Source organism: Panthera uncia, chromosome B1 (assembly GCF_023721935.1).
Source record: "Panthera uncia isolate 11264 chromosome B1, Puncia_PCG_1.0, whole genome shotgun sequence".
Taxonomy (NCBI): Eukaryota; Metazoa; Chordata; class Mammalia; order Carnivora; family Felidae; genus Panthera; species Panthera uncia.
In genome coordinates, this window is record NC_064811.1 from 25,390,395 (window position 1) to 25,462,483 (window position 72,089).

The window sequence follows — 72,089 nt, forward strand, 5'->3', positions numbered from 1 at the left end:
TGCTCATCATTTACTGTTTTGGGTATGCATTTTTCACACAAATATTAGTGATGAAAACTCCCACACTTCCTTAAGGCTTATGATTTTCCCATTTTACTTCTTCAAAGCAGGAGAAAATTTGGAACCTACACAATAGAGTAATGCCTGTTGTATTAGTTTTATATTTCTGCTGTACCAAATTACCACAAATTTAGTGAACTAAGTCATTATCTTACAATTCTGGAGGTCAGAAGTCCAAAGTGAGCATCGCCAGGCTAAATGATTCTGGCAGGGTTATATTCCTTTCTGGAGGCTCTAGGGGAGAGTCCATTTTCTTGGCTTTTTAGCCTCTATGAGGACCTCACTGACTACCTGTACCCTCATGTGCTTATAAAGGACACTTGTGATTACATTGAGCCTACCAAGACAATCCAGGAAGCTCTTTCCTTCTCAAGGTTGATGAACCAAATAAATTCCAACTACTACCTCAATTCTTTCTTTGTAACAAAAGATACTTACACATTTTAGGCAAGCATTCTGGGAAAGCCATTATTCTACCTCGCTACCACATCTGCCAATACGATTCAGTTAATGATGTTTTATCTATTATTATATGTCAATGTTAATAATGCCCTAAATGCTGATGCCAATGCATGTAAATTCAGACATAATCATGACAATAGCCATGGCTATCTGAAAAAAAAAATGATGTTCTATTTCTCCTTTTAATTGAGATGTAATTGACACATATTTGTTTCATGTCTACAACTCATGATTCAATATTTGCAATGTTCTATTTCTTATATAGTATATTGCAAGACACTGGAGGAGTATCTAGAAAGTTGGCCCATCTTAAGGAAAAATAAAACTGAAGACAAACTCAATCTTTAAGAGAAATTAAAAAAAAAATGTGATCCACATAAATGCATTGTAATCATTCAGGCCATTAGCTCGTTTTCATTACATCTGTCTCTACTGTAGATAGGTGGAAAGTACACAGTCTATCATTCATTTTTTTCAAAATGGAATATTTTTACATTCAGATTGAATGTGTATATAAAAATGACACCCCTAATTTGAAAATATAAAATCTATGATTTATTTCATTTCTAATGTGATGTAAAGTTAACAGAAAATGATACTTGGAACAGAGCTTAACATATAATACATATAATATAAAATTATAATATAATACATATAAGTTTACACTATATGTATAATATATATTATATTTATAGTAGTATATATTTGTATGTTTATATATATGAAAACATATACATGTATATATATACAAGCCATATATATAACCATATATAATTTATATTTTACTGTTTTCAGTTGATATTTGAAGCTTCTGTATGTGCATATATGTGTACATTTGACTGTATATAGTGCATAATTGTAATATACTATATTCCATTCAACTATCTTTCCAATGAATCTTTTTCTTCTTATGTGTATTTGAGTGTTATTATTAGTACTGGAAAATAGTCAAAATACATCAACTGAAATAGAAAATAAATGATTTATTTCAAATTATTAAAACACCAAATCAAATATGCAAAATCTCCAAAGCACTCATAGAATCCTTTGAAACCCAGTGAACATGGAATGAGGATTAAACTTGAACTGGTCTGTAGAGGATAAGCATTTACTATGTGAATAGTGGGGAGTGCTTCAATTCAAGCAAAACATTAAATGATAGTGTCAAATTCTTAGCCTGGAGCTTATTTATCATCAAATTTCTTTCCTTGGTAGTGGCATTAAGGATGCATTGAGGAAGGATAAAGTACATTTAGCACTATAGGAAGAAGAAGTTAATGATCCTAAAAGATGATTGTAGCTACTTGTCCTTGAGTATTTAAAATAATTTTTCTCACCTGGAAAATGACAAAAATACTTCCAAAATGTTATTGGATTTTATATGAGATGTAAATCCTTTAATTTCCCAAGAGCATTAAGTGGACAAACTGACAAACCAGATTTGACCTTCATTGTCCTGTTTGATGACTGACATCACCCACTTTTACAGAGTTTATAACATCAACATTCAGGGAAGCATGTATTTCATCTAAAGACTTTTGCCTGCGTGGACAGTACCAAGAACAAGCTTTGGTTAAAGCCCCAACGTCCAAACTATTTTTTTTTCCTCCTTTGAGCCACGACCAGCTGAGAAGCAGATTTGCATGCTTTCTCAATCAGTGATTTCTTCACAGCAAAAGTATAGTGTTCATATTGAAACAACTAAGTTTAAATTATTGTTTTTACTGTCTTATTGAGGTACAACTGATACATTAAAAACTGCACAAATTGTATGTAATTTGATAAGTTCTGACATACAAGGAAGTGTAATTTTTAACAGTATTAGTTTAAACTTATTAATAAATGATATATAACTAAGAGGGAAGTTTAGTAAATATGAACATGAAAGTGTCTTTCTTTTATTCTTTTCAACTGGGATGCATATTCTTTCTAACATTGTCATTCTAAATATAAAGAAAGAGACTGTCTTGATTGCTTACCCTGGACATTTCATGTCTCTGAGATACCATACAATTTTCCTTTAGTGGAAAAACTAATTTTTACCACTGAAACAGTGAAATTGTGTTACATATTCCCTTGGAGTAGTTTTAGCCATATGAGACCTAGACTATATCAAGTTTCATTGATCCCAGACCATCTACCTTTCTAAATGCCTTGCATTCTAAAGGATAAAAGGATATTTCTGAAAGCTTTAAATCCTGAAAAAAGCTATACTCCTCTTTATTTTTTACTTATTTGTTTTATTATTTTTGTTTTGTTGTCATATTTGGCTCTTTTTTTCCCTCCTTTCCTCCCTTTCTTTTACCCCCTCTCCTTCTTTTCTATCCTCCCAGTTACCAAAGACTGAAATTTAATTTTTTTGTTTGATTATATTCTATGAATTATTATATATAATACAAAATTGACTCCAAAGTTTTCCAATCAGAATTTTGACTTCTATGTAATAGTTCATAGTATATATTCACACATTCTTTCTTTGGGAGTTCTTTGTCATTTAAAGCAGGATTTCTTTGCACTAAGCTTTATTATCGCAAGTAAAACATCACTCCATAATAATAAAAAAAATTGTCTATGAGTTTATCTTAGTTTGCTGAAGGTCCCATCAGAATGCTGACTGATGAGTCCTGAACTTGGTTGTTGAGAAGTAAACTTCATGAATATGAATTTGATAAATTTTAGAAATATTATGAAATCTTCGTGTTGTGTTTACAGATTCTTTTATGGAAAATCTTACTACTTTATTATCTACTGAATTAACATGCTAATTAATTAATCAAATTATGTTTTTCTAGAAACTGTAGTTATGAGAATATAAAGATATGTTTATCTAAATTAAATTATTATAACATATTTTTTATTTAATTTTTTTATGTTTTTATTTACTTTTGAAGGAGAGAGAGACAGAGCATGAGCGGGGGAGGAGCAGAGAGAGAGGGAGACAGAATTTGAAGCAGGCTCCAGGCTCTACGCTGTCAGCACAGAGCCCCATGCAGAGCTCGAACTCACTAACTGTGAGACCATGACCTGAGCTGACACTTAACCAACGGAGCCACCCAGGCACCCGAACATATATCGTTTTAAATGATTCTTTTAAATTTAGAGAATGCTACAAGTTATTTGGCCACAATTTACATCACAAAGGTAAAAGCTAAAAGTACTGGATATATATTGTGTTATCTCTCTGTTACTCTGGCCCTGCCCTTTTTCTTTCCATATCCCCCAACCAGCCCCAAGGGACTGGCTGTTCTGAAACTTGGATTCCATTTCACTATATTTTATAATTTCAAAATAAACACTACTTTGGTAAAGGAGTTCAGAGCAAGTCTCCCCAGAATGTGTCACTTTGGCACGTGGACTATTTTGAGCTGAAGGCAATTGGGCTCAAGAGAGATTTTTCTCCTTCCTTAACCACCTAGAAAAAAAAAAATCTAAATTTTTTTCCCTCAGAATATGTGTTATTATCAGATATAAACATTTATCTGAAGTAACCATCTGTATGCCAGTGTAAACATCTAATTACCAAACATCTGCTCTCCTTATTGCTCTGTGAATGGTCCCTCTCCCCTTTGAAACTACAGGTCTGTTACCCATTTCTTAGCTCAGGATGGCCTATATATATCATTTTACTTTTCTTTCTTTGAACATGTTATGTACGTGAGATTCCTATACATACCAAATTAAATTTGTTTTTCTTGTGTTAATCTGTTTTATGTCAATTTGATTATCAGGCCAACCGAAGAACTAAGAAGGGTGGAGAAAAATAATTTTCTTTCCAACACTCGCCCAAAACTATAGTATTTTCTTTGACAGAATTATCTTTCTTTTTTTTAAACATTCTGCTGGGAAAAGTCATAATCTATTTACTCCTGATCCTCACAACCTCAACACATGTAATATTGAAGGAATTGTGGTTTCCCAGTGTATTTCTGGAATATATTGTCTAGGGTTACAGTGCCACTTTCTGTGAGATGTACTCTCTAACTTTCCCAACTCCACAAGATTTTGGCTTCAGTGTCCATGCTCTTAACTAGGCTATCTTTCTTGACAACATACACAGGAATTATGTCTCATTAAGCTCACTTCCATAGGAACTGCTCTGTCTAAATCAGTGGGTTATCCAAAATATTTTCTGGATACATGAATAGACAACATGGACTGGTCCATATTATGGCTCAATCACCACCTCTTCCACTTTAAGGGGATGTTCTCCTTGAAGATCAAAAGAGACTAGATGTGGTAAGCAAGATTTTGCACAATAGATCTTTTTATTTTTATTTGTGTAATATGATGACCATAATTATCTGATATATCCTTCACAGTTTTAAACCTTGGGAATCAGCTATTCTTTGGAGCTTCCTGTTCTGACCAAATATGACTCATGCTTGTATTTAAACACTCATAGACATAATAAATTGGCTACTTGGTATACTTGGTGGAAAATTATCCAGAATTCCGCTGCCCACATGTGTCATTAGGAAGCAACTATCAATACCTTATTCCATACCCTTATTGGAACTTGCTGCATAACTAATCCTTCTGCATTATGGCAGATGTGAGTCATATGCTTCTTTTTATTATATTTAAGTAGTTTGAGTGAAGCGAGGAAAATTCTTGGGGCAAAATAATTATGTTGAATTGCATGGTTTTAGTAAACAGAACTAATTACAGTTTTATTAAATTTAATGCTGAAATAGAATTATCATTTAATTATTTTAATAACAACAAATACCAGTTGAAATGTAAATATGTGATTATTTTATATGGAAGAAAATAGATTAGGTGGCACTTTACAGAAATCAAATATTACTAAAAGATATGAGGATTACAGTATGGTTGATCCTTTTGAGAGTCACTAATTGGTATATTTGGATTGCAAAGTATTTGAGGAGTCATGGGAATTAACCTTGAGGAGAGACTGACTTTAATTGTGAGTTACGCTAAATTTATCCACATATGTTAAGATGAGGCTGTATTGCACACACTTTGGATTTATTAGTTCACGGAGTCTAGAAATGTTACTAAAAATGATATTAAAAATTATCGCAATGAAGTATGATGGGTTCTCTACTAGTACCCCTACAATTAAAAACTGTTACATTGAACAAAATGTATAAGACAAGTGTTTCCCAAATTGGAGAAAAGGGGAATTTACATTAGGAGTTCCCTATTTGCTCCACATCTCTATCTGTGGATAATTCCCTGTCTCTGACACAGGGAAGTATTCCACAGATGTCCTGCTAAGAAAAAGAGACATACCCCCCCAGAGATTGGGTTGCCGATAGAATCTTTGGAGCATGGGACTGGAGAGGAGAAAGCAGGTTAATGTGGATTATGATTGGGGTTTTTCTGCAAGAATTTGGATATGGACTGAGCTGAATGGATTCGGAATAAGACAATATGAGATTTACCAGGATGCAGTCCTCATAGAATCAAGAGTAGGACAGATGTACTAAAGATCAAGAAATTATTGGAGATGTTGGAATTCTGGCCCTGTCAGAATGAGGGGACCCCCACTGGTACCAAGAATTCCAGCTAGCATTCCAGAAAGAACAAAACTTTGGAGGAATGTTTACCCTCTAGAATAAGTCCTGCTCAAGACCCACTCTAAGGAAGTCTAAAAGAAAATCTAGACATTCATAGGGAAAATAGTTTGTATGCTGAGTATTGCCAAATTATAGGATCATTAAATACCTTGGTCTTTCCACAAATCTGCCTTAACAAAATAAAAAAAGAAGCCTACCTATGTTCAAGATGACTAGTCAGTAATTAAACTGCCTCCTGAAACAAACTTCAATGCTCTCTTGAGGAAAAGAAGAGGAACTAAGCCTCTGAAATCTATTAGCCTACTAAAATAATAAAAAAAATTAAAAAGTTATATAAACCTGGATTGAATAAAAAGCAAACAGAAAGCTAAATCTTCCAAAATATCTGTTTCTACTCCACTGATACTCAACTTCATCTACTACAGATTAACGTTATGCTCAATTTGGGGTAGCATGATGATAAAATTTTGTTTTGTTAAATATCATTATCATACAGACTATTTACAATTGTTTAGAAAATTTCCATGCTAAGATAAATCTACTAGACTTTAAAATTTTAGGAGATATTTATTTTTCCTAAGATTCTTGTGACTATAATTTTTGTAGTTGACTCCATTTCTGGTAATGTTTGAGGTAGTACGTCAGCAACTTAATTTTGCATATTATCTTTGCATGAAATCATAAGTGTAATAAGACTTCTAAAAATAATAAGAAGAACTCATTTTATGTAGTTATGAAATGAAAAAAATACCAAATTGAACAACTTAATACAAATAGCAAAATGCAGTTCTTTCTAGACAACTTCTAATAATTAATCACTAATAAATTAATGACGGGTTTACATTATTGTGATGACTTTTTACTGGGTGGCACAGCATGAGGACATGCATTAAAATCTCTGCTTTCCAGACTCTAAAATCTTCTGCTATTTCTATTATCTTTAATTAACACAAATGAATAGTTAGTTAGAACCATTGATATTTCTTTCATTACACTACTATACGCTCAGAGGTTTCCTGAGATTTATGCTCTCTCAAGAATGAAAACTTTATATCAAAAAAGTTCCTGATTAACAGGAAACCAATGTTTGAGTTCTTCAAAAAAGTTTTTGTCAAATAGATGCTCAATCTAGGTGAACACCTTGACTATCAGAGAGCTCCATTCATGTTTGAACAAACCTGATTGTTACAAGTTAATTAGAATAATATTTTGTTGTTGTTATTAAAGTTGGTGCTCATCATCCTATCTTTTGCAAAATGCCTAACCACTGTGGGGGTTAGGGCCAGATGCAGCTAAATCATAGACTCTTGCATAATTATCTCATCACTCCTCTGTTTCTATTATCTCCAACTCTACTCATACACTGGGTAAGACTGGCTTTTTGGATGATCAGTTGGTTCTTTATTTTTCCTTCTCTTTACCTCATCATTTAGCAAAATTTAAAAATCATCCCTTTCACTCTTCTTACTACTGTAGAGATTTTGACTTTGTTCCTTAGAGAAGTAGATCCTTTAGTTTGACAATAAGATTAAGAGGAAGTTTCCATTTTATGGTGAGAAATGCAGTGACAAATGAAATAATATTTTTGAAAGACTTTGTGATACACTAAATGTTGTTTATCAGTTTTTCAAGTTTTATTTCTTCTTTTTCTTCTCATTCTCAAAACATTTTTTGAACAACTGTGTCTCTTAAAATCAGAGGTAACATGGAAACACTAATGAACAAGATAGATATGTTCTATGCCATTACAGAACTTCCATTTGATAGAAAAAGTAGACATTGACTATATAATCATACAATCCATTAATTACAATTATGATAACTAATAAAATAAGTATGGTAGAGGGAGATCTATCTAGTCTTAAGATCACACATGAGACAATCAGTCGCATACATGTTTATAAAATATTGGGAAAGTTTCACAACTTATATAATTGAATTTATTTCCAAAAGTCTTCAGAGAAAAGAATTTGGTATTCAGTTGCATTAAATGAAATTAATGAAAATCATGGCTGTATTTCATTTTTATCATTGGCCCTTCTGAAACATAAGGTCCTTAATAACATAAAAGCAAATACAATGAGAGATAGACTTAACTATGTATCTGCAATTAATATATCCATTAAAAAAAGTTTCAATTTTTTATTGAAATAATAGTAGCAAATGGATCATAAGTTATATAAGTTTTCTTTTTAGAGAAATAATAACAGTACTAGAAAGAAGTATTATTAGCATATGTGCCGTTCATGTTAAGCTTGTCCTTATTCTCTTTCTTTCTTTTTACCTCTTCCTCTTTTTCTCCCTATCTCTTTATCTCTCCGTAACTTTATTTACTTAAACAATAACACAATATATAAGTAGTATAACTCCCCCCAGTATCCAAACAGGCAAACGAAAACGTTGAGACTTCAAGTAACTTGCTCAGAACAACAAGTTCAGTAACTGGCAAAGACTGAAATTCAAGGGCAATTCCCTCTGATAAAAAGCCTGTACTCTCATTTGGTAGACTGTGCTTTTAGAAACATATATTAAATTCTTACTTTGAACTAAAGCCTATTCCAGGCAGGAGAGAAATAAAGATGAATGGGATATGAGTCTTTACTGGAGGGTTGTACAGTAGATAGATATAGAAGTAGAGGGATGCCATAAGTTCTTAAGAAAAATGGCATTGCCAAAGCACAAGGGTTAGAGGGTTCAAGAACTCTTCACAGAAGAGACACTCTTGAGCTCAAACTTGAAGAGAAGTCAGTTTGCCTTCTAGAAATTAGCTGCATGTGAAAGGACATTGCAGTCAGAGGGAAGTATAAAGTAAAATTAAGGTCTCAAGAGGACTTTATGGAACTGGATTAGAAAGGGGCACCTGGGTGGCTCAAAGTTGAGCGTCTGACTTTGTGTCAGGCCATGATTTTGTGTTTGTTCGTTAGAGCCTTGCATCGGGTTCTGTGCTGACAACTCAGAGGCTGGAACTTGCTTTGGCTTCTGTGTCTCCCTCTCTCTCTGCCCCTCTCCTGCTCATGCTCTGTCTCTCATAAAATGGAATAAGACGTTAAAAAGATTTTTAAAAAGGACTGGATTAGAGAATGCACTAGAAAATTTTTCAAAAAAACCCTACATTTATATGGAGACCCAGAGAGTCGATGTCTTTTCAAGAAATTACCAAGTTTTATTAATTTAACCTAATATAATTCAGTTCATTTTTTATTCTCAATATGAGGGATAATTTAATATGTTCTTAATTTTTATTTTAAATGTTGAAGAAGTCTACTGCCTTAATTTCTTTCCTAATATGTAATTTATCCAAATCTCAGTTAGGAAACTTTCTTCAGTTGGATACAAATATACATCTGTTTGGAGAGAAGGATAATAGATGACTCAAAGTAATCGATTACACAAATTGAGGCTTCAGGTTTGCTTTTTCTGTCTGTTTGTTTATTAAATGGCTTTGAGAGAATTTGTTTGACATGAAATCAAAAGAGGGTTGTGGAAATTGTATTATCTGTTTCATGACAATGCATAATGAGCTTCTGAATGAAGGATTAGTTACCTTTCTTGTTGAATAGTTAAAGGGAATGTAAGTTTCATTGTCAGCAGAACACATCAGTGTAGATGTTCTGTGCATATTTTGACATTTCAAAAAGTGCTTTCCTTTTCCATAGATAACCTCTAAATGCTATATCAAAAGCTACAGTTACTCTTCATCTTTCTAGTTTGATATTTATTGCTATTCAGGAACATTTTCGTGTATACCGAAACCCCATTAGAGCAATTGCAATTATCGTTTGCTCCTCCCTCCCTATGCCCCTATCCATACTTAAATCATCAACCTTTGTTAAGGAGCCAGTTATTTTCAATGGGAATGTTATCCTTCTGATACTAAAGAATAAAACAATGGGGATGAATAAACATTAATTAGTAAATGGAAGATTACAATTAAATGCCGTTATAGACTGAAGTGAGTCATTCCCCGTTCCCCATTGCCTATGTTGCTGCTTTAATCCCCCTGTGTGACTATAGTTGGAGATATGGTCTTTAAAGAAATAATTAACGAGGCCATAAGGATAGATCCCTGATCTACTACCCAGGGCTACTGTCTTTACAAGAAGAAGAAGGGACAGGAGAGAAGTTTTTCTTTCTCCCTGGGCACAGAAGAAAGGCCATGTGAGGACACAGTGAGAAGGCAGAAATCTGCAATCCAACAAGAGAGGTCTCACCAGAAATCAACACCCTTAGCATCTCCATTGATCATGGACTTCCAGCATCCAGACCTGTGAAAATATGAATTTAATAAACATTTATTAAATCATCTAGTCTGTGGTATTCTATAACTGCATCCCTAAGAGAATAATGCAAATGGTAACTAGGCATTTTTTAGGCTATAGAAATAAGAAAGACTTATCCCTACACACTTGAAAGTCTTCCATGAAAGTATCTCTGGGCTTGTAACAGATGGGTTTATAACACATGGAATCTGCAAAGTGGGTGTAATTCTATGGAGCTCGTTTTTGTGTAGCTTCAACAACATCTAGAGAGGTGCTACTCCAGACTACTAAATCAGTGGTGTTTACTCTCTGAATCTGCCGTGAATTTGCCTCTTGTCAATGGATCTGCAGCAAATAAGTCCTTAATACAACTTACTCACTTATACAACTGCTTCCTACTCAAGTTGCTAAAAATTTGGGAAAAAATAAGTCACTGACTTGCTTTTATAACATTAAGAAAAACTGTTTTAGATAAGGCATCAAGTACTATCTACACTTATTAGCTCGACAGACTATTTATTGTAAGTGATTTGGAAAATATAGTTAAATAACTTACTCCCAGTTCCAGCTTTTGTCTTTGGGAAAAGGATTGGCTAAAAACCTGTTTATTTATCAACAAATTGAAGAAACTAACAACTACTGCCTGGATTTTCTGGTGCTTTAATGAGAAAACTGCATAGAACACCTACTATACTATCTGATACATAATTAGAGCTCGATCAATGCAGAGTACATAGAGGTACATTATTGTACTTCATTCCATTATGATTCTACTTCCTCTAGTTCTATGTGTCCCTCTTTTATAAAAAGAATTTTACTTAAATGTCATGTTTTCTAATGTGACATCAAATAAAGCACCCGTGTGGAAAATAAATGATGGGTACATTTAGATAAAAAAGAAAAAAAAAACACACAAAAATCCCAAGGATTATTTACATGTTTTAAATATGTTATTAAAAAAAAAAAAAAAACCCACAGCTGGGCACCTGGGTGGCTCAGTCAGTTGAGTGGCTGACTGTTGATTTTGGCTCAGGTCATGATCTCATGGTTCATGGCATTGAGTTCTGTGTAGAGTTCTGCACTGGCAGCTCAGAATCTGTTTGGGATTCTCTCTTTTCCTCTCTCCCTGTCTCTCCCCTGCTTATGCTCTCTCTCAAAATAAAATAAATAAACTTAAAAAAAACAAAAGAAAACAAAACACAGCATTGAATCTTATCTTGCCAAATCTTAAAATCAATAATTACCAGTTCCTGAGATAATATTATTAAATATAATATCTTAATATTATACTAAAATTGTAGATTCAAGTGAAGATTGTGGACAATTAAAATTATAAACAAATAATTCTATCAATATGGACTGAATATTTTTCCCCATAGGTAGTATAAATAACTACAGCCATAAGAGCCTTAAACTACCTAATACTGTATTTTATTTTGTTCTCAGATAAAATTCATAATGGAAACTATTATATCCATTTGGGAAAGTGAGGGACCCATATATAAGAGGGTCTAAGTCTTTGCCCAAAGTTGCTAGTAAGTGTCAATGTTGAGAAGAGAACTCCAGACTCTCCTTCCAACCCCGGTGCTCCTTTTATTGCTGCTAAAAATTTAGGTTTGATGAACTGTTTATCACACACAGTTCTTTTTATTTTTTTAATATGTGTTTTTCACAATTGTTTTGATTCCATTTTTTATAACTGCTATTTGATTGCCTGTAAACAGTTTTAATTAATAATATATCTGGAATGAAGGCAAAATACAGTGATATTAACTCTTGGTGTAGTGACTACAAAATCCTAGTATGCTAATATCAACATTATTGTCAATACATGAGTATTTAAAATATAAAATAAATTCTATTTTTTTATTTTTTATTTTTAAGAAATCTTATTTTTAAGAAAATAGGTCAGGGTAAAAAAGTAATGTTAGCATCTGCAGCTCAGATGAAGTTAATATTTCTTGCCTCCAGAATTATATTTTATGCCTAAGTATAAGTAAACCTTAGCTGAGATTAGGCAGGCAAACCAGAATTGTGAAGAAAACTCGGAGCTGTTAATTTACTAAATATAGAAAAAGTATTTTTAGCAGAAATTTTGTTTTGTTCAGATTATTATTTAAATATAATACCAAAGCTTTTCAATTTTACAAACTCAGATAATTAAAGTAGGTGATGCTAACACCATTAGACTGGGTTCTTTGGTGATTAGATATTAAAGTATTCCAAGAGAGTCTCTTGTTTTAATCAATGGAAGAGCATGCAAAAGGTGAATTAAGTGTGGTATTATTTGATCTAGTTTACATGTGATTAACCTTTAAAGAAGAAAAAGATACTGGCTTAAGTATTTGCTGTCAAATTAGTAGGCATTCATTTTTAAATCAAAAGAATCTCTTGTTACCAATATAAATAAAATATATATTTCAAATAAAATAATTGTTCTATGGCTTTTAAAAGCACCTATGAGAAAAATACATCCTAAAATTATACAAACATACATGAAAATTTATAAAACTGTAAGTTAGATGAACAACTTTGGCATTTCAATAGGATTTCCTGAAAAAATACCACACACCCAATTAAATTTGAATTTCAGATATACAATGGGTAACTGCTTAGTCTATATTATGGGTTGAATTGGGTACCCTCAAAATTTATATATTAAAGTCCTAACATCCAGTACCTCTTAATGAGACCATATTTGGAGATAGGGTCTTTAAAAAGGTAATTCGGGATGCCTGGATGGCTCAGTCAGTTAAGCCTCTGACTTTGGCTCAGGTCATGAACTTGCTGTTTGTGAGTTCCAGTCCCACATTGGGCTTTGTGCTGACAGCTCAGAGCATGGAGCCTGCTTTAGGTTCTCTCTCTCTCTTTCTCTCTCTCTCTGTTCTTCCCCCACTAACACTCTGTCTCTCTCTCTCACAAATAAAGATTAATAATTTTTTTTTTAAGTTATGAAGTGAAAATGAGGTCATTAGGTTGGGCCAATAAGACCGGTGTTTTTATAACAGGAAACTGAGACATAGACATGTCCAGAAAGAAGACCAGGTAAAAACACAAGAAGACACACACTACAAGCCAGGGAGAAAGGGCCTTTGAAGAACTCCAGCCCTCATGACCTGGTGGTAGACACGTAACTCTAGAACTGTGAGCAAATAAATTTTGTTGTGGTACTTTTTTGTTTTGGCAGCCAGCCCTCACAAACAAACCCAGTGTATTTTATTATATTTTATGTACCAAATTTGGCAATCCTAATTATGAAAAGTTGTAATTGATATAGTGAAGACAATACTCATAGGTATTAAGAACCAGGTAAGTATATTGCCTTTTAATTTTATTGTCATTGACATTAATCTTTGTACTCCTTTCTCCGGATTCTTTTATTTTTTCCCCCTATTATTAAATATTTCCCCATATTATTAAATGTCTTTAAATTCCAGTTAGTTAACATACAGTGTTGTATTGGTTTCAGGAGTAAAACCCACTGATTCGTTGCTTACACATAACATCCATGTTCATCCCAACAAGTGTCTTCCTTAATGCCGTTCACCCCTTTAGCCCATCCCCCCACATACCTCCCCTCCAACAACCCTCAGTTTGTTCTCTGTATTTAAGAGTCTCTTATGGTTTGTTTCTCTCTCTGTTTTTATCTTATTTTCCCTTCCATTCTCATATGTTCATCTATTGTACTCCTTTCTCAGGATTCTAATCACCCTTTCTTGAAGGATAGAACACAGTGCTTTATATTTACTTATTTGTTTTATTTACCATTACCTTTTTCCTATTCCATGGACAAAATTCAGCTAAACTTCATTTGTTCAATATCTAAATAAAAAAATTTTACATATTATCTGGATTTTTTAGGAGCTTCCTAAGTTCAAGGTCCTGGAATTTTATATGGGTGTGAAAAAAATTTATATGGATGGAGAAAAAATGACTTACTTCTTATATTTCTTTACTTATCATGTTGTTTCTTATTCATTTAATTAGCCTTTTCCTCTTTGTAATGGGAGAATACATATTTTTTGAAAAGGAGGTTACAATTAGAGGGCAAAAGAGAGTAGGAAATAAAGATTACTGTCAATTCCAATATAACCATTTTAACATGCTTTTAGTCATTTCATTCTATTTGTTTCATTATATTTGATGAATAATTTTTCTAAAAAGTTATACTTGTATTAATGTGTGTGTGCATACGCATATGTGTAGGTGAATATATATCCCCTTCACCCTCCCCACTCCACCATGCACATATGTATTGTATGGAATCAACTGTATGAAAGAATAAAGATTTTAGCCCTTATACCTCTGTAGTGGCCATGAGAATGCACTTTTCAGATTTCCAGCTTCAGGGAGAAAATTCCCCAGGCAGCCCAGCACCTGTGCTCTTAAATTCATCATCTCATTGGTGCTGAGGTTGCACTTGCCTCTGGCAGCTCTCAGCTGATGATTAAGCATGGCAGAAATGCTAAGGCAGGCCAATTCCTGGGAATCATGACCCCTCTGTTGGGCATCTTTGGCTCAAGGAGTTTCCAATGGCCTTCCTGAATGTTCTTTAGAAGTGTACTGCAGCTAGGATATTTCTCCCCACCTATCTCCCTTTCTTTCTCCTCTCTCCCTCCCTCTCTCCCTACATCCCTCCTTCTTTCTGTCTGTCACTTCCTTCCTCCCTTCCTCCCTTCCTCCCTTCCTTCCTTCTTTCATTTCTTCCTTCCGTCTTTCCCTTTTCTCCTTATGGTCCTGCTTTTCAGAGGACTCTGATTATCACAAGAGTATATGTTAAATTGCTTGAGAGGTATAATCTATGGTTGAACACACAATAGTAAAGAAGGCAGACAGGTCCTTATAAAAGAACTCCCAGTTAGGAGAGACAGATAATAAATGCCTAAGTACATAAAAATGCACCAAAAGATCATAATAATGTTAAATGAGGTTATGGGGAGTGAATGGGAAATCATTATAGATTGGGTGGGTAAGGAAAGCAGACTTTAAAAAGGTGACATTTAAGAGAGCTTTCCCTGGGGTGTCTGAATAGTTCAAGCAGTTGAGCATCCGACTCTTGGTTTCAGCTCAGTTCATGATTTCACAGTTCATGGGATCAAGTCCCACGTGGGGCTCTGTGGTGACAGTGCAGAGCCTGCTTGGGATTCTCTCTCTCTCCCTCCCTCTGTCCTTCACCCACTTGTGATCTCTATCTCAAAAATAAATAAGTAAAACAAACAAAAAAAAATAGAGTTTCCCTAACAGGAAGTAGACAGAGGAGTCAGCCTTGTGAAGATCAAGGGGAAGATCTTCCATGTTCATAATCAGTGCAGGCCATGAGGCAGAAACTACTTTGGCAAAATAAAGGGCAGAGAGAAATTAAGTATGGGTGGAGCAAAGTGAGACAGAGAATTGAAGTTAGACACACAGGGAGGAAGGACCAATGAAGCCTTTCTTTACAAAACAGAGTAATACATTTGGGCATAAACCAGGGTAATATGTCTGGATATGTGATGGGGATCATGGGAGAATCTTTAAAAAGGGAGTTCCAGAATCTGATTTATGCTTTAAAAGACCATGTTAGCTGAAAAGAGATGATCAGAGGCCAGAATAAATAAAAGGGTGTTAGAAATTGATCTTAATAGTTCAGAAACAAAAAAGAAGGTTATTTTATTTGTAGTCATGGAAAAGGTTAAAAATGGACTAGCTTAGGATGAGTTCTGAGAAGAAATTACTGATCAGCTGGCTATAGGGACCAGACAAAAGGGAGAGATGATGGACAACCCCTAGATTTGATGTTTAAAAATTCGGTGGATAGTGCTACTTAAAGACATGGAGGTCAGTAGTATGTGCATATATTTTGGACATTTTTTCCACCTTTAATGAAGCAAGGAGATATTTCTGTCGATCAACATGCTTTTTTATGTAATAATGCATTCAAATATCCTATTGTTATTTGGGACATTTTTAATAAAATTAGGTTTATTATACATAATGTTTCCATTGGTAATGAATAATAACCATTTATGCAAAATAAACATATTATTATTTTTTTTAATTTTTTTTAACGTTTTATTTATTTTTGAGACAGAGAGAGACACAGCATGAACGGGGGAGGGGCAGAGAGAGAGGGAGACCCAGAATCGGAAGCAGGCTCCAGGCTCTGAGCCATCAGCCCAGAGCCCGACACGGGGCTCGAACTCACGGACCGTGAGATCGTGACCTGAGCTGAAGTCGGACGCTTAACCGACTGAGCCACCCAGGCGCCCCAATAAACATATTATTAAAAATAATATGTTCTTAATACCTAAGATTGAAAAGTGGATGATAATTCAAGAGTCAGTTAGATCTACTACTAAATCCCCACGTGATTTGGGGCAAGAGATTATATCTCTTTGACCCTTTGTTCCCGCATCCACATTTTTCTAGATGTCTTATGTCACAAATTGATACATGAAATTAGCGAACTCTCAAACACTGAACAAATTGCACATTTAGAAAAGAGCCCCTGAGGAGTTATTTGAAAAAAAAAATATATTTCCAGTTTTTAACACCCTGAGAGTAGTTAGAATATGGTGCCATTTTCTCATTGACTTTTATGTACTGAATAAAGTAATCTAAGCTACAGTAATTTTAAAAATGTTTGCTATGAGATGTAATAAAGCAATTTTTTTAAATTAACAACAAGTAGTCTATAAACCTTTCACTTCTCTTGAAATGGCACTTTGGCAAAACAGTTTATTTTCTCTTAATATTGCCTTTCATTTTATAATATGTTCTCATTTCTATGTTCTCATATTTATTAAACATGATTGTAAAGGCTGCATATTACTCTATTACATAGATGTGAGGTAGCATACATAAATTTATCTGATATTTTTGAACATTTATACTACTTTTATGTTTTAGTCTTATAAATAATGCTACAATGAATATTGGTACAAATAAATTTGTGTGTGTGTGTGTGTGTGTTCAATTCTTGGGAAAATTAACAGAATGTTATTACTGTGTTAAAAGATATGAAAATTTATGAGACCCATGATATTTATTGTTAAACTTCCAACAGAAGGTATATTGGAGTTTACATTCCAACTAGTAGTAACTGGGGGGGGGGTCTCTTTCAATGCACCCTCACTGTGCCACTATTATTTAAAGTGTTAGTTTAGACATGCCATGAACATTCTCTAAAAGCTTTTTATTTGTTTGTGAAGTAAAATATGTATCACTCATTCTTGCACAGTCATTATCAGTGTTTTGCAATGTAATATAGTAATATATCATAACCACCTGTGCTTTCTCTTAAATGTCTCTTCTCTTTTGAAGATCTGATCTATTTTAATGTTTCTACACACTCCTTTTTTCACTCTGCCGATGACTCCCAAGGGTTTCACTAGAATTTGTCTCTGATAACTTGGAATTGCTTCCTGGATATGTTCTCTTGTATGTTTCATGGTCACACAAAACCCTAAAACGCAACCACTTTATCAGTTCTTTTTCCAGATTTTGTTTTCTTTCCAAATTCCCAGCAGGTAATGCAAACCATAGAGCCATCTGTAACTCATCGAATGCATATTCTTTTACTCACAAAATAATCCTAATTTTTTTAAATGTTTCCCATATATTATTGTAAAGTCCCTTTATTACACGTGTTGTCCAGTGTTTCATGGATTTATGTTTGGATGTGACAGCATGTTCTTAGAAAGCAACCAAAATGTATTCCATTTCCATTTATTTTTAGCTTCTACTTACTTATATATTGCTAACTTAAAAAAAGATATGCATTATTTTGTCCTTCGGATAAAATAAAACTGCAAGATATAAATAAGAACAAGTGTGAAATAGTGAATAGTTTAGCGTATATTTATATATATATATTTTTTTTTTCCAGAAAATCTGGGCTAAGTGAAACTTTCAAATCTAAGAACAACATTTAGCTTTGAATTATCTCTCAGACTGAAAAATCTTCCAATTCACTCTGCACATCCCTTCAGGACAAAAAGCTATCAGACATGTTGTAAGTAGTATTTCTGTAAATTACTGCTTTTATCATGCTCCTCCCCAGGGAAAAAATCTTCAATGACTCCCTTATCCTACTACAGGGGTCTAAATTACCTGATTTTAAGACCCTTTCATAATTCAATTTCATGTAATATATCTAACTTAATTTCCCACTCACAACCATTGCTCTAGTCTTGACAGTGGTCCCATTACCACGTGAGGTTTTCCATAGGCTTTGGGCTCTCTTTTCATTCATTTGTCACTCACTCTGGAATATCTTCCAGCTCCACTTTTTTCTCCAGCTCTTTAAGTTTCAACATCTATCTAGGTTCTTCCTAATCATCACCATCCTTGAAAATATTTTTCTATTAAAGCCCCCAATGATTTCTTTCTCCTATTTATTGATTTTTCATATATTTTTAAGGATCTTTATAACATAATCTAAACCCTCAGTATAAAACAGCTAGCCAAACATAGTTTCTGCAGACCACATATTATATTGAATATGTGAATTGTGTGTATATATATATATTATATTTTATGCATATATAAAAATTCAAAATATAACAAAATGTAAGTCATATTTAAAAACAAATTAAAGGGGTGCCTGAGTGGCTCAGTCAGTCAGCTCTGAACCAAAACCAAGAGTCAGAGGCTTAACTGACTCAGCCACCCAGGCACTCCTAAGTGCCTGACTCTTGATTTCGGTTCAGGCCATGATTTCAAAATTTCATTGAGTTCAACCCCTAGGTCGGGGTTTAGGCTGAGAGCGCAGAGCTTGCTTGGGATTTATTCTCTCTCTACCCTTCCCCTGCTCATGCTCTCTCTGTGTCTCTCAAAATAAATAAATAAACAAAACAAAACAAAAGAACAGAGTAGTATAGTTAGTATGATGGCTTAGAATGTTAACATCTAAACTATTTTTAAGGACTAGATGAACCTTTCTTAAGGCTCTTTGTCCTTTTCTTTCTTTCTTCTTCCTTCAACACTGACTTTTGTGCTGTGGCTGACCAAAACTTTTGTGTCTCTTATGGAATCCAGGTACAGTTAGAAGCACCTAAATCTTTAATAAATATTTATAGTTTTGTTATATTATGAAAAGAAAAAATACATATATTTCTGTTTTAATTACTGAGAAACAAAATACTTTTAAAAGTGCATCATTTAAAATGATATTTCCCAGAGGAGTCCATTGTGCAAAGGAAGAATTACACTTTAAAAGGGAAGACATGGTCTAATACTCTGAAACTACATGGCTGTAGTCACTGGAAATGCAAAGTGTACATCTCAGTTTAATCTGGATCAATTAAGATACTAGGAGAATGATGAACGTGAAGACGGAGGCCTGAGCTAGTTAACAGGTGATTGGAATGTTTAACAAGTTGGAAAAATACCATCTCTCTCAGCTAGAAACATACAAGCTGGAAATTATAAAATTAACATAAAGATATCAAAGAGAGGTGAACAAATGGATTTAAGCCAGTAGCTAAGGTGTATAGAGTACCAAAGATAGACAATACCCATAATGAAAAGATAACCAAAATGTTTAAGAATACTACTCTGAATTAAAATAAAAGAGGTATTTCTAAATATATAATACCATATAATGCAGTGAACACAATACAGAGCTTTGGTGAATTTCAGTGATGAAGAACTACAATTAAGATAGATTACTAAAAATTATTGTCGTTTAGTTTTGAAAAACAAAAGTGACCACATTCTATAAATTCATTATGATATATTGATTCTGTTGCAACTTCTACCTAAAAAAGCATTACTAATTAACACTAAGACAACCACGTATGGATAAAGGAAAGAGAAGCTGTTGTTGAAGATGAAACAAGTTACAACAGTGACTTAAATGATTTCACAATATATTCTGGGAAGGATGAATAAGTCAATATGTATTCATTAAAATATGTGTGTCAGGATGCGGATTATGGAGAAGTTTGTGCCTGTTATCAAAAAAGTAAACCCAAGATTCCCTTTTAAATGAGTTCTTGAGATTTGAGAAATTGGGGATAGCATATAAATGCTTATGCCTATATCTAGGATATATAAAGACATATTAAAACTCAATAACTAAAAAGGAAATAATTCAGTTAAAAGTGGACAAAATATCTGAATTAGATATTTTTCTAAAGAAGATACACAAATGGTTAAAAAGCATATGAAAAGATATTCAACATCATTAGGCATCAAAGAAATGCAAATCCAAACCGCAATGACAAATACTTCAATACTTTTGAAAGCTATAATCCAAAAGACTGATAATTACACGTGTCGGCAAAGACGCAGAGAAATTGGATCTCATACACTACCAAAGGGAATGTAAAATGCGTCAGCCACGTGAGAACTCATTCTGCCAGTTCTTCAAATGGTTAAACTGTATGACCCAAATTTCACTGCTAGGCATATACATGCCCAAGAGAAATCAAAACATGTTTCAGCAAAACTTACACATGGATATTGACAGCAGAATTACTCATAATAGACAAAAGGTGGAAACAGGCCAAGTATCCATCAACAAAGGCAAGGGTAAATATAATGTGGTATATCTATCCAATGGAATATTATTTGGGAACAAAAAGAAATGAAGTAGTAATACATGCTACAACATGGATGAACCTTAAAAATACTATTCTTCCTGAAAAAGCCAGTCATTGGGGCGCCTGGGTGGCTCAGTCGGTTAGGCGACCGACTTCGCTCAGGTCATGATCTCACGGTCCTTGAGTTCAAGCCCCGCGTCAGGCTCTGTGCTGACTGCTCAGAGCCTGGAGCCTGTTTCAGATTCTGTGTCTTCCTCTCTCTCTGACCCTCCCCCATTCATGCTCTGTCTCTCTCTGTCCCAAAAATAAATAAACGTTAAAAAATTTAAAAAAAAGAAAAGAAAAGAAAAAGCCAGTCACAAAGAACCACGTATTGTATAATTCTGTTTATATGAAATGTCCATGATAGAAAAATACATAGAGACAGAAAATAGGTTAGTGATTGCCTAGAAGTGAGGAAGAGGTGGGGGTTGAGGGTCGAGTGATAGCGCTAAGCAGAGGTGGAGTTTTTAGGGAGGGTAAAGAAAATGTTTTACACTGATCATAGTAACCGGTGCACAGCTCTGTGAATGTACTAAAACCACTGAATTGTACACTTTAATGGATGAGTTAGTTGTATGTTATGTGAATTATATCTGAATAAAGTTGTTAAAAATTGTGTTGGCAGGAATGAAAGGAATTATATCCCCCAAATGATTATCTACCATTAGATTTGATATATAAAGTTTTGCAATTTAGAATATACTTTTCACATAATATGGCAGAAAATGAGAATTACGAAAATAACCAATGATGATGTCACTCTTAGGAGAAACACTAAGATTAAAATGGCTCTGCAGTGGTTCAGTTGGCTTAACCATAGGAGAATAAGAAATGCCAAGTTCAAGGCATTATTTCAGATGGAATAAAAACCTATCGTAGGTTTTAAGACAGATCGGTTCATTCTGTGAAGTTCTCCATGTCCTGAGGAACTGTAGTTCAATGGGTTGTGTTTACTCAGGCTGAGGGATTTCCATTTTTCATACTGAAAATTTGTACCTTGGGGTTGTAGGTACGCACAAATCACGGATAATATTCTCATAAGTAAGCACACTGGTAGTATGCATGTAGTTTTTCACATTAGTTCTGGTTTACAAATAAAGAACAATTTTTAAATTTCTAGCTTCCAGCTATTAGTTTTTAAGTATTTGTTTTAAAAAACCTATAATGCTCCAGCTGTGGATAGTAATGACCATATTTAAGGTTCTTTTTAGCTTTTTTGTTTTTAATTTGTCAAGTGGAAAAAAATGAGTATCTTGTTAAACATTCAATAGAGTGTAGCATTTCCCTCAATCGTGAATTGGTAAAATAATATAGAGAAACATGTTCTTTGTAACTACACTCATATTCTTTAGAGACTAACAGTCTCTAATTTTTTTTAAATAGAATTATTCTCTGCTTGTGATCAGGATTGTTTTAAGTTACAAAAGGATACCAGTCCTCACCACTTCTTGAATGAATAATTATATTTTGGTAGCTTTCCATAAAAAATGTATATTTACCATATTTGGTGGGTTTTTTTGTCTTTTTCCCTAAGATTTTTACTTGATTAGAAAATTCTAGGTCCCATATCTATTCATCCAGGAATTGCTCATATTTTTAATATATACAAGCTTTTATTTCTTAAAATATTCTGGAATTAATCAGATTTTGTATCCTTTCTCTTAGGAAGTCAACAGACTGAATGAATAATTTTATATCTTTCTGTCATCCATCAATATATATTGATATCAATTATAAATCTATACATGTATAATTGATATATGTAATATGTTATTTAATTTAGAATTAAATTGTAGATTATTTTCACATTTACTCTATTTATTTTGTTTTATTTTTCTTTTTGCCATAATGGCTTTTGTCAAATAGGTCTTTAAAGGATGATTTATCCATAAATATTCTTATTTTTATTAGTCTAAAAATGTCCATATTACCTCTTTGTTCTTGAGTGATAATTTATGTAGATATGGAGTATTATGTGTAAAGAATTTTTATGTGGCACTTTGAAACTCTTTTCTCATTATTCCTTATGTCAAATATTGCTGATGAAAATGATGTCTCATTTTCATTACATTGTTGATAATCTGCCTTGAACTCTTATAGCTATTAGAATTTTATTGTTAGTCTCAATGTTTTTAAGATACAGTATAGTATGTCAATGTATTTTTTTTCTTTTTTTCCACATTTCTGACATTTTTGTTTAACACTCACTGACTTTTTTCATATGTAAGCCTTGGATATTTTAGTTCTACAAAATTCTTAATTATCAATCTTTCCCCCATATGTTTTATTTTCCCTCTGAAAATCCTATTAGATAAATGTTGGGACTCTGACTTGCTGTATGTCTCTCATTTTTATCTGTACATGTTTTTTGCAGTGCATTCTGGGAGAATTCCTCGGGCTGATCATTTATGTGGTCACTAATTCTGTCATTAATGATGTCCATAATGATATCCATATTTTTAAGTTATCTTAATAATCAAACCACATTTTCAAGAACTCTTTATGATTTATCTTAATATCTTTTATTATACTTTTTGTTCTTGTGTCATAATCTGCATTTATTATTTTAGGGAGGTAATTCCTTTGTCTTTCTGGCTGAAAACCTGTTCAGATAGTTAACATTAAGTATTTTCTTTAAGTTTTTCCATTTGTTGAATGTGTTTTCTCCTCTCTTCCATCATTGATCTTCCTTAAGTCTTTGTTGCACTGGACTGTGCTCTTCTCTTTGGCAACATAGTTCTTAGACAAGCATTTGAGACGTTAGTTTTCTGTCATGTGGATTCTTTCAGTGTTCCAAGATTGAGATAAATTTAGGTTAATACTCAGCTTCTATCAGTCCTGTTTTATTGTAAGCAGAAGTGTCTTCCTTAATATTTTGATGGAGACCAATCAACCGTAGCACTGTAATACATGAGTATCTGCCACAGTATTTTCATCAAATGGATTTTAAAGCCACTTATGAGGTACAGAGGACCTTTGTATATAAAGATATAAAACCAAGATTTAACACTTACCTGGAGATTTTATAAAATAGTCAAAACATGAAAAGAAACAACTCTGCCAACAAAACATTGGCATCCAGAGTGTATAGATGACATTCTGTTGGAATGTTTTATTTTTGTTTGGACTAAAGACCAACAAAATAAAAGAGTGTCTGGCTTTAAAAACAGCTCTATTCAGTTATTAATCATTTTATACTTGTTTCACATTGACCTAAGGGTACAGTTTTGGATGTGTTCTAGTTTCCCTTCAACTTCTTTACATGCCCAAAAGATAGTATAAAACCTAAAGCTTTTTTTTTTTAATTTTTGTTTCTGTTTTTTTTTTTTTTTTTGCCTGTCAGAAGAGAATAAAGATAAATGAATAGACCAAAATGCTAGATGATACAGTATACAATGATAATCTTTCATTTTGCAAGACAAAAGTTGAAAGATGTGGGATGTATTGAGCAGCCACAGCATACATTAAAAAAATCTCTAAACAGGGGCGCCTGGGTGGCTCAGTCGGTTGGGCGTCCGACTTCGGCTCAGGTCACGATCTCGCGGTCCGTGAGTTCGAGCCCCGCGTCGGGCTCTGGGCTGATGGCTCAGAGCCTGGAGCCTGCTTCCGATTCTGTGTCTCCCTCTCTCTCTGCCCCTCCCCCGTTCATGCTGTGTCTCTCTCTGTCTCAAAAATAAATAAAACGTTAAAAAAATTAAAAAAAAAATCTCTAAACAAAACTTTAAAGTTTAAACCACAATTTTAGTGCATGTGGAGTCCTGAGTCTCCAAACCTCAAAATTTATAGCAAAGGGATAAAAAGGTTTCTGAAAAAAAAAGAAATAAAGAAGAGAGAAAGAAAGAAAGAAAGAAAGAAAGAAAGAAAGAAAGAAAGAAAAATAAAGCCAATGGACAATTTTTGAGTTTTAATTCCATATTCAGCACCAAATCAAAACTTTATAGAGGAAATCAAAACATGTAAGAACAGTGGTATCACATGGGGAAAATATCAGTCTTTTGTTAATATCTATTTATATATTTCCAAAAATAAAAATGCATTTCATCACATGCTTAAGAGTTCTTAGAATATCTGTCACTATCAATAAATACACAGATGCTTAAATGGATAACAGATACAGTGACATAACAGAGAAAAAAAAGAAGGCTGACAGACACAGGTTGGAGGATAAGATTAATATAAAAATGTTCACAACATTTTGGGGAGACGCTGGATGAACAGGGGCCCAGAGTCTACTAAGAAAGACTTTGCCCTAAAAGCATAAACCTCACATCTAACTTCTATTTTATACAGGAATTTCTACTTTTTTTTCTTCATTATTAGGTATAAAAATATTAATAAAGTAGGAGTAAACTTTAAAGATAAAAATATAACGATCCATGTCAAAGAAGAAAGAAAAGCAACACTGAAATCACCTCACATCTGCCATCCCAGTCTCTTTCCACTTTAGCATTAAGCATTAACTGAATTTTTGGTTTATAATTTGTATTTATTTTTTGAATTTTAGTAATTAGATTTGTATCACTAGAGAGTACATAATTTTACAAGTTTGGGGGACTTCATAGCAACAGAATCATTTGCCGCCTTCTCTCAATGGTCTTTCTAACGTTCATCCATGTAGTTGAATGCAACATTGATTAATTCATTTTTACAGATACGGAATTATTTTGATTAACTCTATAGCCCCTTATTCATCGATGACACTCTTTTTTAAATTTTTTAACGTTTGTTCGTTTTATGAGAGACAGAGACAGAGAGCCATTATGGGGGGGGGGAGGGCAGGGAGAGAGGGAAACAGGGATTCTGAAGCAAACTTCAGGCTCTGAGCTGTCAGCACAGACCCCAATGTGGGGCTTGAACTCATGAACCACGAGATCATGACCTGAGCTGAAGTCAGTCACTTAACCAACTGACCCACCCAGGCACCCCAATCGATTATACCCTTGATGGTTATATCCAGGATGTTTCCACCAAACAGTGCAATTATTACATATGTTTTGGGATGCATATATATAAGGCTATTCTAGTATAAACTTAGGTTTGACGTGTTTATTTAAAAGCTCTCTACATATTCAATTTTATAAGTTAATGCTAAATTGTTTCCAAAGTGGTTACACCAATGTACACTCACAAATACATGTTAACTGGTAAGTAGTCTTACTGTTTCATATCCTCTGTGGTATATTAATATTGTAGCTTTGAAATTTTTCAATCTGGTATTTGTCATTCTGGATTATTATTTAATATCATTGGTTATTTGACTCATCTCTTTTCTTTTCCCCTTCCTTACCCTCATTTTGTTTTGTTTTCATTGATTGATTACTTAATTTTTTTTTCCTTAAACCGTTTTTCTCCATTTACTCATTTTATTTTAGTGGTTACTATAGAAATTTTAACCAAGTTAATATACTGAACTCTAAAGTTTATAAAAACTCTATCCTTCTTCTAGACACTTTAGGAATGTTGGAACAATTTAATCATCTTTCCTCTAGTTTATAAAATTTTATTGGTATAAATTATTTCTATTATGGCTTATAAACTTTCAAGACATTATTATCATTTATTCAATTAATTGGATGTCTATGTACTTACGTTATCCTTTTAAAAGTTTTTTTTTTTAATGTTTATTTATTTATTTATTTATTTTTTTGAGACAGAGACAGAACATGAACAGGAGAGGGGCAGAGAGAGAGGGAGACACATAATCCGAAGCAGGCTCCAGGCTCTGAGCTGTCAACACAGAGCCCGACACGGGGCTGGAACTCATGGACCGTGAGATCATGACCTGAGCTGAAGTCGGATGCTTAACCGACTGAGCCACCCAGGCACCCATGTACTTATGTTATCCTTATTCATCAACTAATATTTTAGACCTTTCATTGAAACCAATGCCATTTTACTTATATTATACACTATGGAATTTCCTTTTGATAAAATCCATTCACAGCAGCTTGGGTTCGCCTATCTGAAAATGTCCCACGTTACTCTTACTTCTCGTATTAAAAGCGTTGTTTGTTTTTGTTAGTTATAAAATTCTGTGTTGATAGGCCTTGCATGTATTATATGTTTATAGTCCCTGGAATTTTGCTAGTAAGAGTTGTTTCGTACCTGATTGTGAAGTAGTTTCTTCGTCTTCTCAAGATGATTTATATTTCCTACTCCCAGGATCCCAATCCTGGAGCTACTGGCAATCCAGGGATAATTTTAAACCGAATTTTGCATGATTTTTTTTTCCTTCCACATCATCCCTCCAGGGTGAATTTGATTTCAAACTTGGCTTATGGTTAGAACATCTCACAGGACAAAATTCTCTTTGTTTTTTGTTTTATTGTTTTACATTTATTTACACTTTTCTCCCTATCTTGAGCGCAAGTGCAGGAGACAGGTAAATTTTCCTCTTCTTATGCAGAGGTGGAAGAATGAGGGTACTGGCGAGTGATGGATTTTCCTTCTATTTCACTCTTAGGCTAATGATGTATCACCTTAGGGAGTTCTCGCTAAGAAGAAACCTAAGTTTTATTACGTGTGTCTTTTCTCCCAAAAGGATGTGGAACTAAAGCTGAAGAATATAAGTGAATAAATAGCCTTGAGGTGAAAGAAGGTTTTACGGTTCACTTACCTCTGTGAGTTCACTTAGATTTTGGTATGAAGATTTCAATTTCCTGGCTACCGATAAAATTAAACAATTTTTAAATGTATGATAATCCAGCATTTTTAACTGTTTCAGCAGAAGAATTGACCAACTATTTATTGAGTTGGCTGTAATCATGAAAATAAAGTTATGTCCATAAATTTGTGTGCTTCAAATTTGTGTGCTTGAGTTTTTATTTTTCAAACCTGAGTGTTAGGGAAATAGAGAGGACTAGAGGGAGATCTTTATAAAAATGTAAATTTCTTGGACTTACAGTTTTTTGTTTGTTTTGTTTTATAGTTTAATGCATTTTAATAGCAAACTTACAGGAACAGCACAGAAGACAGACAGCATTAAAAACGGGTCCTTGCATGTAGGACAACTCAGTTAGAAAAGTAGAGTGAATGGATGGAATCTACCGTATGATAAAAATGCTACTAACACCATTTAGTTGTCGTCGATAAGAAATTTACTTGTTTTAAAAAAATCCAAGTGTTGGCATTGTCCAAAAAACTTAACAGGTTTATTTATAGTTGTTATAAGGTTGAACTGCTGAAAAACGTGTTCACTGAAACATTTTGACGTGCATTCATGCTTTATGTCCCCGCATTTATATTAAAAATTCACATACAAATGAAAATAGAGACACTGCCAATGCCTGATTTCTGTCCCCCACTTTTCCATTTGCAATCATTAACTTAGGTACTTTTGACCCCATGGTGGGGGTGGGGCGGGATATCTAACATTCAGGACCACCAATAACAGGAAGAAGAGATTTTTTTTTTTTTTTTTTTTTTTTTTTTTGGGAATGAAATGTTTTCCATCAGGGTGGATTCTTAAGCACATTCTCCACATACGCGGTGTGCTAGCCGGATATCTTTGGGCGTAATTGTTACACGTTTGGCACATGACACAGGTTGGTGTCTTCAAAGAGGCCCGCCAGATAGGCCTTGCTTGCCTCCTGCAAAGCACCAACAGCTGCGCTATGGAGACCCAGATGCGTTTTGAAGTCCCGAGCAATTTCTCACAGCAGACGCTGGAAAGGAAGTTTGAGGATCAGGATCAGAAGTTCAGGGGACTTCTGACAAGGTCGAATTTTGCGGGGTGCCCCTGTACCAGCCCTCTAAGGATGAGGTTTCTTCACCCCTCCAGTAGAGGGCGCACTCGTGTGAATGCCTCTCGTCGTCGTCAGTTGCTTCCTCGGTGCTTTACCATGGGTCGATTTGCGGGCAGTCAGCTCTTTAGGAGCCCTGGTACTGAGACGTCCTTCCTTTACCCCCTTCTTCGGCTGGAGCTCAGCGACCTAGAGGCGGTGCTGGCATTAGCAAGCGAGGGGGCGTGGCTGCGGCTGCAAACACAGTTATCATGTTTATTTCTTTTGCGAAAAAAAGCGAGATACAATCAAAGAAAGGCTGAGGAGGCCATGTAAGAGCCTAATCTATGTGATTTTTAATAAACATTTTTTTTTTCAGTGTGGAAATAGGGGGAAAAGGAAGAATATAGAGTAATCAAAGAAAATCTCTTGACCTGACTTTGCATGATGGACCAACCTCATACAAACAGATTGGCTTTTGAAAATAAAGGGGCCCGTGGGGATCGCAATTTGGAATAAAAAGTGGAACTACCCAGAAAAATCAAGATTTACCTGGGGAAAACATGGAGAGGTCAAGGTTGATGCAGCACCTGTGTTGGAGCAGAACGGTGGCTGTAGGCCATGGCTGGAAAGACTCTCAAGTTTCTATTTATTTTTTTGTTTGTTGATGTGTTGCTGATATTAGTTATGGTGGCACTAAAAGTAGGCCAGCAGGGAAAGGAGCCACTAATAACAGATCTCATGTATGCGTTCTTGTTTTTCTATCACAAGTAGGACTCACACTTTAGGTTGAGTAATTATTAATATTCTTGAACTTTATCTGAATTCTGGAGGCAGTGGGGTGGCCATCTCAGACAGACAAGTCATTTCTGAGACAGATGGGGTATTTTATATTACTGTTAAGAGATTAAAACCTCATTTTTGGATCCTTAAATTATCACTTAGAACAACTGTCTACTTACATTAGACACTAAGGTAAGTAATATAGTAAAAGTTTAAGTGAATGGGCTGTAGAATCAGAGAATCCTAACCTCAAATCCTAGTTCCTTCTCTCTTTAGTTGTATGGCCTTGATTGATTTAGGAATTTTCTGAGCCTCAGTTTATGTATAAAATAAATTTAATAATAAGACCTAGTTCTTTGGTTTGTATTAGGTTTAAATGAGAAAATGAGCACTTGGGAGAGAATTGGCACCAAATAAATGTCTTGTTATTGTTGTTTACTGTTATGGTCTCTAGATTTCCAGTAGAAGATTATAGTAATTGGAAGAAATAGTCATTGGTTAAAAAAACAAACCAAAACAAAACCCCCAAAATGACAACCCATCATAGTCCTGCAACTAGTTGATAAAAGAAAAGCCTTGAATACAAGTGATCTTCCTTCAAGTTCATTTCCTCATGTTTTACCATTGTGTTCTTTTTAATTTTTGTACCTGTTTGTACTATTATTTTTAAGTCTAACTTAAACTGTTTTTTTTCCTAGTACTCAGAAAGAAGTACCCAATTGTGATCGAGGATTCCTGTGAAATGTGGTACACACAAAGGATACAGCAAAGCAAAACCTACTTTTTAACTTAAAATGAGATTAATTTTTCCACAAAGGAATGTATTAAAACATGCCGCTTTTAATGAAAACATATAATGAGAATAGCATTATCTACTATTCTCACCAATAGTAAAAAGTTCTGATTAACTTTCAAAACAAAAAAGTTTAAATGGAAAAAGATATGCATTGAAGTGGACTATATATGTATTTGTATATATACATATATATTTGTGTGTGTGTATATATATATATATGTATATATGCATATACACACAAACATATATATATTTATATATATGTTTATACATATGTATTTATATATATATATTTGGTGCCTTTTATATATATATATGTTTATATGTATATATTTGGTGCCTTTTGAAGATTTGAACAAGATTCATATCTATATATTAGTTGAGATTGAAAAATGTGAAACACCAAGGCTTTCTCACAATATGCCAAGTTTTAACTTTCCAGTCTCTAATGAACAAGATACAGCTGCATGGACAAACTAATGAGAAATATGGATAAATATTTCAACACAAAATAATGTATTCTCACAGTACATGCATAAAACACATGTGCCTCAAGTAGGAAATATGCTGTTTATGTAGTTCCCTTCTTTTAAACTGCTGGAAAATTATTGATTGGAAACATTTAGAAGATCAATTGGTGAATGCTCATAGTTCATCATTGAGACATTTAAATATGGTGATTATGCTACTTTTGAACTGAGTGTCGATTAAATTTTCTTATAGGAAACCATATTTGGGGAATTACCTTAAAATAATCTTAAATCCCAGATTAACGTTTTCTAATTGGCATGCTTTAGAATCATCATTCACAAATTAACAAAGTAGACAGGTTTACAACAACAACAACAAAAATGCCCATTACACTACACAACAAAATGTTCCAAAAATAATGAACTTACACCTACTACAATAAATACAGTGTGTGTATATGTGTGTGTATGGTACAGAAGTGTCTATAGTTGGTGATTTAGAGTTGATTTCATGTTCTTTGCATTATGAAGTAAATCAAAGGCCATTTTATTTCCTCTTAAACCTCAGAGATTTTTGGAAGTAAGGAAAAAAAGCCCTAGCTTTATTCTAAAAGCTGTAAGTACATCCTTATTGTGCTAGAATTTTGGCAACTTTAATGTGAAAACTTGACATCAAGAAGACACAAGATTCATGGAATTTACCACTGACAAAGACAGCAAAAGTCTATAGTCACTTCTGTGACGACTGGCATGATTGGATATAATGGCCTCATTTCTAACGGGCTTGTGAAAGGGATGATGGCAAAATAACTATGGGTTTCTTTCCTGGTTCAAGCAAAAAAAAAAAAAAAAAAAAAAAAAAAAAACCAGAGTAGGCAGCTTCCTGTGTTGTATGTTTGGACTGTTAGTGATACTGAACAGTGTTTATAAACAAAATCTATGCCATTCATTTGGTTGTGAGTTTTTTTTTAATATTTTATTAAGACTTTATATTTTTATTTATTTTAAAAATGCTTAATGTCTATTTATTTTTAGAGAGATAGAGCACAAGCAGGGGAGGGGTAGAGAGAGAGGGAGACCCAGATTCTGAAGCAGGCTCCAGGCTCCGAGCTGCGAGCACAGAGCCCAACACGGGGCTGGAACTCACAAACTGCGAGGTCATGACCTGAGCTAAAGTCAGGTGCTCAACTGACTGAGCCACTCAGGTGCCCCAAGACTTTAGATTTTTAGAGAAGTTTTAGGGTCAGACCAAAACTGAGAAGAAGATACAGAGATTTGCTATTTGTCCCCTGCCCCAAACATGTATAGCTAGCCCCCTAATCAACATCCCCAGCCAGATTGGCTTCTTTCATGTAGTAATGTAGTAAGGTTCTTCCAGGTTTTTTCATAGTTTAACAGTTCACTTCTTTTTAGTACTGAATAATATTCTATTGTCTGGATAGACCACTATTGATACATTCATTGTTCGAAGGACATCTGGATGGCTTCCAAGTTTTGATAATACGAAGAGAGTTTCTATAAACATCTGTGCATGAGTTTGTGTGTGGCTTAACTTTTCAACTACTTTCGGTAGTTGAAAGGGGCCATTTTGTATTCTGACCGGCAATTCCTGAGAGTTCCTGTTGCTACACATCCTTTCCAGCAACTGATGGCAGCAGTGTTTCGGATTTTGGCCATTTTAATAGTTATTAGTGATATCTCGTTGTTTTTAATGTGCCTTTCTTAGTAACATATGCTTCGCATCTTTTCATATGCTTGTCATCCATATATCTTCTTAGCTGAAGTATCTGTTGAAGTAATTACCCCCCTCTTTTTACCTCAGAGTGGTTGTTAATCTTGGATTTTAAGGATTCTTCTACATCGTGGGTAACAGTCATTTACAAGTATGTCTTTTGCAAATATTTTCGCCACTTCTGTGATCTGTGTTCTCCTTCTCTCCACATTATCTTTCACTGAACAAAAATTTTTTAATTTTAATAAAATGCAGCTTATCAATTACTTACTTCATGGGTCATGCCCTCGGTGTTGTATCAAATAGTCATTGCCATAATCATGGCTATCTACAGTTTCTCTTATGTTATTTTCTAGGAGTTTTATAGTTTTGCATTTTTCTCTTAGAGTTATGATCCATTTGGGGTTAATTTTTGTGAAGGATATAAATACTGTGTATAAATGTACTTTTGTATATGTATGTCCAATTGTCCTAGGCTTATTTTGCTGAAAAGACCATTTTTTAAAGTTATTTATTTATTTTGAGAAAGAGAGAGAGAGAGAGAAAGAGAACACATGCACATGATGGGGAAGGGCAGAGGGAGAGAGAGAATACCAAGCAGGCTGTGCACTGACAGTGTGGAGACTGATGTGGGGCTCGAACTCACAAACCTGTGAGATCATGACGTGAACTGAATTCAAGAGTTGGGCGCTTAACCAAGCCACCCAAAAAGACCACTTTTTGTTTTATTTAATTGTCTTGGCTCCTTATTCAAAGATTAGTTGTCTGTATTTATGAGGATCTGTTTCTGGGTTTTCTATTCTAGAGGTTTTTTGTTTGTTTGTTTTGTTTGTTTTTTGCTTTGTGTTTTGTTTTTTTTTTTTTAATCTATTCTTACAATAGTACCATTTTGTCTTAATTAATGAAGTTTTATAGTAAGTCTTACATTTGGGTAGTGTCAGTCCTTCAACTTAAATGTTTTGTTGTCTATTCTGGAACAGAAGAGACATATAAACTTTAGAATCAGTTTGCTGTTTTCCACAAAATAACTTGGTGAGATTTGGCTGAGGTTGCTTTGAATCTATACATCAAGATGGGAAGAACTAATATCTTTACAATATTGAGTCTTTCTATACATGAACATGGAATATCTTTCCAATGATTTAATTCTTCTTTATTTGTATGAATCGTAGTTTTGTAGTTTTTTTTTAAATAAAGATATTTACATATTATGTTAGATATATACTTAACTAGTACATTTTAGGGGGTACTCATGTAAATTATGTTTTTTAATCAAATCATTTGCTCTCTGCTGGTATATAGAAAAGTGATTGACCTTGTATCCTGCAATCTTGTCATAAGGACCTTGTATACTGCAACCTTATTATAATGGATTATTGTTCCAGGAGGGTTTGTTGTTTGTTTGCTTTTTTGTCAGTACTTTTGCATTTTCTTTTTATTTATTTATTTTTAAAGATTTTTATTTTAGAGAAAAAGGGAGCAAATGGGGGAAAGGGGCAGAGGGAGAGGGAGAGAATCCACACTGATCGTAGAGCCTGATGCAGGGCTTGATCCCATGACCCTGGGATCATGACCTGAGCTGAAATCAAGACTCATATGCTCAACTAACTGAGCCATCCAGGCACCCCAGTTCTTTTGTATTTTCCATATAGACAGTCTTGTCATGTGGGAGCAGAGAGTTTTATTTCTTCCTTTCAAATTTGTATGCCTTTTATTTCCTATTCTGTTCTTATTGCTTTAGCTAGAACTTTCAGCACAATGTTGAAAAGGAGTGGGGAGATGGGACATCTTTGCCTTTTACCTGATCTTAGGAAGGAAAATTTAGAGTTTCTCACTGTGATAGTTCCGTTTATTCACAAAGGATATGTTTCAAGACCCCTGGTAGACACCTAAAACTCCAGATAGTACTGAACCCTATATCTATATGATTTTCCTGTAATTAAGTAAATAAGTAAAATAAGGTTTAATTCATAAATTTGGCACAGTAAGAGATTAACAACAATAATAAAATAGAATAATTATAATAATATACTGTAATAAATGTTATGTGAATATGGTCTCTCTTTGTCTGTCAAACTGTATTATATTGTATTCACCTTTTTTCTTCCCGTGGTGATGTGAAAATATCTATGTGATAGATGCAATGAGGTGAATGATGTAGGCACTGTGACCTAGCGTTAGGATACTATCATCTGCTTCTGAACTGTGGTTGACCACAGGTCACTGAAACTTCAGAAAGTAAAACCACAGATTGTATGTGTGTGGGGAGGGGGGCGGGGAGGGAGTCTGCTGTATTACGTATAATATTTGCTGTAGGGTTTTTGTAGATATTCTTATTAAGTAGAGGAAGTTCCCCTCTATACCTAGCTTTTTTTGCATCTATTGATAGAATACTGTTATAATCCTTACTTAGTTTATTTATATGATGGATTACATCAATTGATATTCTAATGTGGAACCATCCTTGCATAACTGGGATAAACTGGTCATAATGTATAATTGTTTTTATACACCATTGGATTGGATTTGCTAATATTTTATTGAGAGGGCCTGTAAGATTTTTCCCATGCTAATATTTCCTAGACATATAAATATTAAGACTGTGTCACTTAAGCTCATTCAGGGAATTTAACAGAAAGGCAAGAGAAAAAAAGGATATTTTGAAGAGTTTAAGTCTTTCTAGAATATTTATAACAGTTTTCATAAAATGAAAGAAAAAATGTTTTAACATTTATTTATTCTGAGAGAGAGAGAGAGAGAGAGAGAGAGAGAGCGGGGGAGGGGCAAGAGAGAGGGAGACACAGAATCTGAAGCATGCTCCAGGCTCTGATCTGTCAGCACAGAGCCTGATGAGGGGCTTGAACCCATGAACGATGAGATCATGACTTGACCGAAGTCAGGCACTTAACCAACTGAGCCACCCAGGTGCCCTGAAAATTTCTTTTTTAACATAAAGAATAATATGTGATTAAATATGTGGTGATGCTCTTTCATTTTTTTCATATTTTATTATGCAAAATTCAAGTTCAGCATATCAGGAAAAAGTAGTCATTTAAATAGTGTTTATTTATTCAAGTATATACCACAAAATAACTGCTAAGATTTTATAATAAAAAAAAATACTTCACCTTTTAGTAAATATGTACTGTGCAGGAGGCAGTATTCTAAATCCTATATATGAATTATCTTACATACCTCTTATCACAAAGCCATGAAATATGTGTTTATCATCATCATTATCATCATCATCATTATTGCCATTTTATACATGAAGAATCCTATATTTAGAGAGATTAATTTATTTAGGGTCCCACAATAAATAAAAAGAGCATATCAGGATAAAAAATATATATCATAATTTAAAATCCATAGTATTGGGGCACCTAAATAGGTTTGTTAGTAAAGCATGTAACTTTTGGTGTTAGGCTTATAGATTTGAGCCCCACATTGGGTGTAGAGATCACTTCAAAAATTAAAATTTGGGGCGCCTGGGTGGGTCAGTTGGTTGAGTGACTGGCTCTTGACTTCAGCTCAGGTCATGGTCACACAGTTCATGGGATCGCTCTCTCCTTTGTCTCTGTCCCTCCCCCGCTCATATGCACATGCACATATGTGCATGTGCTATATCAAAATACATAAACTTAAAAAAACTCTTTAAAAGATAAATAAAAAATTAAAACTTAAAAAAAATAAAATCCAATGGTATTACCATTATTAATAATTTAAAATTTGGACTCCAAAGTGAAACTCTTGCAATTGTGGAACATTTAAAAAAATGTTGTTCCTTTCATAATATTTCACATTGTTTACAATATATTATTACTCATACAAAATGTGCATTCAAAATGGTATGTTAATTAACTGTTAGAAATTCACAGTTTTATTATAATTTTGAATCTATATCAAGCAGTATAGCAATAATTGAGGAGATTTTCCCTTTGTTGTGTAAGAAGGGAAGTGTTGAGAGGCAACTTGCTATTTTTTTTAATGCTTATTTATTTTTGAGAGAGACAGAACATGAACGGGGGAGGGTCAGAGAGAGAAGGAGGCACAGAATCTGAAGCAGGATCCAGGCTCTGAGCTGTCAGTCCAGAGCCCGATGCAGGGCCCCAACTCAGGAACAGTAAGATCATGACCTGAGCCAGGGTTGGAAGCTTAACATACCGAGCAACCCAGATGCCCCAGAGATGTAACTTACCATTAAAAAATGAAAAAGACAAACTTCCTTCTTTTTTGCTGTACTTGGCTGGTATACTATAGTAGCAATATTATTTAAGAGAAACATCAGTCAATATCTGTCCAAATAAACTGATGTTTCCTCTCTGTTTATGAATCCTATGGGAACAATGAGTTCACAAGTCAGCATGTAGCCTGACCCATCTAACTATATACTGGAAACGAGAAGTTCTATCGAGTCAAGCTCATATTCACAGTCATTGAGAAGTAAGAATCTTCTCTGTCTCTTTGTCTCTCTCTTTTTCTGAATGGTAGCATCCAGTAACTCCCTGCATGACAAATGATGTATACTCAAGTAAGAAGAAGAAAGAGAAAGGCAAAATTACCAAAAAACAGCTATAATATTTTATTAAAACATTTAAAAAATTACTAAAGTCTAAAAATAACACTTATTACAGTGCTTTAATGTAAGTGAACTTTAAGAAAAAGAATATATCTTATCGTTTAAATATTAATCGAGTATTCTCCCCCTTATAATGTTTCTTTTTTCTTTCAAACGGACAATGAAAACAAAATGAATATTTTATGTTCTTTCCACTAATTATGACAATGAATTCATTGTCATATGAATATTTTATTGAGAGAAGCAATCATGTTGCTTCTTAATAAATAGGAGAATCACAGATAATCTTAGACAACGTAAGCCTTTGTGACAGTTCACATGTCAATGCAGTTGCTTTTTAAATATATGCAACTTCATTATCTTTCAGTCAGAGTTTCTAGGGAGATTCTTCTCACTGACTCTTAGCTCAACATGCTATGCATGATTTTGAGTTAGTCTCCTTAAAACCAGAAGCTAAATTTAAGGGAACATTGGATATTATGTATGGTTAGTTATGGATGTTATATATAGTTAGTTATGGATGGTATATATAGTTAGGTACAGATATTGTGTATAGTTAGCCCTTTCTGGAACACTTGTTCTTTCTCTACTATACTAAAGTTCTAATCACCCTTCTACGGCCACCAATGTGGATGCTCTAGGATAATTTTCCACGTGATCGGTAACGATAGTAAATACAGCTTATATTGTGCCGTGCCCATTATGTACGTATTTTATTTCCTTCTTGCAATAACCCTATGACATGGAATTATCTCCCTTTTACAAGGAAGGGAGTTGAGAATGTGGACATTAGAAAGCTGCAGGGCTTCCATTCAAGCTCCATCTAACTGATTTCCTAGATTACATCAAAACCCCCTCTGTATCTCTGCATCGCAACGACATTAATTTTAGTATATTCAAGAATTTCACCCCCTCCAATCCAAATAGAATAAAAAATAAAGACAATGTGAAAACATCTTTAAAAATATTCATGGTCATAATGCCTCACAGATAGTTATCTCTATGTTATTTACCTATGCATGTGTATCTATTTGGGCTTTTTGACATATATATATAATATCAATTCCATATTTTCTGATCAATCATTTTTGGTGGTTTGTAATTGCACATACACGTTTCTTCAAATTGCATATTCCTCCAATTGTATATATGGTTTTCTTCAAAACTTCTTCATAACTGCCCTTGAAAACAACAGTAATAATATATGACCATAATATCTATATATAAAAATATTTACCAAAATTATGTTCTAGGGGAGTCTGACTGGCTCAGTCAGTTAAGCAACCTACTCTAAATTTCAGCACAGGTCCTGATCTCCTGGTTCCTGATATCCAGTCTTTTATCTCTTGTCTCCAGGCTCCACGATGACAGGACAGAGCCTGTGTAAAGTTCTCTCTCTCCTTTCTCTCTGTCCCTTCTCTGCACATGCATGTGTTCTTTCTGTCTCAAAATAAACTTAAATATATATATATATATATATGTTCTGTCACTAAGTTAAGTACAAAAGTTCATTTCATATATGTCTTTGAAGTCTTTCAAGAAATTCCTAAGGATTCTAATGGCCAGAATGAGTCAATCTAGATCTCCTCACAATCCCCCTGCTTCTAGTCTATTTAATGTCTCACCTCCATTGTTTTCCAGGAAATTGTGCCCTCAAAAAGTGACAGTGAAGGGACCTACTGATAGACACAGATATTGAATCCAGACTACCTAACTTATCATTGGTCATTTTTGTATTACTCTACCCTTTTTCTAATATTTTAAGAAAAATATATATTTACATTACCCTACTTTATTTTTTCTTTCCTTTTTTTTTTTTTACTCTTAGGAAATGAAGTAATAAATTATTAACAGTCGTACATTTTTAGGGCTTGTTTTTTCATCAAAATTGTAATGTACTTAAAGTCAGGAGGCACAAGATGTTTATCTAGCTATTTTTTATTTAATTTTTATGACAATCAATAAACAGAAAAATGAGCTCGAGCTAAAATGGACATGGTAAATAAAAACATGTGGGTTTTTAATTTTTTTTCCAGTTTATTTATTTCGAGAGAAACAGAGACAGTGTGAGCTGGGGAGGGTTAGAGAGAGAGAGAGGGAAAGAGAGAGAAAGTCCCAAGCAGGCTCCGCGCTGTCAGCATCGAGTGGGGCGCAGACCTGGAACTCACAAAACCAGGAGACCATGACCTGAGCTGAAACGGAGAGTAGGAGGCTTAACCGACCGAGCCACCAGGCACCCCAAATCATGTGGCGTTGAGTGACTATTTCCTTAGATAAAAGCATATTTACATAACTTAGAGGAAGAAGGTCCAACTACGTGAGAACACTGAGAAGCAAGCCATCCACAAAGTCTGGCGATGATGGACGAGACGTCATTCGGCAATATTATTAATTATTTGATCAGAAGATTTCTTTCCGTTTTCCTTGAGGTGTCAGTAAAGAGACTTTATAAGAAGAGAGCCACAAACCACACTGAATTATGACTTTCTTTCGGTCAGGTGCCTCATCGGAAAAAAAAAAAAAATGAAGGAAATTATGGTAGATCATAAATCGACTGACGAATTGAACACTAAAATCGAAGGGAGGCCGCAGGCCAGGAAGCCCCTAAGGCCTCTGTGATACGAATCTGCCGACCTTCTTTCGCTCCGGCCTACTCTCATTTTATACGTCAGCATCAGCATATTCGTTACGCATGGGCCTTTCTCTTCAGGTTTCACATTCCAATCTTATTGGCTTAATTTATCGCTAAGAGACTGGGCAAGAAATCATCACCGGAGCAGCTGGGAGTCACACGCCTGTGGTGAGCACAGCATGGCCTGTGGAATTGTGGGATCACCACGTTGTACACCTGACACCGATGCAACCTTGTGTGTCGACGATACTTCCACGGAAACAATTCGTTTAATATAATAATGACCCCTCGTAATGCACAAAGCATTTGAGGAGTCAGTTCTTGGCCAGCAATGTATAAACGGCAGAAATGCTTCCAACAGGACAAGGGGGAGGAGGGTGGTGCAGACACACGCCGGCCGGACAGACGGGACGACAGAGGCTGCGGGGCCCGGCGTGGGGGTGGTCATCAGCTAGGTCGTCCTGAGGAGCTAACTCCGTCCATCCCTCACTTTTCCTTCTGGAGATGGAAGACGGTAATGCTAGCCTGTGGTTTTGTCACTGGTTTTGTGACTTAAAGAAAGGTCTGTCAAGGCCTTTTCGCTCACTGAAATAAAGGTATTATTTTCCCGAAAATGCTGAATCTATTATGGAGGAAGACAGAGAGTTCGAGATTAGCATTCCCGTTTGCGGCTTCATTTTTGAAAGAGGTAAGCAATTGGTATTAAAATTAGGCAGGAGAAATGAGACTGCAGGCAATTTCTCAAAATCATGGTGATTCACACCAGCCGGAGGCCTTCTTTGTCTGGGTCCACAAAACCACAGGTAGGGAAGACAGCTTTTCTCTCTCAGCCCTTGAGAGAGAGATTTCTCATAAATTTTGGTAAAGATAGTAATCTCATGGGATGCAAGAATATATTTATAAAAAATCGTAAATTACACACGACAGTGTATCTGCATGTGGGTCAACGGTAAGTCTAAAGAATAGAATTAGGAAGAGTCACTAAAGTACAGATGGCTTCTACATAATTCTGACCATATATACATGAGCCTTTGTAATCCAGTCTTGCAACTTGTTTCCCAACACAGTGTGTATGAACTTGTACCAATAGTTACAATTCAGTAGCCTCCTTTCGTTTGCCAACTCACCCTTTCCTTCGCATGTAAGTGGCTTGACAGAATGCATGCAGCTCCCCTCAGTCAGTTACCCCAGAAGCACACAGAATCCTAGAGACCTAAGACAGTATCAGGGAACTCTATGCCGGTGGGTCATTTCATTAATAAAAAAATAAAAAATAAAAATTAACTTTTCTTCTTTAATTTTTTTTAATTGTTGTTCATTTATTTGTTTACGTAGAGAGAGCAGGGGAGGGGCAGGGAGAAAGGGAGAAAGAATCCCAAGCAGGCTTTGCACTGTCAGCGCAGAGTGCGATACGGGGCTCAAACTCACGAAACGGTGAGATCGTGACCTGAGCCAAAACCAAGGGTCGTATGCTGAACCCACTGAGCCACCCGGGCATCCCAATTTTTTGGTGTTCTTAAACATGGAGACAAAAACTCTGTTTTTAGGACTCTCAATAATTCTCTCCCTCACCCTGTCTCCTTTGTCTTTTTTCCTCCCTTGTGTCAAGTTTGAGCACTTGGCATTGTTCTGTGGAATATTATGCTACAAATTAGAGAGCCTGATCTTACTTTGTTGAAGGACAGAATTCAATTTAGTTCCTACTTTAGGACCCAGGGGTCAATATCTAATATTTCTTTCCTAACTCATCCTGTCCAAACCACTCTTGGTGATTTTCTATCCAAAAATGTTTGATGAGAGCATATCTAGAGTACCCGGGAGCCATCAAGTGCCAGAGAGTCAGCAAACCCACAGAAAGGAGAGAGCACTGGGTCTGGGCTAGAATGAGGAGTAGAGCTCTTCCTCCCAGAGCAAATCCAGGAATCCCCAGGCACAAGACAATTGTACTGGAGAATGAGCTCTACCTAAGTCAGCCTGATCTGCCGGACTGGAGGACAGAGGGGACTCCTCTGTGTGACCCCCACTGCTTCTAGCTGTTCTTTCCCCATCAGATAGAGTTGGAAGACCCACGGGAGACGGCTCTTGGAATTGTCTGCTCTTTTTACTTTGTTTTTTCTTTTGCATTTATGTCATAGTTATCTGTGTTTCCTTCATAATGATCAGTATTGAGCTTTGATTGTATTTTGTTTTTGTTTTTGGAGAGGGAGGGAGGGGCCGAAGGAGGGGGAGAGAGAGAGACCCTTCAGCAGGTTCCATCCCAGTGCAGAACCAGACATGGGACTGGATCTCAGGACTGTGCGATTATGACCTGAGCTGAAATCCAGAGTCAAATGCTCAATCATCTGAGGCACCTGGGTGCCCCTGGTATTAGGCTTTTTAAAGTAAAGTGCTCTATAAATATGCAAAATAAAAAATATACAGTAAGGCTCAACACTCCTTCCAAGAAAACACATTTCTCAGTAGGAATATCCACGTGGAAATGATTTCCTCTCCCCCAGGAGAACGTGGGTTATGCCCTTTCATGCCCCCCTTCCCAGGGCCGATACTACTTGTTCTGCAGTTTGATTTTACTAAAGATTGAAAGGTGCCCTTCTCTGAAATTCAGTTTGTCTCCTAGAATTTTCATCAATTCATCTGCATAAGATGCACATAACTAGCACCATATTAAAAAAAAATGAGGTGCTTTACCCCCTAAATGCAGGGATCTTATTTTCTACATCGTAAGACATACAGAACTAAAAAAAAAAAATCTTTTGTTAGAAATGGAATGGTTAAGGCTGTTTTTTTTCCTCCATGAAAACTTTAAAGCCGGGTCACTCGTTAATATCTCTTTTCTCAAAGGACTGCATGAGATCCAGCTGTGCCAAAGAAATAGGACTTAATGAAGCCATGGAGATGTATGTAATAGCTTTAATTTTGGAGCCACGTATTTTGAAATAGGTCAGACTGCCAGACAAGTTTCTTCGAATGTTCAGAAAACAACAACAAGGGAAAACGGAGGAGGTGGGCGGTATGGGCTTAATCTTTATAACAGGAGATGAGGAAGGCTGGAGAGTGAGTGGGGCAAGGAGTCAAGAAGATGGATATTTTTCTTTGTGATTTTATAATACCGCCACACCAGCTGTGCTTTTCTTTATGGTTCTATTGAGCTTTCAAACTGGGCCTGTGTGGGTTAGTTATTGTTGCTTATGTCGCCTTATATCTGATACTCCTTCAGACCTGATCCCAAGGTTAAAGCATTCCGCCTGAAATATTCTCCAAGGTGTCTTCAATACAAATTCACAGTGTGTTCCTGAAGCTCACCTAGGGAATGTAACACGGTAAACTGATAATTCCTGATTAATCATGCTTTGTTGCTTTGTCAATGTTACCACTGGCCCCGCTTCTTCTGTGAATGTAAGCCTTGTTATATAAAATATTATTTAGTTGGAAGAGTGCTTTGTAGTTTTTTAAAAAGCATGTAGAAACAAGTATTTCATTCTAGTTTTTAAATGGCTTTATTTCTAAGAAAGAGAGACAGAGAGAGAAAGAGAGAGGAGAGAATGAGTGGGGGCGAGACAGAGAGAGGCAGGACAGAGTTTCCTAAGAGAGCTCTGCATTGGCAGCAGAAAGCCTGATGTGGGGCTGGACCTCACAAACTGTGAGATCATGATCTGAACCAAAGTCGGATGCTTAACCGACCGAATCACCCAGGTGCTCCTAGACGCGAGTACTTCAAATTCATGATTCCATTCTGAATTCCTAGAGGCCCTCTGTCATTTGTCTCTACCACATGAGCTCCAATAAACCAGGAGGAGCACCGTGGAACATCCCGCATCCTTGGGATTTGGGGATTTTATCTGTGTTGGGTTAGGTGAAGTTTAACCTAATAATAGCGGGACGCTGTGCAGACAGTCAAAGAGAAATCCATGATTCTGCATTTTACCAGCTAGTGAGGGAGCAGAATAATAACGGTAACTATGTCACCGCAGAGTTGAGCATAAGACAGAGTCAGATGGAAGAAACACATGCACACGTTCAGAAATAGAAAGATTCTAACCGAGTCTTTGCCTAGTTCTTTTGATCCCGTATATTTCTACTGTAAGACGAAAAAATTTCAGGACCTAAAATTAGCAAGAAATACTTTTTTTCCTATTATCAGTCTGCAGAAAAAAAAAGTCTAAGAAGTTATTGAAACACCAAAGGTATGTTTTCAAGGCTTTACATTATGTAAAGAATCGTTTCAATTCTGCCTTAAAATTCACGAAAACAAAGGAAATAAAATTATAAATCCACGTGCCTTCAGAATTCAAGGCACATGATAGCTCTGAGCTAAAACCAAACCAAAAGTACTTACTAGAACCAAACACACGCGCGCGCGCGCGCACACACACACACACACACACACACACAACCCTGACTGAAGGGTTATATCAGGAATCCAAAGTTCACCTTGGCTAGGTTGCACCTGACAGGAAAACAGAGTTGCTGAAGTCTGATCTTTCATTAGGCTGCAGCAAAGCATTAAGAGCAGGCTCCATTGTTTTTAGAGAGTTGGAATACTGGTTTGTTCCTTGCCTCTCAGCCTTCTGGGGTTGAACCTTCCTTTGCTAAACAGTGTATGTCCTAATGCTAATGACTTCTGTTCTCAGGGCCAGACACGGAGATTCTCAGGTATAAGGGTACACATCATGCTACCATGTAAGTATGTATGGAAAGTAACACACTGTCCTTATTTCTGAGGATATAAATGTTAAGCCTTAGCTAAAGATTTTATGCGTGTGGAGGTGCGGGGAGCTCTATTTACATTTATTTCTTAAAGGGCACGGTCAAAGCAGGGCTCACATGTAAACTTGACGCTCATTGTCAGTCCCTGGCAAGCACAATATCATAGACGCAAGTGCCTTGGGAGCAGAAAAATTTAGCTTTTCTTCTTGGCCCCACACCTAGAGCAGTGCCTGATGAAAGTAGGCCCTTGAACGTATGTGTTTAGTGGATTCATTACATGTGAAAAGGATGAAGAAATGTGGTTATGAGCTCACTTTTATTAATTATTTTTAAGTAACGTCTACCCAAAGTTTTTAAATATAAAACATTCACTTAAATGAATGGCACTCACGATGACAAGCTTTAGCTTTTTTTTTTTTTAACGTTTATTTATTTTTGAGACAGAGAGAGACAGAGCATGAGCTGGGGAGGGGCAGAGAGAGAGGGAGACACAGAATCCGAAACATGCTCCAGGCTCTGAGCTGTCAGCACAGAGCCCGACGCGGGGCTCGAACTCACGGACCGTGAGATCATGACCTGAGCCAAAGTCGGACACCGACCGACTGAGCCACCTAGGCGCCCCAAGCTTTAGCTTTTGTACCTGTAAAAAGGGACCAGTGTTCCCTCCCCTAGTCAACTTCACTGGGTCATCTTTCCTGGAAAAGGACAGCTGGTGTGGTGGTGTCATAGGATCAGAACCTGCCACCCTCAGAGCCCGGGAATATGAAGACTCTGTGAGGTGGCTCAGGGCAGCTGGGTGGCAGGAATGAGTGGAGAGACTATGTGGTGGGCTTATATCTCCTATAGTTGACATTCACATAAAATTTCATTTAAAAAAACAATTTTTTAATTAATTTAATTAATTAAATTTTATAAATTTAATAAATTAAATTTTTAATTTAATTTCTTTAATTGTGGGGTGTCTGGGTGATTCAGTCAGTTAAGCATCTGACTTTTGATTCGCCTCAGGTGATGATCTCACAATTTGTGACTTCCAGCCCAGCATGAGGCTCTGTTGACAGCCTGCTTGGGACTCCCTCTCTGTCTCTCTGTCTCTCTTCCTCCCTCCCTCCCTCCCTCGCTCTCTCTCTCTCTCTTCAAATAAATGAATAAACTTCACAAAAAAACAAAACAAAACAAAACAAAACAAAACAAAAAAAGAAAACTCCTAAAAAGCAAAGAAACTTCGATGCTGCTAACACTGTTTTTAGATACCATCCATATGCTAAATATACTGATTCTGAAATTTGTAGAAGTGAGATAAAAGAATGGGGAATGAAACTTGAATTTAAAAGGGAAACAAAACTGCAACTGTGTAGTATGGACAGAAAACAGTAATATAGGCATTCACACAACTGGAGGGGAACCTCTGTGTGTTGTCAGGTAGCAATTGGAGTCCAAAGCTGCGGGCCCCACTGCACCGAAAGGTCTGGAAATGGATGCCTTCATTCCATAGGGGTCACTTTGTTTCAATTCAGGCCCTCAGGATACCTGGGCAGTTCAATCAGGTACCAGACTGAGCAGGGCCTCTGTCATGGAAATAAAGAATCTGGACTGAACACTGTGTGACCCAAGTCATAAACATAGAATTTGCAAGGCACCTCCAGGGAACATGAAAAAGAATCAGACGGTTGAGGACTTAAAGGCCTGGGACCTGAACCAAACCCTAATCACCTTTGGCCTTGTGCTCTCCTTAGCACTTTGATGGCCTGGGCCATGGGTAGGCTCATGTGTTTAACCTCTCTTCCTCGATCTACCTTCTTGAAGTAGAAAGCAACTTAAGATTCATGAGTAGGAAAAGTGAGGATCCATCTTTGCAGAGACTGAGTCCTACAGTATGTTCATCTCCAGCCGGCTTAGCAAGGTCTGGTTCAGGAAGGTATATATTTATTTATTAATTTTTTTTAACGTTTATTTTTATTTTTTTTATTTTTTTTAATTTTTTTTTTTCAACGTTTTTTATTTATTTTTGGGACAGAGAGAGACAGAGCATGAACAGGGGAGGGGCAGAGAGAGAGGGAGACAAAGAATCGGAAACAGTCTCCAGGCTCCGAGCCATCAGCCCAGAGCCTGATGCGGGGCTCGAACTCACGGACCGCGAGATCGTGACCTGGCTGAAGTCGGACGCTTAACCGACTGCGCCACCCAGGCGCCCCTTTTTTAACGTTTATTTATTTTTGAGACACAGAGAGGCAGAGCATGAATGGGGGAGGGTCAGAGAGAGGGAGACACAGAATCTGAAACAGGCTCCAAGCTCTGAGCGGTCAGCACAGAGCCCAACGCGGGGCTGGAACCCACGGACCATGAGATCATGACCTGAGCCGAAGTCGGACGCTTAACCGACTGAGCCACCCAGGCGCCACAGGAAGGTATATATTTAAGTAACTGGTAGACCCTGACTGGGGAAAGAGACCTAGGGACTGAGAAGGGAGGATAGGAGGCTGAGATTAGGAGAGTCCAACTTGGGCTCCAGGAAATGGAACATTCTTAATTTCATAAGTTACAAAGGAACACATCCCCATTATAAGATGGCTAAACATTAAAAAGGTATATAAATTAAAGCCTGATTATAAGAATTACCCCTATTGTTATGGCGATGCTGTAATTCATTTTCCTTTGTGATGATGTTTCTACTTCCTTGGGATTGCTGGTCATCCGTGACCTCCTTCTGCATCTTGCATCCCAGCACCCACAACCACTCGACTGCCCGGGAGGCAGGTGTGGCCCAGTACTTTAATCAATGAATTCAGGGAGAGTGCAGAGCTTGTGGCTAGAAACTCAGAAAAAAACTGGGGCAGTTGTCAATTCGTCACTCTGTCAATTACCCCAACCTCCCTCTGACCATTCCCTTCTTCCCAGCAGGCCTACCCTGCCTGGCTCCTGCAAATACTCCATGTATTTTCTTCTCTGTTTATCTGGTCCCATCTGCTTTCTGTCTTCTACGAATTTCTCCAAAAATGTTGGCCCACTTGGTGGTAATAGTTCTGATTTTCTGGTGTTGTTCTTGATATATATATATATATATATATATATATATTTTTTTTTTTTTTTTTTTTCCAAAGGAAAAATATTCTCTTCCACTTAGGAGTTAAAGTAAGAGGAGAGATGACATACATACGTGGCCTGTGCCCTTGATCCAACCTGCCTCTGGTCCGTCCTTAATTCAATCAAAGCCAGGCCATCTTTAGTAATAAGCTCCGAGGACCACAGAGTTCAGGTGTTCTAATAGATAATCCCATCACATTGAACCCCAGGATGCGCCATCTGTACTGGAATGGCCGGTGTAAATTTAAAGAGGTGAGGTTTGTGATTCTTAGGTTTTCTAGAAGACAAAGATTGAATAAGTGATTTAATAAAAGGTTAAAAATTGTTTTTCTCCCCATGTTACACATAAATTGCGTATCAGAAGCAAGAAGAGAATTGCACCTAGTTTCCCCTGTATAGACTGGTTTTGCTCATGCAGTCCAGATTGGGCTCTGAATGTTGTTTTTAATTAACATTAACATTAGTTGCCTCGGGGCTTGGCTCAACCTTTACTAAGAGATCATCCACATTGTCAATTTACTCCATGGCTAGAAAAGGAGACACAAAGACAACTAAACTAGGATACAATGGTCAAAATTATGAGTGTGAAGTGACTGGTCCGTCAACATGTCTGATGTGCTAAAAAACAAGTCTTACCAATTGGGGTGCCTGGGTGGCTGCCTTGCTTAGGTGTCTGACTTTGGCTCAGATCATGATCTCATGGCTCATGGGTTTAAGACCCACGTTGGGCTCTGTGCTGACAGCACATAGCCAGGAGCCTACTTCAGATACTACATGTGACTCTCTCTCTCCGCCTCCCCAACTCCTCCCCCGCTTATACTCTTTCTGTCTCTCTCTCTTTTAAAAATAAACATTACAAAAATTAAAAATAAATCTTACCAAGCCTACCTAAAGGTTTTTCTGAAATCACAAAATGGAAAAGAAATCTTGCTATCCAACAGGAGTCATGAAGTCATAGCCAAACTGTTAAAACTGACCAGCAATTAAGAAGATAAACAGATATTTAAATTATGTGTCTGTCCTAGTACAGTTATTTTTAAGATGTATGCATATTTTAATATGTGAGGACAGAAAGTATATTAAAATCAGACGATTTAAAACTTTTTTCCAATAATTTGTATTTGATCCTAAGATTTGCATAAATCTATAGGATTGATTTTCAACAGTGATTTGCCTGTTTTTTACATCAGCTTTTTTAATTGTTTTCTTGGTATTCTTAAATAACTTATACTAGGCAAATATACTAGATATATTTCAGAAATGTTTTAGAAATAAAAGAATTATGCTTGTTGAATCTAACAATGTTAAAATATTGGATCTCTGCACAGACTAAAATACTCTTCCTAATTATAGGAGGATTTCTACATTGGAATGCAATTAATACCCATTTTGTTCTCAACTGTTTTATGCCAGCTCTTTAGATTATAAAACATACCCCCCCTTGAGGAAATATTATCAGTAATTGCCTAATTAACCCACAATACCACTGATATAGTACACATTGCTGGCATGGGTCTTAAAAATTAGGATCACAGAATTCTAGGCCTGTGTCCTTATGGGGCATAGATCACTTTTCAGTGCTATTATTTAAGACTCAGACAAAATGGGTACTTAGGGCACTGGCAAAAATAGCCATGACAGCAAAATGAGAGCATTTGTTGTGGGGTATTTCAAAAAGAACCATCACAGTAAAATGGTGGGTGGGTGGGGGGGGGAGCACTAGGCATATCCTTGTATCACCATATCTTGCAAATGGATGTTTTTCTTATTTTGAATTACAAGTGTTCCTTCCTCATCCATAATGTTCTTTAGCCAATAATCTCTTCAGTATCTGGGACATCTAAACGCTTCTCAGAGGTGTGGGTTCACTTTTTCTCCAATAAGCAAGAAATTGAAACACATTCAGAGTAGAAAAGAAGATTGTGTTCTTGGACAAAGTAGTTTTCCCCAGTAAGCAAGGCAATGGGAGCTCAGAAAGGCAAGGGTGCTGCTCTGGCAAACAGGAGAAAAAACTAGAAAAAAAGAGAGAGTGGGGATCAGGAATTACAGGTGATATGACCCTAGGAGATGTTTTCAGAACTGAAAAATTATCTGCCAAGTGACATAAGTACATGCAGACAGAAAGTAAAGAAGTTAAAAGTACAGATTTGCAAAGTCCAAATCCTAGCTCAGCTGTGGACCATCTGTGAGGACAAATTACTTTGTCTCTTTGAACTTCACCTTCTTCATCTGTGAAATGGACTAGTTATACCTGTTTCATGGAGTTTTAGGAGAGGTTGAGTTAATAATCAGGTGAACACTTTGTTGTAGTTTACAAGATATTCACAAAATCTTCCACATGCCCTGCAAAAAGTGGAACGTAAGTCCCCAAGTATGGGCTAGACTTGGTAATTCACTTTTAACAACTAGAAAAAGATGGAAGTGACTGGTGTCACTTTGGAGGTAAGATCTCCAAAAAAAGAACTGCTGCTTCCTATTGCAACACTGTCTCATCATTCACCAGGAAGAATCAGCTCTCTTGCAGAGAGGAATCGAGCAACCCTGTTGGAAAGTCCACATGATGAGGAACTGAGGCATTATGCCAATAGCCAATGAGAATCCAAGTTTTCCTAAAAACATCCCTGTGAATGAGTCCTCTTGGAATTAGATCCTTCTGTTCCAGTCCTCTCTCCACATGGCTGTGACCCTGACCTCCTCCTGAAAGACTCTAAGTCAAAACCTGAGAGCTAAACATGTCCTGTGTTCCTGACACGCAGAAAATTTCAGTAAACAAAACAAAACAAAATAAAAAACCAACAAATAAATGATGCAGATATCAGCTTCATAAATAGTGTGCCTAAAATTTATTGTAAGTGATCAAAAATAAGGAAGGAAGGGTGTTCTGACCTATACATTATATCAATTATTAATGTACTTCTTATATTTCCCTGTTGATCATTGAAGTAGGTGCCTTCCTTAATGTCTTCAGTGGGAAAAAAAATAAAGGCCGGCCAAACAAGGAAAGAAAGACTTTTTATTCTGAATTTGCTAGAGCAAGAGGGTCAGCCATCACCACTTGCATTTTGGCCAAGACTCAAAGGAAGGTAGAGGAGTGAGGAAGCTTTATAATGGAAAGAAGGGGAACTTTCAGGTATGCTCTTGATGGAGGCCTGGTATGGGGAAGTTGTCCGTAGGCTAACTAGAAGCAGAACATCTTACATAATTGGTTAGGAGAACGTATTTGGCTTCTCTGCTTGGTCTTAAGTTGGAAGTAGGGACAAAAGTCAGGCAAGATCTCAGTTATCAGTCAGATACTGGCCATTTTGAGCCAATTGTTCCAGAGTTATTATTTAACTTCCTGGATTATCACTAGAGGTAGCAATCTGTCTTCTTGCAAATCTGATTTTCATCAAGCTGGCCTCCTGGGTTGTTTATTATAGATAAAGAGTTGGTTTCTTCAGCAGCTTGCTGTAGGTTGTGCGTCCAAGTTCTATTTTTATATGTGGTCTGGCTGTGGTCCATTTGTATATTCGGTCTCCCATCAACAATACACCATTTTTTTATACTGGCACACTGATTGTAATTCTCTCTCTTTGTTCCAAGTTTCTAGCACTGTTCTATCCTATTTCCATATCAAAGTGTTGATGGCATTTCTATAAACATTCTCTAGTTTCATGAAGGACTAAAATCAAGGTTTCTGAATATGAATAATAAAATAATCGAGAGGATTATATCTTGGCAGAGAGTTTCTTTCTGCTCTAACAGCAGATACAAGTGGGGAAGAAGAAAATGAAACAATAAACAAAAGCATAGTTTAAAAGTCAACACATTTTCATTAGAAACAGGAAGGGGAAGGGGAAGAGAAATTAATTGATCAAACTGATAAATAAGACACCATGAGCGCATTTTTCTTATTTCCATTAAGTTGTTTCCTATGTAGTAGTTGATGTTATTTTTGACAGTATCTTTCTTACAAGTATATACGTGATCATATGTTTTCAACATAGCTTTTTCGTTTTCACATTGCAATTACTTTAAAATAAATGTTTACTGTTGTGATTGGCAACATTGGGTCAGTAATTACTTTATTGGTGCAAATTGTTTTTGGCTAACGCATAAAGAAAGAATCATTAACATTATTGAATGTGAAAGGCAGAAAACAGTCATTATATTTTTGGACTTCTTGAATTCCATTGTTCTTGCAGTGACCTGCAAGGTCATTGACGTTTTCCTTGCTATTGGTGATAAATAGCTTTGCAAAGAACCTATAGAAACCATCCTTGGTAGTGATTTTAAACATTAAAATCTCTACTGTGGCAGAGGCAGGTAATTAGAAGTAAATAGGTAGTAGAAATTTATTATTTTATCGAAAACATATTTACTGAAAGCCAGGAACTGCTTTAGGTATTGAAGCTGATTTTGTACCAAATTTCTTTCTTTTTTTAAATTTTTTTTTATGTTTATTCATTTTTGAAAGACAGAGAGAGACAGAGCACCAGGAGGGGTGGGGCGGAGAGAGGGGCGTGGGTACAGAATCTGAAGCAGGCTCCAGGCTCTGAGCTGTCAGCACAGAGCCCAACGTGTGGCTCGAACTCAGGAACCGCGAGATCATGACCTGAGCTGAAGTCGGACGCTCAACCGACTGAGCCACCCAGGCACCCCTGTACCAATTTTCTTGAGATCCAATCCCTCTTGGTTTATATTTAGTATTTGCACAGCTGGTAAAGGTATGGCTACAGAGAAATATCTCCTTTCTATGCATATAATACTAGCAAGTCTGATGCTAATGGGAACTGACCCTATAGTGGTGTCAGCATTTCCATAGACAGTGATAAGAATTGTAGAGCACTGTATTGTTTAATAGCAACCACCAGGGGCGCCTGGGTGGCTCAGTCGGTTAAGCATCCGACTTCAGCTCAGGTCATGATCTTGCGGTCCGTGAGTTCAAGCCCCGCGTCGGGCTCTGTGATGACAGCTCAGAGCCTGGAGCCTGTTTCAGATTCTGTGTCTCCCTCTCTCTCTGACCCTTCCCCGTTCATGCTCTGTCTCTCCCTGTCTCAAAAATAAATAAACATTAAAAAAAATTTAAAAAAAATAGCAACCACCAGTGTTGATATGCAAAAAGACATAAGCTAAAAACTGTCAAATCATCTTATATTATTTGCATATTTTTCAGAAGACAGAATACCAGATTCCTTTTTAGGTGAGCCCACTAAATATTCTTTACGGTGCCTGTTTTTTTAATTAAAACATAGTGAAAATTGGGGCACCTGGGTGGCTCAGTCGGTTAAGCGTCAGCTTTGGCTCAGGTCATGATCTCGCAGTCAGTGAGTTCGAGTCCCGCGTTGGGCTCTGTGCTGACAGCTCAGAGCCTGGAGCCTGCTTGGGATTCTGTGTCTCCCTCTCTGTCTGCCCCTCCCCTGCTCACACTCTCTCTCTCCCTCTTTCTCAAAACTAATAAACATTAAAAAATATTTTTAAAAAACCTAGTGAAAATAGAATGCACTTTCTTTTCAGTCCTCTTTCTTTTCTAACAGTTTGGAATGTTGGACTCAACGAGATTAATTGGATTATGTTCAAAAATATAAATATAATGTAGGTCACAACTGCTTCAATGGTCTAAGGTTATTAGTTGGCAAAGCTGTTGATGATGGCTTTAATAGAAAAGTTTAGGTATAAACTCAGGTATATGGGCATTGTCCTGCATCCTTTGGTTCTGTTTATTTTATTACTTTTGGGGTACTTTTATTCCATTTGTAGGCTATTTCTATGCTCTATTGCTTTCACTAGCTGTTTCTGAAGGCATTTTGTTTGTTTGTGCCTTTGACTCTGCATTTAAACCATATTCTCTACTTTTTATCCTCTCTGAGCTATTCTATACATTGCCTCTTAACACATTTAAATCAGAAAAGTATTTCGCGAATTTTATTAAAACCTTTTAATGACCCCCATTTAAGCACTAAACTAAATGAAAATTCCCCAAAGTTCTTTGTAATCCAAGCCCACCCAGATTTTCCAGTTTATTTACTTTGTTTTAATTGAGACATAATTGACATATAACATTGTGTAAGTTTAAGGTGTACAACGTGTTGATATGACACATTTACATATTGTGATATGATTACCACTATAGCATCAGCTAAGACCAAGGTCTTTCCCAATATCCCTCACCCCCAGCCCCTAGGAATTATCACTGTACTCTTTGTTTCTATGAGTTCAGCTTTTTCAGATTTCACATATAAATAATATCCATATCATATAATATTTGTGTTTCTCTGTCTGACTTCACTTAGCATAATGCCCTTGAGGTCCATCCATGTTTCTCAAATGGCAGGATTTCCTTCTTTATCATGGCTGAATAATATTCCATTGTATATTGTATATTGAGTGTATATATTGTCAGGGAGGAAGAATTCCTGTCCTCTCAAAGGTCTTTCTAACTGGACTAAGAAACAAATTGACATGAAATATTAACAGGATAAAATCAAATTTAATATGCGTATATACAGAGAATCCACATAGACATGGAAAATACAAAGAGAGGCAAAAAGAGGTGTATATATATATTTTAAAATTCTGAATTAAGGATAGAGTGGTAGGAGTTTGGGTTCAGAGTTTGGATTCATTGAGCTATAAGAAGAGTGAATGTTCAGTAAATGTGTTCCCTACCATATAGATGGGTCACTGATAACGTTGGTCTATGTTAATAGCACTTATTCTGGGAAAGATTTCCAATTTAGATTCTTCTGTGTTGATAACGGAGGACAAAACTTTCTCTGGAGCATGAAGGGTCTCATGTGCCTTCAGCTCAAAATAATCCACATTCCAGGGTGCCTGGGTGGCTCAGTCAATTGAGTGTCCAACTTCGGCTCAAGTCATGATCTCGCAGTTCAGGAGTTCGAGCCCCACATGTGGCTCTGTGCTGACAGCTCAGAGCCTGGAGCCTGCTTCAGATTCTGTGTCTCCCTCTCTCTGCCCCTTCCCGATTCATGTTCTGTCTCTCTGTGTCTCTCAAAATTGAATAAACATCAAAAACTTTTTTTAATAAAATAAAACAAAAAAATAATCCACATGCAAAAGTGGCATATTTGGGTGGGGGGCAAGTATATCTTGAACCACTATATCATATATATAAGTATGTATATATATAAATCATATATATGTGGTACATAATATATCATATATGTATGTGTGTATATATGTATGTATGCATGTATATATATGTGTGTGTATTATACATATATGTGTATGTATATATACATATACACACGTATGTATTATACATACATATGTGTGTATATGTATATATACATATATGTATATATATATAATATATATATATATATATATAATACATATATATATGACATTTTATTTATCCACTCATCCATTGACCAACATTTAGGTTGTGTTAAACTCTCTTGCACTTGTGCAACCTTTTCTTTATTTATCTATAACTGATCAAGTAAGCATTCCCTGCGCTTTTTGTTCTATATTTGTTGCACAAATCTCTTAACTTAGAAAGTAGTCTTAGAAAATATTCTTTTAAGTTATTTGTCAAAGTTTAATATGTCTTTGCAGATTGTTTCAAGTTTTTACTATTACATAACTTTTTCTCCCCACCAGGTTCCCTGTTTTGAGTTAAACCTTTTTATTCCTGCTTTCTTTTTGCAAACTATTGGAATAATTGTTACAGGGAAATTATTCTCATTTTTAAGTTTATCTACAACCATCTATCTTACCAGAGACAGTTCAAACTCCTGGTGACCTCTATAGGTTGATTGGTATATAAATAACAACTGGTAATTCTTCAGAATAAGATTCAGTTTGCATTTGCTAAATCGAATTTTGATTAATGCAGTTCCAGATGTTGAAATGAATGTTCTTTTATTGAGATACATCATCTTGAAAGGGGATTCATGAACTGAACATGGAGAGAAAAAGCACACTGTGAGAAAAAGTAGTGAACATATTTCTAATTATCTCATAAAATAGCAAATTCATCATTCCCTCTTTTGTGTTGTCACAATTAATTTTTATAATACTCCTTCAAAACTTATCTCAATATAATTACATGTTTATATATCTGCATCATCCACTAGACTATGAGTTACATGATAATAAGTATTATGTTTTATTCAATTCTGTATTGAAAAATCTTGCACAGTGCTTGACCCATTGTTTGTATTCTGAAAATGCTTATTAAATGATGAACGAATAAATGAACAAACAAAAGACTCAAATCTGAAATTGAGATGCTTACATTTCTAAAAGGAAACTTAGGAATATTGTGGTGGTGTTTAAATTTGTGGCTTGAAAATGTGTAATCGTTTTATTACCATTATTCTTTAGACACTGAAAAAATGGAATAATTAGCAAAATAATTACCCATCTATTCCTGAATATTATCTTCACTTACTATTAAAATACTTCCAAACATTTGTTCTACAAATTACTTTTCTCTCAATTATTCTAGAAGGCTTTAAGGATTCACTGTCATATGAGAAAATCTTTCAGTTACCATATGACTATCTTGTTTTTTTTGACCAATCACCTGTGTCTCTCTTTCACTAAATTTGCTGCTGGGATCTCTGATATCTATAAAACTGGGTAAAGGTGCCTATTCATAACTATGCCCAAATTGAAGTCCATGGAAGGATAGCCAGAGAGACCAAACCTAGAGAAAAAACACATTGATGGCTTAAGAATTTCCTTAGGTCACGTCAGAGGAATAGATCTCCTTTTTGGGGGAAATGATTTTGAACCATCTTTGAAGTTCATTACACCTCATATAGATGGACTACTAATGGATAAACTTCTGAAGTTCTCTGCACTTGGACAATTAGAGTCATAGATACCTTTAATGTTTAATCTAAAAACTCCCACACATGCACAGTAAATTTAGGATTTTAACTGTTTAGAGATTATATAACATTTAATGTTCTCTCAATGCAGAGATCCCTTTACACACTCATTCAGACATTAATTTATATATTCAATAAATATTATGCAGTTTCTCTAAGTGACTAAAAATAAGTTAAGTACTAAAAATGAGTTCAAAAATATTTAAAAAAGTGAATCATTATCATGGTTCTGCAACTTAATATTTACCATTTGAACAGTTCTAACTTTTTTGACTCATGTATCTTCTCTGTAAAGTGGAAATAATAATAGTAAGTTTCCTTTTTAGAACAGAAAGTAGTAAATCAAATTTTTAAAAAGTGGTCTAAGAGAAAAGTACCAAGGGATATAGGTTATGGTAACAAAGGGAGAAGAGACTTGAGGCTTGATATTACCTCCCAAATGTTAGAGAATAAAGAGAGTATGTCAAGTAGGATAAAAGCCACAGGGAGGAGAAAATGGCAGCCAAAGAAATCAATCATCCATTATTTATTTAATAAATGTTTATTGATTTGCTTTTTTTTGTTGTTGTTCTATTCACTGTAGTGAGGTGTTGGCAATACAAAGACTAATGCAAAATAATTTCTACCTTAAAGAAATTACTTGAACTTTAAAAGGCATTGAAATCACCTAGGTTGCTTCTAGGTGGAATACTCCACTTCCCCTCCCACAAGTTTTAGCTTTCGTTAGTGTGAGTTATTGCCCACCTACGTGATTATGAGCAGGACATTTGTGGACCACTCGTTGAAACAAGACAGCTTTAGGGATTATGCATAGAATTCACTTCAAGAAGTATAGCTATAAAAGAAGCCTTAAACATGAAATTGTTTTTAGGTTACTTTTAAGAATTTCATTCAGATTTTTGAATGAAAAAGCTAAATTAAATAGACCTGAATTTCTTTCGTCTCTCATCCTATCTTTCATTTCATTGTTCAAGATTCAGAGTATCAACTGTTATATGCTATTTAGAAATATTTAAGGAAATAATTGATTGTTAGTCTCAAAATGGAAAATACAGTTTAATCACTATATTCATTATATGCAAACAGTGATTTATGAAAGATATATACTGAAATAATGTGATTGCAAACATAATTTATAAAAAGAAGAGTGAGTTTGGTGAGTCCTAGAGGACAAATTCTTGGCCATGAAGATAATCAAGTATCAGGATGAATTTTGAAAAGTGGCTGAATAAACCCCATTCCTTTGTGTGATGAAGGTGGAAGAAATAACTATCCTTCATTGTTAATTTAGGCATTGCCCACTTGATATCAGAGATTTACTTATTAAGATATCAGAGTTTTAGTTTCTTGAAGAGAGTACTGGTTCTGAGTGTATTCCACAATAGAATTTTTCGTGCTGAAAGACAGCAAAATGAAAATACCTACAAGAGCAGATTCATGGATCTGTTTCCTTATACATCAATTTGTATAAATCAAATGATCTCGGCTGGATCCCTTGTGTTTAGAAAGGCATAATCATGTCTTCCTAACTGGGGTTAGAGTCAAAATCTCCATGAGGGTTGGTCAGGAAAATGTATAATGAAATGCTCACACATAAGGGACTAAAAAAAAAAAAAAAAATACAGTTTATTTTTTAATTTTTATTTATTTATTTTTTGTTTTCATTTAGTTTAGTGCTTAAATGGGGCTTATTAAAAGGTTTTAATAAAATAAGTGAAATATATTTTTTTTCTGATTTAAATGTGTTAAGAGACAATGTATAGAATATGAATTTTCAAGGCCCATTTTAGAGCAAATTGCTGTAACAGGCACCATGGGGTAAGAAAGATGAAAAGGGCCTTGTCTCTTCCCTCAAGGGATTTACAGTCTAATATGGAGGTCAGACAGAGGTCAGAACAGACCTCTGACAACAGCGTAGAGGTCAGACAACTACAGCCTGCGGGCTAAATTCAGTCCACCACCTCCAGGTAAGTGAGAGGACCAATCTAAAGGAAATACATCTACTAAGACTTTAGTGAGAAATTGGGGATCCGAGTAATGTTTTTATGGTTAGGTAAGAAAGTGCACACAAAGTGAAGGAGAGTGTCAGTCTCTTCAGTGAAGCATGGTTTTGGTCAATGGAAGATTACAATGTATGTATTCATCCTGTTGAGAGTTTTAGCATGTCGATGCTGCTGCACAGAATGCCATGAAAAAGCAGACAGAACAGAACTGACCTGCACATTGTGCTGTTTAGGTCTTCAAGACTTCATTATTGAAGGCGAGTAAGGTAGATGAGGGAATACCATTGGACCTGGAGCACATATATGTTCATGAGCACATATATGACACTTTCTAGTAACTTTTGGAAATTATCGAATAAAATGTGGCAGGGAGGTTATAATTTCACATTACTATTTGGGGAAAAGGTAACTAGGGAAAGCAAGAGTCGCATGGCATTTTAAAGACAAGAGTCTCACTTGAAATAAAATGGTGATATATGTTTGTAAGACCTGAGTTTATATATTGTTTTAATTTATTTTGAGAGAGAGAGAAAGAGAGAGAGAGGCAGAGAGAGGGAGGGAAAGAGAGAATCCCAAGCAGCTCCCTGCTGTCAGCACAGAGCCTGATGCAAGGCTCAATTTCATGAACCATGAGTGATCTTGACCTGAGCCAAAATCGAGAGCCAGGTGCTTAACTGACTGAGCCACTGAGGTGCCCCAAGACCTGAGTTTATATGTGGAAAAGTGATTGTCTTCAAGGATAGTGGCTGTCCTCAGACTATGTTGAACAATAAATTATCTAGGAAAATGGTATGAAATCCTGTGTAGGGTATTCTTATAAAGTTATCATCTGTTTGTGGCATTATTACATCGAAAAGCAAGCTAGAAATGGATCTCATCGATTGGATATACTGAGTGTACCAGTCAGCATCTCAAGAGGAAAACGAATTCACCCCAGATAGTTCAGAGGTCACAAACTATAAGCATGAACAGGGACAAAATAAAAAAACAAGGGATGGTGAAGATCCCTGAGACTATCAAGATGGGGAAGCATTACTTCAACTGGGACTGAAGTACCAAGGGAGTGAAATAGTGTTGCCAGAGATTAGTGAAGGCGAGGTCACCTGGTGGTGTGCCAAAGGAATTCACATATAGCTAGAAGTACAGAGTCAGTGCTAAGGGGACGGGGTCGGAAACTTTTCTCTTCTCCCGTCCAATGGTCTCAACCAACCAGAATCCAGCTGGTTAAGGAACCTGATTGATGTAATCTACAGGGGTCAGTCAATAGCTGTCTCCACCTCAAGCACAAAACAAGAAAGAGAAGGGCAGGAGATTAAGAGCAGATTCTAGGGATGGAGACTGAAAATAACCCAGGTGAGGCAGTAGTAGTTTAGACAGGATGATTCAAAACCTTTGTTCTCAGTTGATGGGCAATGTCTAGATATACCTTTTGCGTAGACTATGGGAAGGGTAGCATTTTTATGCAACCAAGTTAGATACATTCTAATTATGCCTGTCCTGTGAAATTCTGTAGAATTGGATATTTAGCTCTTTAAAATAAGGGAGATCTGTCTTGAATGTACATTATATTTTCCTGATGGAGTTGATTAATGAAATGTTTTTTTTTTTTAATTTACGAGTATCATTTAAGAATTTAGTATAATGTAATGTAAGTAGCAAAAAAAATATTTTTTAAAATTATTTAATGTTTGATTTATTTTTGAAAGAGTGCAAGTGGGGGAGGGGCAGAGAGAGGGGGACAGAGGATCCACAGCAGGCTCTGTGCTGAGAACAACAAGGCTGAGATGGGGCTTGAACTCACGAATGGTGAGATCATGACCTGAGCCAAAGTCAGACACTCAACCGACTGAGCCACGCAGGTTCCCCAAGAAAATATTTTTTTAGGAAAGTGTTTTACAATGCCTTTTCATCCTAGACATATTAGAAATAAATCTGTACCCATATTCTAAGTGCAGACCCTGTATTGTGCAGACACAGTGTCTTGATCCGTGCTATGCATGATACCATGGTTAGATTTACATCCACCTACTTTGCTCAATTAATGTCTTTTTAAATAGCTAAGTAAAGCTCTTTTCTTTTTTAAACCAAAATAGCATCATGTGAAACATTTGGATCCAAAATAGAATCTATGTGAAACCTAAAAAATCAAAATAGAATTCTTACAACTCCTTAAATCTAAAACACTTGGGAAAAGCTTTAGTGGGCATGACATATCAATCACTTTCTTACTGATTAAAGGTTACCTTTTAAATTTTATCTGTAGATTATACACACACACACACACACACACACACACACACACACACTTCCTATAATGCCAAAGATATAGAAGTTAATGTTTGATTAAAGTATGTCTAGTTTGCATTCCAGAAAAATAAGTTTTATGGGATGAAGTGTGGTTTGAGTGTGTGTGCTAGAGATTGGCTATGTAAATGGTTAGTGGGTACTGATTTGGTTAAACTATATTCTCACCAATGCAAATCTTCTCTCAAATACTATCCATTTCTAGTATGGGTAGCAGGAAGCAGTGTACGGAGATTTTTTTTTAACGTTTATTTATTTTTGAAACAGAGAGAGACAGAGCATGAATGAGGGAGGGTCAGAAAGAGGGAGACACAGAATCTGAAACAGGCTCCAGGCTCTGAGCAGTCAGCACAGAGCCTGACACGGGGCTTGAACTCACGGTCTGCGAGATCATGACCTGAGCCGAAGTCAGCCACTAAACCGACTGAGCCACCCAGGCGCCCCAAGAGATTTGTGATAAAAAGTCAGTACTGACTTCTAGTCAGAGACATTTCCATTTGCTCCTTCATAAGACTGAGGCAGCCACTACACTTTCCATTCTACGGATGAATAAAGACGCCTTCATAGTCAGAAGGTTCATGCTGAAAACCTGTTCTATAGAGTTAGTGAGAATAGAAATAGGAAGAATGTGCAAGAAAAGGAAACTAGAAAGAGTAGTCTAATACTGGCAGCTATCATTTACTAAATTATTATTACTTCTCTCTTAACTATCTCTAGAAAGCCGTACTTTTAAATTTTGTTTAATGTTTATCTATTTTTGAGAGAGAAAGAGCGACAGAGCACAAATGGACGAGGGGCAGAGAGAGAGGGAGACACAGAATCCAAGGCAGTCTCCAGGCTCTGAGCTAACAGCACAGAGCCCGATGAGGGGCTCAAACTCACAAACCGTGAGATCATGACCTGAGCTAAAGTTGGACACTAAATCCACTGAGCCACCCAGGTGCCCTGAAAGCTGTATTGTTGGTGGGTTCAAGGAATGTTAGAGAAAAAATGTGTGTGTGAGAGATATTCCCATTTCTCTCATCTCCGAGTTATGTGACTTTGATCAAGTCATTAAAACTCCCCAAACTTAGCTTCTTTTGGAAAGTGCTGAATAGAGATTGACTACTTTGATTACAGACCCAGCATTTTACATTTATAATCTCTAATCCTCACAGTTATCTCTCAAGCCAAGTAATTATAATTTCCTATTTTAGAGATAATTAAACCGAGGCTTACAGAGTCGAGAAACTTGCTCAGGATTATGTTCCAGGACAGAGCTGGAACTACAACCATCTCTGTTACTGTTTTATTCTTCAGTGTATATGATATATGATATATATGATGTGTATATGACATCAAAGAAGTGTAGAAAAGATCAGGTACATTAGCTTAGAAACTTTGGTTTGTATATTAAACAAAACAAGACATTAGCAAGATTTGAAATGGAAGACTAGTTGGTCTGTTATGACTAATTTCAATTCAGTTTAAAAGATCTCATTTTAGGGGCGCCTGGGTGGCTCAGCCGGTTAAGCGGCCGACTTTGGCTCAGGTCACAATCTCGAGGTCCGTGGGTTTGAGCCCCGAGTCGGGCTCTGTGCTGACCGCTCAGAGCCTGGAGCCTGTTTCAGATTCTGTGTCTCCCTCTCTCTCTGTCCCTCCCCTGTTCATGCTCTGTCTCTCTCTGTCTCAAAAATAAATAAACGTTAAAAAAAAAGTAAATAAAAGATCTCATTTTATGTGTAGAATAAAGAACTGATTATGGGGAAGTACGAATCTATCTGAAAAGATCGGAGATGGGCATAGTGGAAGCAAGCGACGTTTCCTTGGTGGAAACGCAAACAAACAAACCATAGCAACAAAAAACATAGACAAATATAAGAAATGTATAGCAGGAAGAAATTACCAGATAGAAAAAAAACAAAAAACAAAAAACAAAAAAACAGTGGGAAGAGAGAACCGAGCTGGAAAAATACAGATTCAAATTGGAGACAATTAACCTCACCAAAGTGCCAGTTTCCTTTTGGTTCTCTTTTTAGAAAGAATCCCCTCATTGCTGATGTAGTGTGCATGAAATAACTATGTTGTGACTTGATGATATATATGTACTTATATGCTATGTTTTATGTCAGCTAACATGTTGCATATACATATGTATGTGTATCTATGTATTTATGAGTATCTATATCTATATCTAATCTGTATCTAATCTGTCTAAACCTATCTACATCCTTGTTTTCCCCTTTAGCACCTTAATTTATTTTCTAGATCACCTTTGTTGATTTTTTTTTTTTTTTTTGCTGCCCCTTATGTTCATGCTGTCAACATAAGATCTCCTTTTTTTTTTTTAACACCTATGACTTACATTTGGCCTTCTAGTCTAGTTCCATTTCCTCGTTGATGATATCTCATTTTCATCTCTACTTATCTCTAGATAAGTATAGCATTTGGCAGATTCGCCTTGATGAGCTGAAATTTTGCTAGGGGCAATTACTTGCCATTATTCCTCTTTCATTATATGCCAAGATAAATTCCTTCTCAGCTTCTGTCCTTGATCCATCTAGTGGGCCTAGTTCCTGCTTTGCAAATGACTTAGAAATTAGTCATGGATTTAAAAAAATCTAATATTGAATAGCTTGTACTTTGCATTTTCAGGCTAAGGAAAGGTATTTCCAGTAGAATTAAAATGACAAAGGGGCGCCTGGGTGGCTCAGTTGGTTAAGCCTCTGACTTCAAGATCTCAAGGTCAGTGAGTTCGAGCCCCACGTAGGGCTCTGGGCTGATGGCTCAGAGCCTGGAGCCTGCTTCCGATTCTGTGTCTCCCTCTCTCTCTGCCTCTCCCCCGTTCATGCTCTGTCTCTCTCTGTCTCAAAAATAAATAAATGTTAAAAAAAAAAAAGAATTAAAATGACAAAAAAAAAGTGTTTGTATTTTTTTTTTTTATTTCACTTTTAGTTTGCTTATAGTTATTTTCCACGAGTAGTTCTAGGAGCATGAGAGTTTTACAGGCATTATGGATGGTCCTCCAGAGCACCAGCTAATCCTGCTTTGGTAAGCAATTGTGGACGTTGGTTTAGTTCTTTTCGCTTTAGGCCAAACATGTATCAAAAAGCATAATTACACATTCATATTTTATAGAAGACTGCATGTGATGTCATATAAATGTACAGTCAATCCAGTTTCCGCTTAATTCAGACGGCCTTAAACATATTCATTCATTTTCCATCCATATCCATGTCAAATATATGTGAAATATAAAACAAAAAGTACATGATTTTTCCATTAGTGTTTTCAGCCATGAAATCGAATTGTATATCTTTAAGTGTATGCTTTCTAAAAAATTTCTTTCAGAAGATATGAATAATTGGGAATGAAGGCCGGAGTAATAGTCTGTATTTTTAGCGTAATGTGCTGAGGGTAAAGCAAGTGTAGTTATTTCGTAGAATGCCGATTGTACACACATACACAGACGGAGGAAAAATTCTGAACTGGAGCTAGGTGTTCTGCAATATGACAAATAGGGTTAAACTGCCAAGATTGGAAATAGTCATTTTCCTTAATTATAGCTTGATGGCAAACAAAATAATGTTGGAAACAATTAGTTAGCCTGCTCTGTTGTGTATCAGATAGCATGTTACATTTGTCTTGTTCTGCTGACTTGAACTTATCAAGACTTGAGTGTACCTTTTTTATTTTTTTTTCCCTAAAGCTCTGCCTCACAACAGATGGGATGTCTAACATCCTTTTCTATTTAAAACATGCGAGTTCTAATCAACAGGAGGGTTTTAGAATGTTAAACCAGCCAGCCATAAGAAATATGTCATGCAGTTTCCTGTCATTCTAATTAATTAGATAGCATTATTTGTTGTCCCCAATGAACCTAAATGAGTTCAATGCCGGGATAATAGCTTAATTCTTATCAAAGGTTTGTTTTCATATTATTCACTCGGATTGGAGCAAAAAAAAAAACCCTAAATATTCAAGATTACCTCAAATGCATGAGAACAGTGATTTATACATGAGACTCCCATGCTTAACCTTCCCTCAAGATCATATGAATATGTGAACATTCTAGGATACTTTTACATGAACATTATATGTTGTTTAATATCATATATATTTCATTTTCAAACTGTATTAAAACATTTTTCTGGCAAGATGTTTATACTCTTTATTATCACTTTCAATTACATTATCAAGACAGTATGTTCTCAGTGCTACAAGTAGCCATTCTATTCTATTCTTGTTTTTAAACTGCTGCCTTACAGATTGTCATGAAATTGTTGATTAGTTCACAATCCTTAAATAATATATAATTTCTGCCTTAATTACTCAGAAATTAATGAACTGACAATTGAAAGTAATGTGAAAATCGGAGAACATGTTAAGAGACAATGTGAGTTAAAATATTTAATCTTAACCTGAAGGTTATCAGGTAAGATTATAAAATGGAGGAGAGATGCGAACGTAAAAGAATAATGACAATAGGTAATTAAATAAAGTAAGAATACTAATTTCAGTATATGACTCCAGCAAATATGTTTGAACCCTTGAACCTCTCGTTAACATTGAACCTATCATTAACACCCATTAACATCTATACACCCAAAACATCTCACCAATTATGTTTTGTTCTTCTTTTGTCCCTCCCTAATTATGTTTTGATATTTCATGCAAACTTATTAAAATACGTTATTTAAATTTATTAAGTTCCTATTTAGAGAGTCGAAATTACAGAGTTTAATTTGCTAATGTAAACTCTTATTCTTGTAAATAAAAATGTGGATGTTGATTTTAATGGTTGACCTAATTTGTAATAATAAATAAGATCTCACATATATTCAGTGTGGCTATAAGAAGATATTTGTATAATCACATTAACAACATCTAGAACGGGCACCTTTCATACATCTTAAAAGATGCCATGAAACTCCTTTTATTATTGCCTGGAAATCTTCCTCCACCACTGTGCCATAATTACATGTGCAATTTATGGACATGTGTGCTTTATCTTTGATAGCACTTAAAACATGTTAGCAGCCAGTGCTAACTTTTCATCTCATTTCTCTTGAAATGCCTACTTGTTTTTGTGAGTCCACAGAAATTGTTGCTCACAGAATCCTCCTTCATTCTTACAGTTTTAACTAAACTTTACATTTTTAAACCTAGTTTTAGCATTTTGCTTGTTCTTATACATCAGTCTATAATATCTACTAATCCAGGGATTGGTAAACTTCTCCTGCAAAGGGGCAGAAAATAAATATATTAGGCTTTGCATACCATTTAAACTTCGTTACAACCATCCACTCTGTCATCGTGGTATGCACAAAGAACCACAGGCAATATGTGACTTAAGCACCATGGTTGTGTTTCAACAACAACAAAAAATAATGCACAAAAATAGGTGGTGGGCTGAATTTGACCCACAGGCTATAGTTGGCTGACCTCCATATTAGACTAAATCCCTTGAGGGAAGAGACCATGCCCTTTTCATCTTCTTTACCCCATGGTGTCTGTCACAGTAATTTGCTCTAAAATGGGCCTTGAAAATTCATTATTGAATTAATGAAAGAACAGACCTCTGACAACAGCGTAGAGTTTTAAACAGTAGTTGCCTAAGTGGTGAGGAATAGAGAAAACGTAAGACAAGAAAGTGAGGCAGGCGAACTCTGTGGCCATTGAAAACTGTTTTTCCAGTTCAAAAATTGTATCACAAGCAAAACATTATTTGAATAAAATGTAGAATGTTATTCACTGGGTTAGTGAGAATTCAGTCTTATTCCACGAGGAGCACTCAACAGAGCTGGGTAGAAAGACAGTATCCTAAGTGTGCTAATTGAGCAGTGAGCACAGATCTATTATAACAGAGCAAAGTATGGAGTACTCCTGAGTCCTAAACAGGATTTGAGATGTGCTCTAGATTTAAGCAATGAGAAGTTTCCTGCAGATCAGAAGAGTTAGCCTTAGGAATTATAAAAAGTCAGTCTCCTACTTAAAAAAAAAATTATATATATATACACATATATATATATGTGTGTATATATATATATATACACATACATACATACATGTATATATATAAATATGTGTATATATATATATACACACACACACACACTCACACACACATACATATGTAAACATATATACACATATATATACATATATATATTGAAATAACTGCTGCTTTTGACTTCATTTTCTAAATCTATTTTTTTAAAGAAGTAGAGGTACAATTGTAAAAACAAAACAAGTCCTTATATTTCCCTCAAATATTGCTGAAGAAGATTTTACTTCGGCAGAAAAAGATTCTAGACTTGAATTTCTGACCAAGGTTTCTGCTTTTAATAAATCAAACATATAAACACACACACGACCTTGAAGTGGTTATTCACTTTACAATGGTGCACCAAGTTTCACAAATTGTGAATATATCGTTTTGAAAACTTCAATTCTAAATATCATGAGTTTGAGAAGAGGGGAAAGCAAATAGCTGAAGGCATTGCAGAAATAGTAGAAAATATTGATCTGGAGTTGTACGTGAGGTCAGGGCTGAAAATATTGATTTGGTTGTCAGAGACAAAGAGATCTCTTTTGAAGTCATTGGAGTGGACAGATTCTGAAGAAGAGCATGGACAGAGAAGGGCTTTGATTTCCCTGAAATGGGAGTGATGGAAGGTCCACTGGAGAGACATCAAACAATAGGATGTTCACATATTTATCCAGACTTTACCAACATGTATTTATTATTTTTGACATGTTTGACGCTATGGACTTATTTCTCCATCTGGACACAGAGACAGGTGAATTAGAAGACCCTTGGGCTCTTTTCAGTTGTAAAATTATTCATGAGGTTTAGTTTTATATAATTGGGGGTATGTGTCATATTTGTATTCATATTTATACCATAGTAAACCATAATAGAATATTTAATTAATACTTACTGTTTTTTTCACTTTTAGACTTTATATGGGCTTCATGAAGATTTCAAGTCCCTTAAGAAAGAAGTTCAATCAGTCAAGTTTATTCTGTTTTCTTCATTTATGTTGCCTACAAAAATCTGTTCCAGGGCATCTTCCTAATTGAGATGCTTCACATTTTTGCGATAATTACAATATGAATGTTGCTAATAATGACGATACTGCAATTTTTCCTGCCCGAAAGCAGATTTGCTAATAACTCCTGATCAACTTCATAATTTGTCATGGGAGATTGGAGTCAGATTAATTTCAAACAAATCTATCTATATGCTTTCATAATAATTTTCAGCTAATTGTTATCAGTAAATATAAGACATTGGAACTTACTTAACTCTTAAATATTGGTTACTCTCCTGTACTTCGGTGGATATTAATTGCTTAGACATAACCTGCATGCTCAGTAAAAATAAAAAGGGAAAATGTAAAGAACAACATTAGCATATGCCATAACAAAGATATTAATTAGATAAAGCCATTCCTACTAATTTACTTGAAAATAAAATTTGACCAGACTGTTTCAAAATGAAGATGTCTCATTAACTAATGATGAAGAATTGGATATATTTCATAATTTTCTTGTTATTTAATAAAGAAAAAACATAAACAAATGATATGGAGAGAAGGCTGGAAAACCCTAAATTTGTAGACAAAGGGAAATTTAGATCACTCCCTAAGGGCACTGCAGATTTTCTGGGATAGCTAGCAGACAAAGTGAGATTTTCAACAACACTGGTGCCAACATTGAGAGATTTATATTCTTCTTTTTTTTTAATGTTTATTTATTTTGAGAGAGAAACAGAAATAGAGCATGAGTCGGGGAGAGGCAGGGAGAGTGGGAGACAGAGGATCCAAAGTGGGCTCGGTGCTGACAGCAGAGAGCCTGATGCAGGGTTTGAACCCATGAACCATGAGATCATGGCTTGAACTGAAGTCACACACTTAACTGACTGAGCCACCCAGGTGCCCTGAGAGAGTTGTATTCCTAACGTAGGATTGTACAGATATGGATACAGGCAGAGTTGAGACATGTTGAAAGGCATTTGATAGTTGGCTTAATTTTTTTTTTCAAAGAATGTACTTACTAATATAATCATGCTATACTGCTCTTGACTCTCTTTGACACCAACTGTCACTTGATTTACAGTGGCAAGAAAACCACCCAAACTGATGTCTATATCTTTAGATACCCCTGCCTAGGGGCAAGCATGTAGAAAGACAAAGTGGGCAGAGTTCCACACACAAAGGCAGGAAACAGGGGGGTGGTTTTTTATTGCTGCGTAACCAATGAGCACAAACCTAACAACAGCCATTTACTAGTTCACCATTTTGTAGGTCAGAAGTCTGATGGGACATGGCTTAGTTTTCTGCTCACGGTATCACCAGCCTGAACTCAAGATACTATCCAGGCTGGGTTTTTTTGTTTGGAAGATCTGGAGAAGCATTTACCTCCAAGTTCACTTTTATGCTCAGCGGAAATCATTCCTTTGTGGTTGTAGGACTGAGGTCCCCATTTCCCTGACAGCTGTTGGATGAAGGCTGCTCTCAGCTCCTGGAAGCTGCCTCGCTCTGCAAACAGTTTGGAACCAGGATGCCTGCTTTCTTTAAGACCAGGCGAAGTATACCTTTCCGACTTCCTCTCTTTGCCGGCTAATCACAGAAGTACAGCCCATCAAATTCACAGTCCCAGGAACTGTGCTGGGTGCCAGTTTAGAATTCTGCTTACCCTGGGAATAAATGCAAGGCTTTGGTGGAACCAGAGGACTGGTCTTTAAATTTTGGCTCTGCCAATTTCTAGCCATGCGATCTGGAGGAGGTCACTTTGATTATTCTTTTCTCAGCCTCATTGTTTGTAAACTTGTTTCAAAAAAAAAAAACTTGGGGCGCCTGGGTGGCTCAGTCGGTTAAGCGGCCGGCTTCAGCTCAGGTCATGATCTCACGGTCCGTGAGTTCGAGCCCCGCGTTGGGCTCTGTGCTGACAGCTCAGAGCCTGGAGCCTGTTTCAGATTCTGTGTCTCCCTCTCTCTCTGCTCCTCCCCTGTTCATGCTCTGTCTCTCTCTGTCTCAAAAATAAATAAAGGTTAAACAAAAAAAACTTAAAAAAAAAAAAAACTTACTGCTGTATTAATTCCTCCATACATATTAGGTATTTTCGTTACTTTACAAGAGTATCTAAACAAGCCGGAGAAGAGGTGATGTGAACTAATGTTTCAGAATGAACCGATGCCTCTAAACAAGTATACAAGGGGGTAAATGTGCTAGTTCTTCTTCTCAGTATACTTCAGTTCCCCTGACACTTCCCTCCCATGATGGCAGTATCTTGGAGCTCTGAAATTCTAGAATTAAAGATATTCAGCTTTGGTATGATTTCGCATCTAAACATTACCAAGGCAAAGCACTTCATCTTCTAAGTCTGCAGAAACAATGTTCTTTTGTAGTCGTGGTGGGAAAACTGGCTACTGGACTTATTGACAAACAGTATATCCATCTTCAAAAAAGAGGATTTTTAAGGGTAATAGTCAATTTATATGAAATTTAATTTATTTATTTTTAAAGTTTATGTATTTTGAGAGAGAGAGGGAGGGAGAGAGAGAATGCACACATTGGGGGGTGGGGTGGGCAGAGAGAGAGGGAAAGAGAGAGAATCCCAAGCCGACGTCACACTGTCAGCACAGAGCTGGATGCAGAGCTTGAAAGAGGCTCTCAAATCCATGAACCATGGGATCATGACCTGAGCCAAAGTCAAGAGTCAGACACTTAACTGACTGAACAACCCAGGCACCCCTCCACATTGAGTTTATATAATCATTCTTGAATAAGATGTGCCCCTGTTTGTAAGTTCAAACTGATTCAACAATGAAAGCCAAAATTAAACAGTTCAATAGCCCTGACATTTTCACCACATAAAAATGCACTACCATAACAACAAGTGTAGTTATTATCTTTCCTCCACTCCCTTCAGTGTAATCCCTTCCCAACTTTACAAAATTGGCTGTTGGTGTCACCAAAACGTACACACTTTTTTTTTCTTTTTTTCTTTTTCTTTTTTTTTTTTTGCTATTTGGTTACCAGGGGTCTTCAAGAAAAACAATCTTCTTTCTGCGGAAGGTCTGCTTTCTTCTCTGCGACTCATGTTGCCTACCATGGTTACCTCTGGGAGTTTAAAGAGCATGAGATTTGCAGTCAGAAACCCTAGGGGTCTGAGTGCTATTGTGTTAAAGTGGCATGCACCCCTCTCCTTTCTCTATAGAACACCAGAACTCTGACTTGATTAGGTGGTCAATGTCCTCGAGGTGGGAATTTGTTGTCCGTTGATAGCTAAATTTGATGTTGATTTCCAGCACTTGTAGATTTAATAATAAAAAAAACATGAATGAATAATAATTGCTTTTGCATCTCCAGCTGCTAAACTCTGTTATCTTGTTAGGGTATCTTCTTCCTGTCTATAATCAGTTCCTATTTTTCAATGTGCCTGTTTCTCCAAACTATTTTAGTCAAACACCTTGCCCTTCCCCCTGAATGGTTCTTCTCCATCTTTCAGCTCTTCTAGGCTCTGTGATCCTATTGTTCTCACACAGGTTATACCTATCTTTGTCTGGAGAGGCGTTAATAAATGTGCCTGAACGCCACACTATTAAATTGGAGAAAAACTATACGGACGACAGAACAGATCAAATATATTCTGGCCCATCGGTGAAACACTACATTATTTTTGTTTGTTTGTTGGGGCTTGTTAAATAAAGTTTCAACATAATCAGTGAGAACCTACATTGAATTCTGTTAGGGTGGATGACAATATCGTATAGGTGATATTTTCACTACTGTTAGTTTTGTCCTGGAGTTATGAGTAAAGAAAGTCATCACTCTGCTTTACACTAAAATCAAGAGAATCAGTACATAGGCAGAAATTCCTGCCTTTATTTCTCAAAATATTGTCCACAGACCGCCTATGGTAATTAACACCTTGGGTTTTTACCTGGGTAATGCATTCCTAGGGTGTTTAGCAATGTTTTAAATGCAAATTCTCGGGTCCCATTGCATTCATACTGAATCACATTTCATTTTGACTATCTCACTAGCTGATTTCTCTATTTATTGCTTCAGATCATGTTGGCAAAAACTCAACAGTCTGTAATAAAGTCTGGAAAAAATCCAATCACCTACTTTTGTCTAGGTGGAAGTCAATTAATTTGTTATTGCATATTCTAGAAAATATATAAGGTACAAATAGTAATTAAAGCTATTCTGAATTTTCAGGAAATTCTACTTTATTCAGAACACTTTGGTTTGTTTTATTTGTGATGTCAGTCATACAAAATAGGAGGTCTTTATACCGATCCCATGAAAAGGAAATGAAAACATGTAGATATAGCTTGGCATGGCATAGAACTTTCTGGGATCACCAGAGATCAAACAATCATATCCCCTGGAAAATGACTGCCATCACCAAGCAGTCTCACTCTGTGACTTTTTTTCTCTTAACTTCAAAATCATAAATGCATGTCCCGAAGCCTTAGGATAGAGCTGACCCTGTCTGTGAGCATTAAGTCTCTGGTTGACAGAGTGAATATCACCTGTGATATAATG

The 72,089-nt window shown here is 35.9% G+C and overlaps 1 pseudogene; it reads right to left on the reverse strand.

The window, feature by feature from the left end:
• Positions 1–28,356: 28,356 nt before the first annotated feature.
• LOC125922328 (histone H3.3A-like) lies at positions 28,357–32,677 on the reverse strand (annotated as a pseudogene).
• Positions 32,678–72,089: the final 39,412 nt, after the last annotated feature.